The sequence below is a fragment of the Rhea pennata genome, chromosome 6 (assembly GCF_028389875.1).
Source record: "Rhea pennata isolate bPtePen1 chromosome 6, bPtePen1.pri, whole genome shotgun sequence".
Lineage (NCBI taxonomy): Eukaryota > Metazoa > Chordata > Aves > Rheiformes > Rheidae > Rhea > Rhea pennata.
Window position 1 is genome coordinate 1,333,434 of NC_084668.1, and position 71,427 is coordinate 1,404,860.

Here is a 71,427-nt window from a genome sequence, read left to right on the forward strand (position 1 = left end):
TCCCTTGAGGACAGGATCAGGCTGACTACATAGAATAATTATTAAGTTGGAAGCTTGAAGTAACTAATGGAATAAAGAAAAACTTGAGTTACAATTTGGTATCTCCAGTTGCTCACACAGTCTTATATACATATTTTTGTAGTTGAGACGTTGTTTTATTAAATCAGTTTATGCTGATTTAAGTGCATTGAATTAAGCTGGAAACATGACCTTGCACAGGAGAGGGGTGTGCTTGTTTCTCTGAGGAGCGCAGCAATCCTTTGGTAGGAGTCCATGAAATAAAATGCCCACGTTTCTCATCCCCCATCTGCATCCATTTCCAATTGCTGTGCTCATTGATAAGTGGGATCATCCGCTCTATAGGTATTTCGCTGGTGCTGGGTGATCAGACCTCTTCTAACCTTTCCGAATGCCGCGGGTAGCGTTTGCCGGCAGGGGAGTCATACACGTTAATTCCAAAGCAAGTTTTACTAGTAATGCAGTTGTTTCTCTGTGTGTTGTGTTTCTTATATTGCATGAATGTAAAATGTTGCTGGACAGATAATCATGGCTTTGGAGTAAGACTTGGAATTGGCAGGAGAGTCTGCCCAAGCCAGTGTTTATACTATTTTCTTCTTTCAGGCTCCTTTGGCTGCAATCTTACGGGATCATGAGTGGGAATTGTGCGAAACGAGGACCCACTTGCAGACGCTCGTGGCTCTTTGTGAGCGTGCAGGCTGGAAGCGGGCGCGCTGCGTGCGGCTCCGGGGAGGCCAGCTCTGCCCTGCGTCGCCGGAGGTGGTTGACGGCACGGTGCGCTCTTCAGCAGCAGCGCAACGTTAGCACGTCAGATACTTGCAGGCAGTCTCTCCCTGACAACTAAATGTGGTAAGACACATTACAACGTGTCTAACAACTGCGGTAAATGCAGGGTATAAATATAAGTTAGGCTGGTTATTCCGTGGAATAACCAGTGAAACAAACACCTAACCCAAGGCATTAGCAAATATCTGGTGTTTAAGCCGGAAGTGTGGCAACTGGAAGTTTAATTCTGTTTTAAAACAGAGAAATGAATTCTACTAATCAGCACTTTTAGCTTAACGGAGTTTATGGTTCTCTGAAGTTTGGACCACATCGATGTTTTTTCATGAATATTTTTTGTGTCAGCCTGATGGTATTAGGTAGCAGCATGTGATCGACTCTGTTCTCATCCAGTGGCGCGTCAGGCTACCATGTTCCCTGTATTTATGTACTCTTTAATCTGCTGTTTGTTTTATAAAATGACTGAATATAACAAAGATTTTTTGTTTTATTGAAACTGCATAAGAAAAATTATTTAAACTAATACACAAAGGAATTTCTAAATCTTGGTTTAGTTTTTTTATTGTGCATTACAATACAAAAAAAAATCTGTCCCTCTGTCTGACTAATGTTAGTTTGATGATTATACTATATTAACTGCTTTACTTGAGTAAGCAAAGAAAAAGTAAAATACCAGTCAGACCAGCTGCTAATTCACAGAGTGCTGTACTATGGTTATTAAAAATACCCAAAAGATGTACCTTTGTGGTTCAGTCTTTTGAATTAGAAGCAGAATATTAATTTAGGCCTGAAGCATGATTAAACATTGTAAGGCCCCTTAAGAATTTTCACCAAATTTTCTTGGATTTCTCTTTATTGGGTCTTCCTCGACTGTGTTTAGCTCTGTAATTGCTTTGCTCCTTTGTTGATAGGTTAAAGCACAATGTGATTTTCTCCATGTCATAATATTTAAGAGGATGGTTCAATGTTCCGCATGTATGATGTGCAGCTGGGGCACGGGGAGACATGATGGGGGGAGTGGGCTTTCTGTCTCTTTTTCTTTTTCCTCCTCCACTTTTTTCTTTTTCCTTCTATTTGTGAAAGTATACACAAGGAATTTGCAAGATTTATCTGTTTGGGCTACATCCTAGAAAATAGAAAAAAAAACCTATATGAGGAAAAAAGAATTGTAATCTGCACCCTCCCTTAGTGGTGCTAAGGGAGTAAATCCACACGTGAAGATACTGCAGGGCCTCTGTAATCTCTGGCTGCTGATGGATCTGGTGTACCCTCTAAGCCAGGGCTTTTGATCTGCTGTTTCCTAAGCACAGGCTGCTTTTCACTCCCACAGCCTACTTGGAAGGACACTGCTGAGTGGCAAATCCACCTCCCTGCAGACTGAAGGTGCAGCAGGGAGGTACTTCTGTCGCATTCAGTTGAAAGTTGTACCTGTCAGTGACTTTATATTTTTCGCCTGAAAGTTTAAGTAACAAGGCCTAAATTCCGTTTTACAAAATCTAAGTTTATAGCGTGGAGGTTTACTGAAAATTTAGAGGAGTTTTCTAGAGCAGAACTGTTGGAAATTCCAACTGGAGATCAAAAATGAGGTAAGAAACCCATGGAGATCAAAAATGGGGTAAGAAGTCTAGTTCCTTCCCTACTCTGTAGTTTTGGAGATGTTGTAATTCAAAACATTTTTCAGATATCTCAAAGAGCATCAAGCATTAAAACGTAGTTGTTAAAATGCATTATTCACGTGCACCAAGACAAGCATTGCTTGGCATAAAGAAGAATTTAAGAAGGGATGTCACAGGTAGAATAAAATAAAATAATTTCGAGGCTAATGCTCAGGTAAGTAAGTGACCTCCCAGAGGAACCACGGGCTCCGGAGAGCCTCGCCTGGGCTGGCCATCCTCTTGCAGCTCCTGAGGGCAGCGGGCTGGGGCAGCCCCACGCCGGCCGTCACCGAGAGCCGCTGCCGGGGACCGCCTGGTCTCTGCCAGGCGCCTGGCTGCTGCCCGTCTTCCCGGGTGCTTCTGCCAGCGTTTGGAGAGCAGAGGCGCCCCGGATTGCTTATGAGGTTGCAGGAAAGGATGGTTCCTCTCCAAATCAGGTGTGCGTGGTTGCGAGGGAAAGAAAGAAGAGGCAGGAGCTCCACTTGAGGCCACTGGTGCTAGTAACAGAACACCAGGGGTTTGTCGGGAAAAGTATGTCCGTAGTTTGCTCTTGCAAGGGTTTCAGGTAAAAGCTTAGCTAGAAATTAGTTCACAGAATAATGTGTATGTGCCAGATACTTTTTTTTTACCCAGGGGAAAAAAAAGCATAATCCTAAAAAGGTGAGGTATGATAGTTTAAAATTTTAATGAGATTTTAAACATCCATATTCTCTTAGTCTTACAGAGCAGGCCTCATTAACAATAATGAGGGATATGTGTGTATATCACTCTGTGATTCAGAATTGGTTTGAAAGGCCTAATATTTGGCTGTGGTTAGATAATTCATATATATCACTACTAAAACTCTAATATGTCAGCAAAAATGCCACTGTAGTTGTGAACTACCATTAGACAGAGATATTCAGACATATTGATATCATTAATCAGGGAGGTAATAATCTTTTTCTGCATGCATCTATAAAGACCTTCATCTCCTCGCAGTTTTTTTAAAGAGCTATATTGTTTGCTAAAAATATTGGAATTCCTATTTTACACAATGGAAAAGAAAAAAAATGTAATAAAAAGGATTGTGGTACATCTGAGATGTGCCCCAACCACATTCAAGAGGAGAGGGGCTACAGTAGTTGGAAAAGATCTAAAATACATTTTATTTGAGCCTCTCCAACAAAAGCTGATAAAAATGGTGAAGCTAAGCTGCAAGGAAAGTAATGCTGAATGTTGAAGTATACCTTCAGAATAAAGAATGAGCTAGCAGTTCATTAACAAATAGTGATTTATGAAGATAGCAAGGACTGAAAAAGACCGTATCTGAGGCACAGCATAAGAAAATCCTGTATTTAAATCCCTCTAAAGTGAGGAAGGAAGGAAAGCTGAAGATATTTGGAAGAAATTTAGAATCAAAGAAAGATTGATTTGACTCTGGATACTGACGTTCCTAACCAAGGGCCTAGCAAGAACTGAACCAAGTTCAGGCAGCTGTAGTGGTTGCTCTGACATCTGGGAGCATCAAAGCAAAAGGTTGTTGAACCTCAAAGCACAAATTGTCTAACCTGTTAGTGAGAATTTCCATGCATTTTTTTGGAGGAGAAATTTGAATATGTATGATAGGTAGACTTGGAGTGCAAAGTCAGAGGAAAGAGCTGGCTGCCCTTCATCATCACTGCTCAGTAATGAAGCAGTGCAGGCAGGTGCCTGATTCAATAGTGAAATTAAAACCCTTCAGCTACCAGTATATACCAGCTATTAGTTGGAATTTGATAAAAGTTTCATTTGAAATTATCTGTGGTTATGATTTGTGCATGTTTTGGGTCACAGTCAAGTCATACTGTACCAAAAATACCTTTGTTTGTGTTAAATTTATGCCGGTATGTTCAAATCAAATGAGTAACTTAAGTGATAGCTTATAAGTACCCTAAGACATAATAGATTGTTAATTGTTAATTAATTTTTGTAATTTAATGAGATATTTGCAATAGTGTAATTCTGTCATAACACTTGATTATCTCATTTAACTGCGTTAGACCTATCGTCTTCCTGAGGGCCATCCAGCTACTCCTAAAAGCATAGTTTCCTAAAAACATAGAATGAGAAACCCTAGAAATACACTCACAGATGAACTGCATATGAAAAAGCCACCACTGGGAAACAAAATCTCTAAAACTTTCAAAGTAAAAAAACTTTATAAGTGATGTATCTCCTTGGTATTAATACCTTTTCCTTTCAGTAACAGCGTACCATACCATCCATTGCACACAAAAGATGTGGAAGTCGTCCCTGTATCTACTACTGAAATTTTTGGGGGATCAAAATAACAAGGTGCACATTGAGGTAGATAATTCTTTCCAGTAAAGCACAGACTTTGCGTTCACTAGGAGTTGGTGCTGTTCAAAGAATTTTCTCTGTCTCCATTGTGCTCTAATTAATTTTTCATTATAGCAGGGAAATATTTTGCTGCCATTGATGATTTGTGCCTAAATTTATTTCAAAACAGTTTTGTTTTAAGTGAACTAAGTGAAACTAATAAAAAACATTTTTGTTTTAAATGAGATAAGTGAAGCTAATAAAAAGAAATACAGAAATTTATGCTTTAAAATTCTCAATATTGTTTGAATTCAATATTTTAGGAGAAAATGATTTTACATTCTTACATCACTAGAAAGTAATCCTTACTGGTCTTGCTAGCATTACTTTTTAAAACTTCCTTTATTGCCTTTTCCTCCCTGATATGATGAACAGGAGATAAATATTTTGGAGTTTTTAGCCAGAGCTCTCTTACGCTGCTGAGGAAGTGTGAAAGTTAAGCAGTGCAGTGGCAGGGTCGGCCGTGGGCTCTCGTGGCTCCACGCTGTTACTGATAAAATAAACATTATATGAACGTAGAATCAGTAAGGTTGGAAGGGACATAATGTAATTATCTTCATTATATGAAGATAATGTAATTCTCTACTATCATTCCCATTTTAATTCTAATCATATAGGCTTTATTTATATGTTCTGAGCAATTGCAGTGCACTTCATCATGAGCGAGAGTTTGCTATGACTTTTCTCCTGAGAAAGCAAAGAACAGGAAAAATCTACCAAATGAAGACTTGCAGTGAGTTACATACTTTCTCTGGAAGCTCCAGCGTTTTTCATTTCTTGAGGTAATTTCTTCACTGTTGCATATTTAATTCTGGTAGTTGCTAGTTAATTGGGTCTGTGTTAACCAGCTAAATTTTTTCAGGGACGCCTATCGCATTATGTGAAAGATTGCTGTGTTTTACAGGGACGCAGGCAGTGTCGCTCCCTTCGGGGAAGCAGTAACTTGATTTCAGTTTTCATTATTTGGGATTCTTACATTAATGATGAATGTTATGAATAACAATACTGCTCATACAGAATAATTCGGGGAACTCACTATCTTCTTCGTACATTATCACTTTTCCATATGGGAACTGGAAAATCATTCTGAATGTGTAGAAGTAGATAAGTATTCCGGTGCTAGGCACCTCCTTGAGATTATTTACAAAATGCTTAGGCTCGCATCGCTAGATCTAATTGACTGGTAACAGCGTGCGGCATCAGCATGATTATTTTTTGAGCTGTCCGGGGTCTGGCTGCTGCAAAGAAGGCAGGATGCTCTAGATGGACAGCGACATCCCTGCCACTTCGATTAGGGCCGGTGCCCGACTCGACGGGCGTCCGCGCTCTGGCACGCTGCTCGGAGCGCAGCCGGCACGGCTCGGCTCGGCTCGGCTCGGCTCGGCTCGGCTCGGCGGGAGGCTCCCGCTGGCACGGCTGCCGGCAGCGCCCGGCGGGGGCGGACGCCGCAAGGCATCAGGACGGGCTGAACCCCTGCTTTTGGAGAGGGAGAAAAATTTCCCGTTTCATTGCAGAAAAGTCAATGGAAATTCAGGATCTTAGTAAGGTTGTGAAAGAGAGATGGGATTTAAAAAATAAGCATTGAAATGGTTCCATTTTCTTTATTTTTCCATCTCCTACTGCCATGGTAACAGCACCTACGGGATGTTTGGGGACAATCTGAATTCACACAGATTAATAAATAAATAGAGCTTTGCAAAATTCTAGAACACTGTATGCCTCCTTTAAAACAATTTTATTTCTAAGTGTGGAAAAAGTAGAGAATTGTGACCTATGGAAGCACCTATAAATAAAAGGAGATCGTAAAGATTTTATTTTGCCAAGCGGTGTATTTATTCTTCTGCCTTGCTTTTCAGTTTTCATGTAAAGTTTGTGCATGGGTGTATGTGTACTCTCACTCTCCTTATGAGCACACACAGTATCTGTAACCGTGGTCTGGATTTAATAATTCAAAGTAATATGAAACCATTGCTGGTATGGAAATAAGCTTGTCATTGGCTGTATTTGCTTGCTAGATAGGATGAAGAAATCTCATTTTTGGAAAAATAATCAAAGATTATCAGCTGCATCCAGGATTTTTTGGAGTGTCACAGAGAGCAGTAGCTGCTTCCGTGCCTGTGTGCATTTAAACCTGCCCGCTGACGTGCAAATACAAAGCTTAGATTATAAAATATTTCTGATTTGTGTGTGTGTGTGTGTGTGTGTAGTGCTCTGTTTACTTGTCTCCCTTTCTGTTTTCTCCCAGGATGTTAGCGGAAGGATGAGCTGGTAAACGCTCGTGTGAAACCGCTGCCTGGAAATTAACAGGCAGACGGACAGAACCGAAGGAAATGGTGAGCGCGGGGTAGAGGCTGGAAGGAGGGAAGGCGGTTCCTTGTTCAGCCCTGGTCTGGTGCTGAGGGGCGCTGGCAGCCGCTGCCGCGTCCTGCGGGCGCCGGGCGCCCCGGCCGCGCTCGCGCCCCTGCCCCGGCGAGGCCGGCGGGGGCCGGGGCCGACGGACGGCGCAGGAGGCTCGGCGGAGGACCGGAGCCTGCGCTGCGCTCGCGTCGCGTCCCCGTGCCCCCCGACTCCGGAAGACCGCTTCGGCGCTCGCCTCCATTTTTTCTCAGGTAGAAGCGTATTTAAGCAGGTGTTCGATGTTGAACGTATTCAAGTGCTTTGCTAAGTCGCTCGCCGCTGGCCAGGCTCAGGGAAAGAAATGCTGCTCGTCTGACATGTTAGGTTTAGTCTTTCCTCTTCTCCTCTGCTCGTGGTGCACAGTAATATGCTTTTAATCGCTTAACTTATCAATATTTTGCTATCAAAAAGAAGTAGAATTCAAGGATTGTCACAGAGACACAACAACTATCTATATATAGTATAGAAAATATATTAAAATATAATACATACAATTTTGTATGTTTTATTTATATATACATTAATAGACAGTAGCTAAAGATCTCTCCCACATCACAGAAAAGAAAACTATGTGAGTACAAGTAATATACTTCATTACAAAACACTGTGACTACCATATTTTGGAGGTAAGATTAAAAGAGTTAAATTGTTCTTGATCTAATTACGGTGCTCATAATCTACTCCCTTTGCCCTTTGTAGTCTCTTCATATTTTTTTCTGTAATTCTTATATAAATATAGATATAAAGCCTCATGATTGGAATTCCTAGGGGGGGATTTTTGTGCAACTTCAGAGCAAATGTGGTTGACACTTGTTCTTTGTTACCCTTGGGCTACTGTTTTGATCTTTGACTGAACGGATTTATTCTTGTCAGCACTATGAATTTTGCACGCTTGTCATAAGTAAATTTTACCATCCTTTTACCATCATGTGTAAATGAATTACAAGTAAATTCAGGTGCTTTATATTTCAACCAATTTGGAAATTAAAAAAAAAGAAAAAAAAAGAATGCCAGCAGATCAAGTAGATAAAACCTGGAGGCTGAAACCCGCTTTCATTAAGTGAGTCTGGGAAGGGTATTGCCATTCAAAGACCTGATTTTTTTTTTCTTTTTTTTACCTTGGATGGTAGGCACAGGAACCGCTAAGCAAGAACGGTGACTTAATTGGTACGAGCATAGAGAAGCTTAATTTTGATGAAGCAATTAGTAGTTGTTTCCTGATTGCTCTTACTCCTCTGAAGAGGAGGTGAAGGATATCATGTCGCCTTTCAATTCTGAAACATTTCATAGCTCCAAGACCTTTTGCCCTGGTATTGGACACCAGTGAAAGTTGCTTTGAATTTTTTTAAAAAGTGTATTCCGATCATAGATTTTCAAGAAGGTTAAACATAAATTAGTCATAAAGCCAACAAAGGAGAGAGGAAGAGATGAGACTGTGCGATTATCATCCAAATTTCTGTGTTTTCAAACTACTAGTGTTTAATTAGAAAAAAAAGCTAAGTTCTTTCACTCCTTTTTAAAAAAAAAAAAAAAATGGAAAACATTGCCATTTATAACCTCAAACATTAATGTGCAACGTCCTAGGTAATGCTGCAGATCTGAGCAGTGTTTAAGACAACAAAGTGCTATTTGATAGTCTAGCCCTTCTGCGGAACAGCTCTTCTTCCTGCCTTTGATGCGTGGATGGTTTATTTAATCAATTATTAATCAAAGTTACGGCATTCTTCTTATATATTTAGGTAAAAAGTGAAAGATGCCTTTTCTTGCTTTCTTGTTTAAATAAAAGTTTAAATAGAATGTGTAAATACTCGCTCTGGAACAGAAAATCCGTATGGGAGCTCTTCCAGTTTTAAGTGTTTGAGCAGTGTATCGTCTGTCCGGGGAGGCGGAGGAGGAGATCCGGCGTTCCGAAGCTGCGCGGCCCGGCCGCGGCCGCCGGCGCGTCTCCCGTGCCCGGCAGCGCAAGGCGGTGCAGGGCAGCCGGCCCGCGTCCTCCACGCGCGGTGCTGAGCTTGCCGGCGCGGCGCGGCGCGGCGCGGAGCACGGGGCCGCTCCGGAGCGCCGCCGCGGCCGCAGCCTTGGCGCGTGGGGCGTCTTGAGCAGTTGGTAACGTTTGGCAGCTGAACATGGGGAGAATGACTGCTAGGGAGGTCTCGGCGGCTGCTAATTAGCAGCAGCGAGCTGTGGGTAAGGACAGTACGTTTTAATGTGAGGAGGATTTTACAATAACCACCGCACTGAAAGAAAGGGAGCGAAATGCTCCCTAGCTGACCCTTGTGGCAATCTAAGCTGCATATTGCAATAATCCTGTAAATTACTATGCTTTTTTATACAGTAACTTGGAGTTAATTAGTAATTTAACATTCCTCCACGCTATTAAACGTCTTTCTTGCATTATATTATGTTGTTTCATGGTCTTACCTTAACACTAATGGAGTTTAGTTATATTTTCTCAAAACAGTAATGGTAAAATAAAACCGAGCTGGAGAATTAATTAGCTCTCTTTTGCCTGTGATTTCCGCGCGGGCAGCGGCGGGAGCGCGGGCGGCGATGCCCAGCAGCGCCAAGCCACGCCGAGCCGCGCCGGGGCCGCGCGGTGCTCGCCGTCCCGGTGCCGAGCGGAGCCGGGGCCGCGCACCGCGGGGGGCTGGCGGCTGCGGGGCCGCCCTCGTCCCGCCGGGCCGGCGCCGCGCGCACCTTGCTCCCTTCGAGGTCTGTTCTCTGCAGCCGCAGCGAAATGCCGGCTAATTAGAGCAACCAGCAATGACGAAACACGTGATCTGGGTGGAAGTTTAGGATATGATTATGTGGGGCATCAGGTGAAAGAGTCTCTTCCAGATTAATCCAACGCAAATGAGAAGTTGGAGTGCTTTTTTCTCCCCCTTCTTGCTCAACAGTCATCTTTTCAGCTGCAGTACTTGCCCCCTTTGAAAGCCGTCGGCGTGTTCAGCCTGACCGAGGCAGCTCTTTGCCGGCTCTTTGCAAAACTTCGGCGTTTGGACGTGGTGGGAGATAAAGGCCGTGTTTCCCTCCGCGTCCCCGACATCCACGTGAACGCGGCACGGGAGCAATTCTGCGGGAGCAGGTTCACGAGGAAGGGAGAGCAAAAGCTGTGCACGGGGAGAGGGCTGAATTCAGCACAAAACATTCGCGGAAGATTTTGTCTCTGGGGGCTCTGGCTAACAGAAGTGCTGCTACCATTTAAAACCCCATTCTTTGCAGCTGGATTTGAGCGTTCCATAAAAAATTCATCCGTGCTTTAAGAGATTTCTGCTTTTCTGTCCTCTCTATTGTTAGACAAATTGAAGAGTGCACTCTGAAGGAGTGTGGCAGTGAACTGAGAATTTATTTACTCATTCGATTCTAATATTGAGAGAATCTGCTCTGCCCGTTCAAAGGGTAGAGCAACAATGCGGGTGACACCGGGTCAGCGGCACTTCACAGCTACCTGCCAGATAGGATTGTTCTGCCGGCAGATCGGAGGGGACTGCAGCCTCCTTTTCTCATCAATGTCTATTATGATTGATGGCTCTATGGTCACACGGAATATGCCCTTTTTAAATAATTCACAATGTCATCATCATAGTACTAGTTTATAACTAGCCTGTTATTTTTACCTTTGTTCATTCACTAACCGGAGATTCGATAAATTAAGTACTGTGGGTTTTGGGAGCGTTAGAGCTGATGGAAACATACCCTTTTCTTTTCCTTTTTTTTTTTTTTTTTTTTTTTTGTTTTAAGGCAAAACCTTCTTGCACACAGTAGCAAAGATTTTTTAAAAAGACACAAGCTCCGGTTATGATAATTCATTAAAAAACAACTTACCAAATCAATATGTCCTCATTGATGATGTTAATTAAAATATAAACACACTAGCAAAATAAAGCAGCTACCTTAACTTAGCTTGGGCTCAGGTCCATCTATCATACCGAGTGCGGTGAGAATGTGTTTTAGATATAATAAATGCATGTTGCAAGTTTGGGATGAGAACTGGTCATTAACTGATGTCGAATATTATTCCTTGAGCGCCCTGGAAATAGTTCAAACAGAGGGTGTTCAGATTGGATATCAGAATTATTTTAACAATTATTAATGAATAAAATATTTAATATTATACTTTGTAAATCAGATTTTATTTGTTTAACTTTGAGATTGGGGCTTAGTTGAGCTGAGTTTGTATCGTCTCTCATTTAACCGTAGAAATGCTGCTAACAATGGACATAATAGTCAGACCTGATTTCTTCGCAAAGTCTTTTCAGTTCGAAAGCTTTAAGCAATTTCTGCGTTGTTTGAATCATTTTTTGTTACGCAGCCGTAAGTAAACGTCTGCGTCGTTCCACGTTCGGATTCTGTCCCGGCGCCGCGGGCTGCCCCGGCGCCGCTTGCCCGCCTTGCAGGAGGGCGCGCGGCGTGGCGGGGCTTCCGCGGCGGGCTCCCGGTGCGGACGGCTTTCCAGCGGGAAGCCCCTCTCGCCGCGGCCCGGGAGCGGGGCTTTCGCGCAGCGCGAGGAGCGGCGCTCGGGCCGCCGTCGAGCGCGCGCTCTGCCGCTTCCGCGTGGCCGGCGTTTTGCCCCAAATTCAGGTGCTGCCGCCGTTGCTCCTCACCCAGGTCCGCGAGGCCGGCTGCCAAAAGCGTTCCTGGGACTAATACAACCGGAAAAACCCGCAGATGTGGTGATTACAGAAATAGCTAAAATCCGTGGAGCTTAATCGCTGCAGAGGTGTCGCCTTATCCTGGCTCGCGGGACTGTGCCTCTCCAGGGCGGCGTCCGCGGGCCTGAGGACGCCGAGCTGCGCCGTTACTGGTGACAGCTTCCAGAAGCAGTGTGTCCGGGCTCTCCTGCCTCTGGGGGTGCACGGGCTCCTCTGATCCACGAGGCTTTTCACTCTGTGCTCCTCATTTTACTAAGTGCATGAACACCTTTTTTTCAGGGGTACATACCTAAGATTGTTAGCCCCTAACAAACTAGTTTGCTAGTAACTGGCTATTCACATCTAGTCAACATACATGTCCATGTTAATTTTTCCCCTTTTCCTTAACTTTTGGGGTTTTTTCCTGAAGTCAGAAACCAGCTGCCTGTACAAATATCTGGATTTCAGAGATCTTCTGTGATGGTAGCTCACGGGAACGGGGTTGATGCTGTGGTCCTTAAGCTCCCTCTAGGACATTATGGCAGTAATTAATAAGAAGTCAAGTTCTCAACTAGCTATGACAAATTGGAAAGCTGTGAATTTGGAGATAAGAGTAGAGGGTCACAGTTTAGTTGTAACTGGGTTATCTAATGATAATAAGCACTTACAGCAAAAAGCATCATAAAAGGAAACAGTAAGGTACAAGACCCTTAGAGTAATTGGGTTTCCCCACACAAATAAGTTCCACTCCGCAAAACAATTTCCTTTTGAAAGAACTGTTATAAGTTTGGGGTCTGCTATTTCCATTAGCCCCTCATATTTGCTAGTCCATTACAAAACAGGTAGAATGCATAAAATAACACCAGTAATTAATGCCATATTCCTATTCAATTATATTTCATAATGTTCATTGACTTGACCATAAAAAAAAAAATGCAGGAAATTGCATATCCTTTAGTCTCTTCCATGAAGATACAATAGTCACTTTTTCTTTCTATTTAATATTTTTTCTCTTTCAATATTTGCAGATTGTTTTCCAACAAACGTTTACAGTTTGTGCAACATAGGCTTGACTGGACATTTTGGGTTGCACAAGTAAACAGAAAGAACAGTCACGTGTTCAGAGTGTTCAGCGTTTGGGAATTTCTTCCTTCTGTTCCTAGGCGAAGATGGGAATTATGGAGTGCAAGTGTGATAAGGAAAACAGGATGCCCCGGCGGCGGCGCGGCCCTCCGGGCTTGCTGCGGGAGGTGCGTGCTGGAGATAAAACGAGGGATTTATCACTAATAAAGAGCTGTGGACCATGGAGTCTAAACAAACACTATCTTTCTAATGGATTTTTGCTGCCGTTGCTTGTCCAGGGCAGCGGAAATCCCTCGGTTTACGCCGGCGTGCGCGGCAGCGGCGGCTCCGCGCCTGGTGCGCGCGGCGGGGCGGACGGGGCCGCGCGGCCCGGTGCCGGCGGCCCGGCGCGAGCCGGAGGCAGCAAACCGCTGCCGGCACCAGCGCCGCTGCGTGCCGCGGGACCGCCTCCCAAAAGCCGCTGTGAGGTGGGGGTGCAGCGCCTGAATTGAAGTCTTTAGTTTATGAAAATTATAATTATTTTGATTTTTGTGCACAGACAGCTTGAAATGTTGCAAAACTCTGCAGGTGCTTGCCGTTACAACAAAACCGCGGAACAGATGGCGCAAGGTACCAGGCCAGCTCAAGGGATTAAACGCGAGGCTTTTGAAATTTAAAATTAAAGCCGGGTGATCTTGGGAAAATGTGCCTGCCAAACAAGCTTGCTTTAAAAAAAAGTTCTCCAAGTTCGCCATGCAAGCTGATTTAAATTCAAATGAGACAAAAATTGGGCACTTTAAAAGTCCTTAAGAGAGGATTAAAAGTCTCTGATCAGGAAAAAAACCATGATGTACAGAAATGATTTGTTGTCGCAGTAGTTTGCTGTTGTTTTGTGTCCAGCAGCACAGGTTCTGGCGTCCCGCCGGCAGCGCGGCCCTGCAAGGTGCGAAGGCGCTTTGCTGAGCTCTCGTCCCGCCGCGCCGCTGCGGCGGAGCCCCGGCCCGGCCGGCCGCGGGCCCCGCGCGCCCCGTGCACGCCGCCGGGCCGGCGCGGCCGAGGCGGCCTGGCCCCGCGGCGCAGCGCGCACCGGCACGGCGCCCGCGGCCGGGGCGCGGGCTGCGCGCTGCCGGCGAGGGCGGAAGCCGGCGCGTGGGAGAAACGGAACGCTCCTCTCTTCTCCCCCCCGCATATTCCTGTCTAATCTTGTCACATTAAAGGGTTTTAAGGGCTTTAATGAGGTATACTGGCTACGGCGACGGCAGGGAGCAACCCTGTCCACCCCCAGACGCTTGACGGACGATGATCCCTTTGGCAGGTACAGGCTGGCAAGCTGAACTGATATAAATTAACTAGAAAAGGTTAAATTAGAGTAAAACGAGGATTGCAGACACAGCCACGAGGCAGCGGCGGTCCCGAGCCGGCGGCCCGCTCTCGCCGAGGCGCTGCTCCGCGGCGCCGGCTCCCGCGGGCCCGCGCTGCGCTTGGGGCCGGGTCGGCGCCCGCGGCGAGGGCGGCGGTCGGGGCGCTGCACGGCCGAGGGCCCGGCAGCCCGGGCGCTGCTGAGAGCAAGGCCTCCGGCCGCCCGGCCAGAGGATGCAACGTGGGGAGCCCGCGGGGTGCTCACGGGGAACTTGCGGGGAGCTCGCGGGGAGCCCGTGGGGTGCTCATGGGGAGCCCGCGGGGTGCTCATGGGGAGCTCGCGGGGAGCTCGTGGGGAGCCCGTGGGGAGCTCACGGGGAGCCCGTGGGGTGCTCACGGGGAGCTTGCAGGGAGCTCGTGGGGAGCTTGCGGGGAGCTCACGGGGAGCCTGTGGGGAGCTCACAGGATGCTCCCGGGGAGCTTGCAGGGAGCTCACGGGGAGCCCATGGGGTGCTCACAGGGAGCTCGCAGGGAGCTCATAGGGAGCTCATGGGGAGCCCATGGGGTGCTCACAGGGAGCTCGCAGGGAGCTCATGGGGAGCCCGTGGGGTGCTCCCGGGGAGCTCGCAGGGAGCTCATAGGGAGCTCATAGGGAGCTCATGGGGAGCCCATGGGGTGCTCACAGGGAGCTCGCAGGGAGCTCATGGGGAGCCCGTGGGGTGCTCCCGGGGAGCTCGCAGGGAGCTCATAGGGAGCTCATAGGGAGCTCATGGGGAGCCCGTGGGGTGCTCACAGGGAGCTCGCAGGGAGCTCATAGGGAGCTCATGGGGAGCCCATGGGGTGCTCACAGGGAGCTCGCAGGGAGCTCATGGGGAGCCCGTGGGGTGCTCCCGGGGAGCTCGCAGGGAGCTCATAGGGAGCTCATAGGGAGCTCATGGGGAGCCCATGGGGTGCTCACAGGGAGCTCGCAGGGAGCTCATAGGGAGCTCACGGGGAGCCCATGGGGTGCTCACAGGGAGCTCGCAGGGAGCTCATGGGGAGCCCGTGGGGTGCTCACAGGGAGCTCGCAGGGAGCTCATAGGGAGCTCATGGGGAGCCCGTGGGGTGCTCCCGGGGAGCTCGCAGGGAGCTCATAGGGAGCTCATGGGGAGCCCGTGGGGTGCTCCCGGGGAGCTCGCAGGGAGCTCATAGGGAGCTCATGGGGAGCCCGTGGGGTGCTCACAGGGAGCTCGCAGGGAGCTCGCATCCGAGCCTTGGTGGAGATGCCTGGATCCTCGCTGTCCACCTGGCACCCCAGAGCTTGTGCTCGTCCCCAAAGAGTTCAAAACTGTGCCCAGGCCGGTGCCCTACTTCCTACCTACATCCGGGAATTGTCCTGGGAATTTCGGGAGCCTCCAAGGACGCAGACCCGCCGGGAGACCCCCAGCGCTGGCCCCCTCCCTGCCTACGGGCATTTCCCGCGCAGCCGGCGGAGCAGCCCCGGGCCGCGGCGGTGCCGCCGCATCCCTGCCGCGGGGCCCTGGCTCGCCCCGGCCGCCCGGCTCCTCCCCCGGCCCGCGGGAGCATCTGCACGCCGCTAGAGTTAAAGCATTACAAAATGCGAAGGAAGGCGTTGCTGCCTAAGGCCTGCTCTAGGTTGCTTTGTAAACTCGCACACAGTCTAAATGAGCATTATAAACAAGGATTGATCCTTTTTTTTTTAATTTTATTTTATCAGGGCATTTATTTGTTTTGGTATTCAATTACAGGCTTCATTAAATAAAGATTTCTATAGCTATCGTTCATCTTTTCTTTGCAATATGGTAGTATTGTCTACATTGCGTACACAGTATATATTACACGGGGCAAAAGCTATGAGGCTAGCTCAGTGCCTACAGTCGAGAAATAGCATTTGCTGCCTCAAATGGATGGAAAGTTGCTGTGTTTTCGAAATGAGAAACTCGCACGTTTCTGCTACAGCTGTAGCCTGCATCGCTTCAACGCGTTGTGCTGGGAAATCGTTCAAGGTTCCGCAGTACCAGATTGCAGGGCTATAATAGCCGGTAAAAATGTTTTTAATTTGTCTGACAGTCTTTAATCTACCCCATTGTTAGAGTGTTTGGTATTGAAGTATTTTTTGCAAGGACGTTGTGGCTGCTATAGGTATTTTATTTCATAACAAGGATTATATTGCATGTAATCCTATGAAAGGATACAGTAATTAATTTGGAAGTTGCTAAGGAGTCAATAAGTATTTAAAACCTTAATTATGTACAACCTTGTTTTCTCTTTCAGCTCATCAGACCCAGAATCTCTGGAGAGGGGGGAGCCACCCGCCGCGAGCTCCGCGGTGCTAGCCTGGGGTTGCCCTTGCTCTAAAGCCCTGCCGCGGCTCGTCCTGCGCGAAACCCCAAACTAACGGCGCGCCCGAAGAGGCCTAACGCGCGGCGGGGAAATCGCCGGCGCGGGGAGTTGTTCCTTAAAGCCGGGGCGCGACGCCGTGCACTTATCAGCTTGGAGTGGATATCATTGTGTTCGTAACAGAGTGGAGGCACCATGCAATTTTGCTCTTGAAATTGGTTTGTATAGATGACTGGTTGCTGCGAAGCGCGTGTCAGAGCGGCTGCGGAGCAGCGCCGCGGCTGTCGGGGAGATAACCCAGCTCCGGCAGCGCGGCGCGCGCTCGAGCAGTTACACGCCTGCTACAACGCGCTCTGCGCCCGGCGTCCAGATAACGATCCGGTGGGCGTGCCACGCGGAGCGGCTGTCGGATCGCGCCGATACCGAAACGTGCAGGGAAGCGTCAGTCGGCTGGAGGAGAAACGCGGCCGCGCGGCCGCGGGTGTAGCATAGATTTTCCTAGATGGCTCGCGCCTCTCGGAAAACCCCGGACTGGAAAAGTTTGCTCTGGATGCAATAGGCCGCAGCCACGGCGTTTGGGCAATTCCCGCGGAGCAGCAGCAGTGCCGCGGCCCGTGGCAGGGTTGGGACCGATCGGGGGCTGTGCAGGAGAGAGACGCTCCTGCAAAACATCCCCCCTCCGCAGACCTCTTTCCTTCATTTTCTGCTTGGACAGCAGTCAAAAACTGGTGCTTTATTTGTGATACCAATAATCCTTCCATGCCACAACAGGACACTTTTATTGCTGCTTTTGAAGTAATTGCATTTTTATTTAAAAAATCAGTGCCAAAAAGCAATCTGGAAACAAACAAAAAATAAAAGCGAATAAAAAAGAATCTGAGCGAAGTGCGCGCTGCGTCCCCCTGCCAAACGGAGCTGGGGGGAGCCGCGACGGGCCGAAGCGTGCCGCGCTCGCGCCGCGGCGGCCGAGCGCGTGGCTCCGGCGGGCCGTTTCCCCGTGCCGTTTCCCCTCTCGCGCTGTCTGGCAGCCGGTTACTTACATCTATAAACCGTCCGGTCGTTGCTGGCAGGGCTCGTGACGGATAAGCTCTGCAGAGCAGCGCGGGGATGGGGCCGGCGCCGGCTTGGGAACCAGGAGGGCGCGCAAACCGCGGGCGAGTCCCGGCGGCGCCTTCGCACCTCGCCGCGCCGGGCTATCGGCCGCGAAGCGCCTCGCGGCGACTGGCCCGGGGGCGTCTGCAGCCTGGGAGCTGCTCCGAGCTCCGCCGCGGCCCTCGGCGTCCCCCCGTCGCCGTGCGGCCGCCTGCCCCGCCGGCCCCTCGTTGCTCCTCTCCTGGAGACCGGCTGCTCCTAAAGCGCTCGCCGCTGGGGAACTGCGTCTGGAAAACCCCGTAACGGAGCTGCCGGTCCAGGTCTTTCTTTGAAGAAGCATCACGTCTGAACGAGTGCGACACCGTCCACTTGTGTGGGCATTGCGCACGCTGAATAATCGGAAGGAAATCACAGGATTTACCATCTGAGAGCTGAGGGCGAGCTGTTCGCCGAGGGGCAGGGCCCTTGCCCGTGCACGCGGTCGGCGCCCGCTCTTTAACCAGCCCGGCCGGGGCTTCCTCCTCGACACCCTCTGCATCGCCCTCCGGGGGCTCCTGCCTCGGCCTCGGACTAGTTCAACTGAAATCACTAGCGATGGGATGCAGGGCGGTGCGAGACCGAAACACGCGTGCCCTTCGCAGCTTTTTCTTAGTAGTCTTACAATATCCTGGTATTTCAGACTATGCTAGGGGATTTCATGTTTATTTACACACTGCGTATGTTTACGTGTTTTACCGTAAAATCCTTTTTAATGGATCATACACAAATTTCAGACTTTAATGGTGTAACGTGCGCGGCATGCAAGGCAGTAATATTTCTCAGCTTCTAAAGCTGCATTTTACTTCCAGTATTAAAATTTCGACTCCCGTTCAGAAACCCGGCACCAATGCATTAAAATAGCAGGGAAAGCGTATTTTTCTGCTAGCTTTTTTAAAACTGTTTGCTGATTTTTCTTAGCGCGGAGGTTGTGTTGCAGGAGCGGCTTTTCCTGCGCGGCAGCGCGGGGAGGAGGGCGGCATTCCCGGCGGCGTTCCCGGGCTGGGAGCGGGCAGCAGTTGCTTCGCGCCGAGCGCGGGGCCGGGGCAACGATCGGGGTCCTCGGACGCCCTCCCGCTTGGCACCGGTCTCACAGGCAAGATTATTTAGTGAGATGAGGCCAGGAAAAAATCCGAGCGAGTGCTGAGGTTTTATTGTATTGTTTTGAATTGCAGTGCTTTGGGGGTTGTTGTTTTCTTCAGGTAAAGTAGCTTCGTTTTAATAAATGTAACCAGCGCTGTTTGCATCCTTTGGCCAAAAATCCCCACAGTGATTACATTTCTTTGCTAATGGAAATAAAAGGTGAGAACTAAAAATAATAATAAAAATACATCAGGTGTCTACACTTGAATTCAATTAATGCCTCCATCTTAGCCTATCAAACACTTGAGAGAGACACAATAAGAGGAAATATAGATATAAGTGCCTAAACAAAGCGGTCAGCAGTTACTCAGCGATATAAATCACAACCTCTTTATGAAAATGCTCAAAAAAAAACAAATTTCCACTTTTATTTTCTCCGATTGTGTTAACTATGCTCACCTGAAAACCATATAGCTAATATCAGCCCCACCAGATAGCAGTGCCCTGGTGGGGGCAGGAGGTGGGGGTCCTGCCCTGGCTGCTGAGCAGTGGGTGTGTTTGTGCTTCCCTGGACCTGTGTGATGCTGGTGGGTTAATTCCTTGATGTGAGTTCTGCAAAGAATCTTAATTCTCTTTTAATGTGTGGAGGAAGCTTATGTGAATTTACATTATTTTTAAGTGCAGATCCCCAGGGATGAGTTTGAAAAATGCTTCAGTGCTTTTAAAAATAGTGTATTGCTGGAGTGGTGGTTCTGCTGTTGCCATAGACCTTGTGGGTTTATTTATTTATTTAGAGCTGTGGTGGTGGTGGAGCCCCTCTGCTTGGTGCTGGGGGCTGTGAGGGGGGCAGAGCCCCCTGTGACCCAGAAAGCACCCCCAAACACCTCCTGTTGGCGCTTGCTCTCCCTGCCAGGTGTCTGGGGAGGTAGCGTGGGTTTGGGGGATCAGCCAAGGGAAGGGAAGAGAAGGCTCTCCTTCAGGTCAAAGCATGCAAATACACTTACAGCTTCCAAGGAAGGTGCCTTGTGCTAAAAACGGCCAGTTCATTTCAGAAACTTGCCAGACCTAAGTCAATGTCATGTGCGTGTGCTTCCCCTGCAGAAGGAGGTACCCGCAGCACGTACCTGGGCAAACACAGCGTTCCCCGCTCCTAAATGTTGGCCAGAACTGGGGGGGGGGGAGTTGAGTCTCCTAAACTGTGATATTTTGCCTGCCTTTAACATTACTGGGAATATCTTGGAAATATATGTGAACCCTGGCCACAGTGCCCCTATGCATGGGGTGCGGGTGACATGCTGGGTGAAGCTTTTTCTTTTTTTCCTTTACTTTTGGATTTTGAGGTCTCTTTGAAATATTTCAGTAGAAATGCTGTGGACTTTTTTATTGGACTAATTCCCAAAATATTTTTTATTAAGGAAATGCATTTTGATGTTAAAATATATGTTTCTTCCAAAAGAGCTGTAAAAGGACTGCTAAAAATACTTTTGCAAATATTCTGCAGAATAAGAGATTTCATCGGTTCCCTTTCGTTGAAGGCCAACCTCAACTGCAGAAGGATGGCAAGTGCTTGTGGGTGGCAGTATTGGTGACAAAGATGTGTGCGCTTGTGTGTGTCCATATATATATATATATATATATATATGTATGTATCAATTGTGGTCTTAATTTTCATCAGATAAATGCATGTTAGCAGTTGGCAAGAAAAATACCTAAATATCTCTGAAATATTTTTTTACCTGCTACCAGTAACTATTATTTTGAGCATTATCATTATACAGTGGGGTGCCATCCCCTGGGAAGACTAGCCAAACTGAAATACTGAAATACTTCTTTCTGGAGGAAAAAGCACAAGCCAGTAGCTTTTAAGGTTTGGGGCTGTTTTTTTTTTTTTTTTTTTTTTTTCCTCCCCCTCTCGCCCTCCATCTTATTCTTAATCCCTGCATCTTTGATTTAAGTATCCTCTGCAATCTGTAATTGCAAAAACATTTTGGAAAAAAAAATGCTTACGCACTTGTACCCCTTTGTTGCTACTGAGGTGTTAAAATAATTTATTCCATTATATTAACGATTGCTTGATGCATCAAAAGATAATTTGCCATGTAATTTTGTTAAACCTGAAAGTGTAGCATATTTTCTTGATAATACCATTAATATATCAAGAGTAAATAAAATGTTTAGTGGTAGGCACATTAATTATCGCCTTCATCTACTGATGTTTAAAACTAAGAAATAATTAAATGCGCTTTAATAAGATATGGTTCTGGGAAAGCAGGATCATTTATGAATCGCTGGAGGTGGGTACAGCTGCCTCTCCCTCGAGAGCAGGAATTTATGCCGAACACCCCGCTGATTGTTCAGGAGGTAAAGAACCAATAGCTGCATGTACAGAGGTTTAATTTAAAGTGTGTTTCTCACTAGGCTGCTCACAACACTTAATTAAACTCTGCTGTTTTGGCAATGACAAATGCTGTAGTGCAAAAGGAACCAGAGTAGCAGTGACTGAGAAGCGCTCGTAATTTCTTTCATGTGCACTGGCAGCCGGATCCAGGTCAGGAAAGAAAGGGAGAATAAAAGAAGATTTATTTAAGGTGTTTGAAGGAAGTTGCCACTTCTAGGCATCTGTTTTAATCTCCGCAGAATGTTTCTTTACTCGAGGATTTAATCAACCCGTGTTTACAGATATTATGGCATAAGGCCATAGAAAACAATTTGCAACTGTTTCTCAGCCTCTTCATTCGAGGAAGATCCTATTCATCACGTTTGGCTTATCGTTAAAAAAGTTAGAAGAAGGGGAGGCTCCGAGTGCCTGGGTATTCCCTCCTTCACCCAGACAAAACTCCTGTTGACTTCAGGTAGGCCCAGTAATATGGGGCCTCACTCGGCAGTGCTTAGAGAGGAGGAAAGAGGAGAGAAGTGAGATCATATACAAAAATACTACATTTGGGGGCAGATTGTCATTTCTTATTCAGGTGGCTTTTTATATGGAGAATTTCTTTCAAGTCAACAAAATATTTTTTCACATTTCTGTCATGAAACAGCAACCTGAAATGGTAGGAAATGCTGTTTCAAAGGATTTTTATTATTTATTTTTTTTTAAAGCCTCGCCTCCTTTCTTTAGGTATGCATGGACATAAATGGAATTGCATGTTAAATTACGTTTGCCTCTGTTTTTAATTCGCGATTCCACTGTACATCTGTCCACACAGTTTAAGATGGTTAATGTAAATTGCCAGTAATATATAGTCTCATTTAGCACTTGCATTAATAAAAAAGAGCAGCGAAAGAGCTATCACTGATAAAAGGGCTCTCCCCCCCCCCCCCCCCCCAGTGACAGTTCAGGGTGTTTAAGGATAGCGTTTCGGGGCACGCTCCCCGGGTTAGCTCGACGGCGCGCCGGGGGCGGAACGGGTGGAGATGGAGATGCCCCGCGGCGGCGCCGGGCAGGAGGAGGGGACGGCCGGCGCGCTCGCAGCGCGGCTGCGGGAGGTCGTGCAAAATACCGCGCCGGTTACAGCTTCTTCTCTTTGAAGGACATTTTTGATGAATTCTGATGTAAACCGTTTTGTTAATTCAATTGATCTTTTTTTCTTTTTAGTATGGACTTAAATAAAACCTCGCGGGGGCTGCGGGGGGCTGCGGGTTCCCTTTGATGGCGCGAGCTCCCGGCTGGCCCCCGCTCCCCGTCCCCGCTCTCCTCCCCGCGGCCCCTCTGCGCTGCCTCGGGGCGTGCAGGCTCCGAAAAGCGCAGGTGCGTGCGGGCGGGCTTGCCTGCGGGTCTCGCGGCCGCCCCCGCTCCCGCCGGCACCGCCGGGCCGCGTCCCCCCGAGCAGCGTGCGGCCGGGCTCGGGAAAGCCCCGGCCCCAAACGCACGGCAGCAGGTGACAGGGCGGCGTTCAACGTGTTACTGCGTTGTCTCAATACCGGTGTGTGAATATTTTAAGTGGCCCTATGTGGAAAAAATATCAGCAAAGACTTTAAAAGGCAACTTTGTTCGCGTTAAGAGCCGATGGTGACGGCATGCCTGATTCACGTCACCCTGGAATGGTGTTTTTCTTGGCGTGTTTTCCAATAAGTAATAAAACTTGGCAAATCACTTATTACTGCTTCTTGAAGTGTTTCCTCAGAAGGAAACTTTTTAAAAAAATTTTTACTTATTTATTTATTTTTTTTGGTACCTGGACAGGATTGAGTGTTTTGCTTTGATCTTCCCAGTGCTTCGTCCTGGTCTCTTGGGCCACTTGCACAGACAGTGCTGGCTGCGGCTTTTGTGGCATTTTGCTATCTGGAGTGAGGGCTGACACTAAGAGCACAGATTGTTTTGTGGCAGAATGTGTGAGCAGGCTTCTTTCTTCGACACACAAATAAAATGCAAGAGGCACAAGCATTTTCGCCACTAGCCCTGAAACAGCTGCAGTGTCGGCAGGTGAGACACCACCAGGTCCACCAGGACGCACTGCTGGTGGCTCTCCTCGTATCCCAATGTTTCCAACCACCCCCAAGCTTTATTGCTTTCCCAGCTTCCTTCTGTTTGCGGGTAGAAAGGATGGAGCCGAGGGAAGCTGCATTGGTGGTGGCACGGAGCCGTTAGGATTTGGCGAAACGTGGAAAAAAGGGGCAAAACCTGCCAGTGCCGCGGAGCTGGGCTCGGGAGGTCTCCTCGCCGCAGGCGAGCCCCGGGAGCCACCGGTCCCGTGTGCCGGCCAGCATCTCCTGTCCCATCCGCACAAGGTGCGTTGAGGGCAGAAATCTAGCTAAACAGTTCCCCTCTCTAATTTTGTACCTTTTGGGTATTGGAAATAACATGTGCCCACGTTGGCAATCTCACCTTGGGTTAATTAGTCTCCTTGCAGGGCTAATTGGCCGACAGAGCGCGGTGCCGGTGCACCTGTACGGCTTCCCCCGGCCAAGGCCGCCTGTCTGGAAGGAGGCCAGCTGTAATTTTTTTCATACTGCAGATGCAATCAAAGTCCGTATCTGGGTTCGTTCTGAGATGGAGAGTAAAACTCAGGACAGTTCTTACTTTATGTCAATTGGTTCTTATCTTCCTAATCTGAAAGTTCAATGTTTGCCGGCAGAATCAGCAGCTGCTTTGAAAGGACTCGTGCTTCAGTGGATGGCGATGGGAATTCCACTTTCCATTTCAGTGGAAGTGGAAGAAAGCGGTGTAACATTAATCTCATATCAAGACATAATCTAGGCACATCTAGGTGCTGAACGGATGTTTTGTGCAAAAATTGATAAACAGTAGGTTGACAGGAATAGCTGAATTCTTTGCTACTCTGACCCGCCACGGATGCTCTGTATTTTGCTTCTTACCATCCTTCTTCCTGAACCTCACCTGTAAAAACAGTGATAAACTGTAAGGCTAAGTGGTGTAATTTGCTCATTTTTATACTGTGATTGGGAAATGCAAATACTGTGGATAGGTGATATGAATATATTGCAAGAATCCCCATGCTTTTTGCAAATACAGTCAAGTTCACCCTCAAAACCTGTGCTCCTGCAGACTGCGAAGCACAGAGGGTTCCCGTAAACCCCATCCTTGCGGTTTTCCAAGCCATACTATTTAATTTATCACTTATTCTTCTGACAATGTTCAGGCTAGTGTCACTATTTCAGAATTAAAAATTAATTCTTATGTGATTACATTTGAAAAATTATTTTATTGCAAAATCACTTATATTTGAGATTTTTAACAACAAAGCATACTTTATAAATATTTGCTGCAATATACATGAAAAGATGGACAGTGGTTCCTCAGCTGGTATCATCTTTGAATTAAAAGTAAATATGGAAATATTTCCATTTTGGCAAAACTAAAACCATTTGATCCATAGTAATATAGCACTGCATTGAAAAATTTAAATAATAATAAATATTGCTTGCTGAACAACACTTTTGAAGGTGCTGCCAGTATTCTCATTGCAGTTAATAAAGTAGTCACAAATGATTCTGCCCACTTTTGTCCCAAAGAGGATCATATTTAATGCTCCATTTAATTTGCTCAAATGTCAGGGAACATCAAAAGGGGAAATTTATTGTATTAGTCACTGAAAGAGATATAGTAGGAGCATCATGCTATCTAAAGATGATTAATAAAAATAGCTATTGATTTTGCAAAGTCAATAAATCCAGCTGTTCAAATGGTAATGTTAGCCAAGGGATGGAAGCGGTCTGGGTTGTTTGGTGCGGCGGAGGGTTCCCGCGGTGCCAGCTTCGGGCAGTGCCTTCAGAGGGGGAAACCCCTCAGATAGAAGTTACAGTACGTGACCTGGCTAAATTGATTGATCTATTTATTTTATTTTTTTTCCCTTTTTGCAATAGCAGCGTGGGCTGCCCACGCTCCCTCGTAGCCAGGGGTTATGGTTTCACCCGGCTTTAGCGGTTAGTTCTGTCTTTAGCTTTAGGCACAGCGCTGCTCCCCGGCCTCTCGCGCTGGGCAGCCCTCGGGTTCGGCGCCTGGACGGGGCAGGATCGCTTCCTCGCAGGACGAGGCGCCGGCGGGACGAGGTGCCGGCGGGACCGGCGCGGGACACGGCGCGGCAGGGACGGGTCACGGCATCGCGGGGGCGCGCAGGGCGCCCTCGTGCACCGCGGCACCCCGCGGATCCCTTTTCCCCCATTGGATTTTATCTATTGCATCTTCAGATTTTTACGGCTTTTCTCCCCCCTTTTCCCCTCTCCTCCCCTCCTGCGCGTGCACGGTGCTGGGAAGGCACCGGGGGCCCCGTCGCCGGCCGCTGCCTCCGCCAGCTGCAGAGCCGCCGCAGCCGCGCCCGAAACTTCGTGAGCTCTTCAAAACGCCCATTAAAGATTCACTAGTTGCTCTGCTCGTTATTTAAGTGCAGCCATTCTGCTCTCGTTTTAGGCAGTTTCTTTTTGGAAGCGAGCTCGGGTCGGGCAGACGAAGCGCCCCTTCCCGGGGCCTCGTGTGCGCGCGAGGGCTCTGCGCCGCCTGCGAGCCGCAGGGCTCCTTGTTTCGTCGAGCGGCGCAGTAAATAGTCACGTAAAGTCACATAAAGCCTGTATAATTTGCTGGCTTGTAAGTTCGGGCCCCAGCAGTCTTGTCTCTGCGCTTGTCGTGTCCCTGGCGCTTCCAGGGCTATTCCGTGTCAAATTGCTCGGCATTTTACACCCTGACCCGGGGAAAGCGGAAACCTGCAAAAACTTAACAGCTCTTTCTCTTTCTTTCTTTTTTCTTTTCTTTTCTCTCTCTCTCTCCTTTTTTTTTAACAGTTTGCATCCTAAGAACTGAATGATGTTTCCTTGCAGAGAGCTGGATGCGTCTCTGTAGCGGTGCTGAGAGCACACCATTTCGCCAGGGCTCGTCCATGTTATCCAAGTACAAAGAAAAACATCAGTATTTGACTAACTTTAAAAGTGAAGATATTAATTATTGAGGAGCAGAGAAGATCCTACCTTAATAGTGATGTTCAGGCAGATAACCATATTTATCTTGAAGTACCCCAGAGCAAGGAGTCTGTGAGGGAGATGGTTACCTTTGCAACCATATTTATCATGTAAATAGCTCGGAAAAGGATACTGCCAGTTACATCTGTAAAATACAAAAATGCATGCACTTCACTATTTTGTAAATGCCAGGGAGATGCAGCATCCGTTAGAGTTAACGGTGCGGCACTTTTGTGTTCAGTAGCATGAATCATTAATCATGAGGCAGGCCATATTCTTGTACTGCTTCTGCTTTCATTACTTGGCCTAATTAAACAGTTCTCTGAACTGGAATCTCAGATTCCTCTGTTACAGATTATCATTAATTATGGTGAAAGTGCTCAGAGATGTTGGACTCAATTATATTCTGCTCAACTCTGGCACCGTGTGATTCATTGCGCGGGCTGCTCTGCAGATGTACTCTTCTCTTATCTTGCACTCCCGCTTTTGTAAATTGGGCTCTGCCAGCCAACAAACTCGGGGTTGTGCGCCGCGCTTTCATTAAAGGCATGTCGGAGCAGCCCGCGCCAATTAAGGCTGCAGTGGCGAGCGGGGCCGTGCCGTGCCGTGCCGTGCTGTGCCACGGGGCCCGGGCGAGGGGCTGGCGGGGTCTGGGCAGCGCCGTGGCCGCAGACCCCGCCGCCGCCTCGCCAGCGCACCGCCGAGCCGAGCCGTGCTGAGCCATGCCGAGCTGAGCTGAGCCGTGCTGAGCCGCGCCGCTGCTCGGGCTCCCGGCAGCCGGGAGCTCTTGCCGTGATTCCCGCGAAAAGCGGCGGGGTGTTGGCCGGCAGCACGGTTAGCACGTAAGTGGCTTTGACGCTGTTACCCCTAGCAGGCGTGGGTTAATAAAATAACACGGGAAGCGAACGCAGTTGTGCAGGCTGGCGTCCTGAAACCGTTCGGGTTCCACGCGATGCCAAACGTCAGAGCGACGAGCATCGCAAGTGAAAAATAGGGTCTGGAGCGAGCCCGTGCTGCGAAACAGAAAAGTTCTCTCTGTGCCGGGAGCGTCCGGAGCGGGGCCGCAGCGCTCGCAGCGCGGGCTTTAGCTCCGGGAACAAGGCTGCGGCGCGCGCGGCGGCGAGCTCCCGCCCGCGGGGCAGCAGCGCGGGCGAGCTCTTCCTCGTGCTTCTCCTTCGCAGGTCCCAAGCTGACGGGGAAGAGAGCTGCCTTAGAGCTCAGCTGTTCAGGAAGTAAAATAGATTGCCAACAAAATTGCTTATACATTGTCAACATGTAAGTATTTACAGATTGCAGGTTAACATGGCTTACATGAGAGAGTCTGGGCCAGGAAAACTTTAAAATTCAGTGTGGGGAGAATCTATATTCATCATCATCTTTACGCCAAGCCTGAGATGTATTTTTACTGATACATGATTAGCTAATTCACCTGCAGTAAGTGGATTTGTTTCCCCGTGTCAAAATACACGCTGGATTTTATCTGCAGGTAGGTTGAAGCCGAGAGCTCCTGATTAAGTTATCAGGAGGGCGGCGCGGCGCGTACGCGGCGTTTGATTGCGGCGACCAAAGGCATCCCGCGTGCGAGCGCGGCGCTGGGCGCGCGGGGCCGCTGGGCTTCTCCCCGAGGGGCCTTTCCAAAGCCCCGCGCGCCTCGAGCGCGGCGCCGCTTGGCTTTTCCCAGGCGGCTCGGCGTCGAGGCGCGCGGGGCGGCTGCAGCCGCGTGCCCGAGCGCGCGTCCGTGGCTGCGGGCGCTCGGAGGAGCCCCCGGCTCGCCCCGGGCGGGAGCGCCGGCCTCGGAGCGCCGCCCCAGGAGCTTTACGTGCAGGCGGCTGGGCGTCGCGGCGCGCAGGCTCTCGTTTTCCGCAGCATTTGCGGGTTTTAATATATATGAAAATCAGTAGTCTTGTATCTTTGCATATGCGCCTTTTGTAATATAATTTTGACAGATGGTGAGCTAGATAAATCTAGCTCCTCGCTATAGAAAACCTTGGCTTGACTCGCGCTCTCTAAAAACTTGCTTTAAGCCGCCTTTGCATTTTATTTTTCAACCATGGATGTATATTTTTTCCTAGTCTACTTTTGTTTTTATTGTCAGCCTAACTGCCAAGTATTTCCACCCCTGATTTCCACATACAAATCGTAACTGAGCCCCGACTTCCTTTTTCTTTCTTTTTTTTTGCATCGCTCTATTCAGTGCATAATGCCAGCGACTCTGCTATTCTGCATCTCTCCTTATTAAAAATAAATGCGCTGCCCTGTCCCTGTTTGCACCAGCTACGGTGCCGACAAGGTTTCTGACAAATTCCCCCTACCTAGGGGCGGTGGAAAACCTCGCCCGGAAGCCGCTTCCTCTCCCACCAGCCCCAGACAGGCTGCTCATTGAAAATGTAATACACTGCTGCCATGTCACAGGTCAGCTGGCAAATGGCAATCTGAATTTTAAAAGGAATATGAATAAAATTCTGTTTTATTTTGAAAATGAACTTTGTGCCCTCCATCATGAATCCAATATATGTCTTAATCTTCTATGCTCTTGAAGCCTGCGGCTCCTGGCGGAGTCCTTTGACTCCTGAACCTAATAAGGAAATAGGTTGTTTTCTCATCCTCGGCTCGTTTTTAGACGGGCTGAAACAAACAGTCCCTATTTCGAATGTAATTGGCAAAGCACGAAAACACGCGTGTTGTGTAATTTTAGGTTTATGACGGGGCTCGGCGCGGGGATGTTTTATTTTAAGGTTTGATTAAGCTGCTATGCTGCTGGCAGCCGCCGTCAGGACTGGGAACGGGGCTGCCCGGTGTTCCCGCGCCCGATCTGCCGCCCGCCCGCCGCCGTGGGGCTGGGACGGCCGTGGGGCCAGTAGGGCCGGCGGCTGGGGCTGGACGGCCCCTTGCCTGCATCGCCGGCTGCCCGGGCGCGTGCGTGCCAGCGGCGTGCGCACTTACATTGCGTTTACGGCGATGGGCATCCCGCAGCGCGGTAAGGATTTCTAGGAAAATAAGTCAAATTCCCAGCGCTTCCTGGCGTTTTTCCGTTTCCGCCGGAGCGGCCCGCCGCGTGGCTGCCAGCGGTCCCAGCTCAGCGGGGCGCTCGAGCGAGTATCGAGCGCGAAGGAGCAGACCGACCCCCCCGGGAGCGCTCGTGCATCCAGCGCGAAGCCTTCGCTCGAGTGCTTTGTTGATCAGAACCTAAATGAGTTTCACGCAGCAAAACCGCAGTAAATCCCTGCCCGCCGCCAACTCCCGCTTCACCCCAGTCCCCGCTGTGCTGGAACCGGTTTAGACGAAGAAAAATCCCGTCCTGGTGTTCACGCGCACTTGCTAAAATCCTTGCTGCTCTGCAGCCCTGCTCTTTCCCGGGAGATCTCCCCCGGCCGTGAGCCTGCTCTCCGCGCGCCGCGTCTCCCACCGGCAGCGAGCTCCTCCCGGGCCGGGCGCTCGCCTCCCCTGCGAGCTTGGTGCAGACGGGGCGAGAAGACGGGCGGTGGGCGCCCGTGTCCCACGCTGCACCACCGCCGCCGGAGCAAGCTGCTTCCCTCGGGGCCTCTCCTTAAAAGCTCCTCACGTGTAGCAGCACCCCAAGGCTCCATGTTCTTGGTCCAGATCCTAGAAAGTAGTTTTTTTTTTTGTTTTTTTTTTAAGCATTAACTGGAAAATTAGCCGAAGACTTTGATTTGTTGTACCTTCTGGATTTTGCAATGCCACGCGCTGGAGGTGGCGGAGTTTCTTACCTGTTTTTTGGTGTGGGCAGAGCCCCGCTTAGCGGCTCGGACCAACGAGGCGGCAGCGCGGGCGGCCGGGCGATGAGGAAAGCTCCGTGGGAGGCGGGCCGTGCCCTCCTGCAGAACCGGTGCCGTGCGCTGGGCAGAGCGGGGCGCCTGCTGCTTTGCTTCCACGTGTTTTCCGGCACTGCTGCAAGTTTTGGGTTCATATGAGCCCCACGTGGCTCCAAGAGTGCCAGGATGTGTCGCCTGAATTTTGCAAGCAACACGTTCTACCCAGTCTTGAAGAGGAACTCGAATCTACTGAAATCTACAGTCAGTTCCTATAGCTTTCAAAAGATTCCTTATTAAAAAAAATCAGAAAAAAACCTAGAGTCAGAAGTGAGATTCTTACCCCTATGAACTAAACTAAAAACTTTGGACAATTTTAATGCACTATTCTTTGAGGGCTCTTTTGTGAGGTTTGGCACAGAGGAGGTAAGAAAGCGTAAATACGATTTTTCTGCAATAAATTGGGCACCAGAGATGTGCATAGAGGCTCCAGGGAAGGGTAGGGGATAGAAACAAAGCAGGAAAAAAAACAAAAACAAAGAAACTTAAGAACCTGTCATGTGGTGTTGGAATTAGGGATGTGGATGGAAATGTTGGGGTAAGCCACAATAAACAGTAATACAGAGATTACTGCAGCACCAGGATCATCCAACCAGCCCCAGGAGGAGGAGGTAATCTGGTCAAAGATAACTGATTTAGGAAAGAGCATCTGGGTGCTGGAATACGCCAGAACGTTCAAACGTGCAAATTCTTCTTGGAGGAACAGCGAAGAGCCTTGGTGCACAGACGTTCTTGGAAATGCATTGAATTAGCTTTAAAAGGTAGCCGTAACTCTAAATACTGCGTTGCTTAAAAGTGTCAAGGAATAGTAACCTCAAGAGCAATGTTATTTTAAAATAGTCCTGCTTCCAGGGCGCCTGGCAGTCTAGCTCGCCTCTTGTCAACAGGTAGCGGCCGGCCGCCTTCAGGGAAGCGGAGGGTGGAGGGTGCCGTGTCCCAGCCAGGACTGCGCCTCGACACCAGGGAGCTCGTGGCCGTTGCTCTGTTAATCAGATAGACCTTTGTGCTTGAAGCAGGCGCGTGATGGGTTTTTTCCTTTTTGCAGTGATAAAATATTTTTTACTTATCGGCATTGCGAGAGTTCACACGTTGGAGAAATGAGCCTGCGTTGCTCGGCGCGAGGACACGCTCAGGGCTCTCGCATCGGTTTGCCGGTAAAAGGAAGCCGCTGCGAAGATGATGCATTGAACAGCACGCAGGAACAATAAGAAATTGCAGCCTTGGAGAGCATGCATTTTCAATTTGAAAATTACAAAGAAAATTCACCTAGTTAAAGACGAGCCTGAATTTCCACAGTGCCTTGGGCAACACAAGAATTATGGATTTAATATATCTAGGAGCGGTGTAAAACATGGCAAGCCTGCTGCACCCGATGTAGCTGGGAGAAGGTCAGGGATTTGGGGGCTGGGGAGTGTCCCTGGCCTGCGAAGCACAGCAATTATTTCATTACCCATCCATCGCTCATTTAGCTCCAGCTCCTGTTTGTGTTTGATTGCCGTACTGATAATGATGATGTCGAGAATTGCTGTGATGAGAAATTGCAATCAGCTAAGTAGCAGCCGCGGTTCCCCGAGGGACCGGGACTTATGTAATCCCATGCCAGCTTGTTTTGGGCTCGCACCTCTTTGTTTGGTGAGAAGCGAGCGTGACGGGAGCGATGCGCCACGAGGTTCGTTGCAGGAGGTTAAGGTTTCGCCCGAGACTAACCCGCACCCAGGGCAAGCGGTTTTCTGCCGTGCTGCTCCGCATCAGCGTTTCGGCGTGCGTGCAAACGTACCAGAAAGGCGCAGGCGCTCCTTCCCCGCGGAGGCCTGGGGAAGGGTCGGGTTTCTGCTTTCGGAGGAGGGTCGCCTTTCCGCAGGAGCTCCGGCTGCCTCCATGCTTTGTACGACATGGAAGCGATAACTAAATAGATCGACCTGCCAGCATGCGTCCCGCTTACAGCTGCTACTGCGAACGGCAGGGCTGTTGCTATAGCAATGCTAGCTTTGGAGGACACCCTTTACTAAAATTCTCCCTTCGAATGCACTAACTGACTTACCAAACCTTGCTTTGCAGCCTCCCTCTGCTGTTCCTCGCCTGGAGGAGTGGTGCCGGAGGAAGGAGGATAAGGCTGTGGCTATTAAAAGACTGTTGAGCATCTTTAAGCAAGCACAGATTAGTTTTCTGACAATGGTTATAAAGCTAATTTCAGTAGCGAGTGAAATGAAGATCAAATTCGAAAAGAGAACTATTTGCAAGTATTATTTAATGATTTTATTTCATGAATTGCTGTCCTCGCGTTGTGCCGGGAGGAGCCCTGTGTGTGTTGGCTGGCCGCGCAGAGACGTACCATATGCGCTTTGCTGTTGATGGCAGCAGAAGACAACTGCATCTTCATCACGGCTACTTGGCAAGAGAGGAAAACCTGAAACTTTCCCAGTAATCTCAAGGAGTTTCTTGCTTCCTTTGATATTTTTAGGGAGGACTTGTCTTTCCAGAAGTTGTCACTTGTATCTGTTCCTGGCATGCCAAGTAGTAAATAAAAACAAATCTGCCAAACGGAAGAGACTTGTAGTCTGCCGCGGTATGGCGAGGCATACGCTATATTCCTCTAACATGTCAAATCCTTCTCATTCTTGGGCTGGAAAAAAAATAATCTTCTGTCACTTAGTTCTGAGTGCCTTTTCGCAGAGACGGGCCGCCGGGCCGTTCCCAGCCTCCGCAGCCCTCCTGCGCGTCCGTGCGCGGGACGCCGCGTGTCCTGTAAACGGAGAACCGCAGAATTGCGGCCGCGAGCGGGGACGATGGGGGCGACTGGCACCGTGCGAGCTCCCATCAGGAAACCGGGTGTAAAGGCGTCTTCGTCTCAGGCACGCAGCCCTACGGAAAGCGCAGGTTTTCCGGCAGTTTTTCCCGTGCAAACGCGCTGTCTGCACCTCTTGGCAACCTTGGCGTTGCCCCTCTGCGCAGGTGGCTTTCTGCCAGCGTGTGAAGGGATCTGGCAGACCAGACACCAGAATAAATCAGTAGACGATAGTGAGGGGCTTTGGTGGCTGGCTGGCAGCGCTGCCGAGGGCCCTGGCCACCGCGGAGGCGCCGAGGAAGCCGCCAGCTCCGGGCGAGCAGCGCCGAAAGCGCCGCGCGGACCTCGCTGCCCCGCTTGCCCTGCAGCGCGGCGGGGCGGTCGCGGGCCAGCATTCAGTTTGGTTTTGCCTTCTGCCTCGCTCTTTCCCACCTGAGCCATTGATGATGAGAACCAGCATCTACCAGCGAACCCGAATTCGACGGCAAAATGAGGCCGAAGTCCGATGGCCACCAGGCAAGCCCGTGGGTGAGACCACGGAGGAGCACGCCCCAAGCGAGGCGAAGCTCGCGCAGGAAGCGCCGCGAGGTGGGCAGAGCCCCGCTCGCAGCCTTCCTGGGGCTTTCCGGGTCCTGGTCGCAGCTACGAGCTCCGGGGACCCACCGGTGCCCCAGCGCGGGCGAGGGAGGCTGACGCGAGCCCCGGGAGCGGCGCTCGTTTGCACCGCGACGCGCCGACGGCCCCGATCGAGCAGGCGCAGACTGACCGGCCGCGGAGAAGAGGCCTGGGAAAATCCCCGAGGGACGGGTCGACCTAGGCGAGGATGGGTCCGGCCGGTCGGCCAGCGCTGCGGGAGCACGGCCGGCGCCGGCGGGAGGCCCGGCAAAGCCGAGCGGGCCAGACTGCCCCGCGGCACTGACGGAGCAAACGTGATTTATCATCTTCTGCGCAAGCTCTCCTGAGCTTACCTACGCGGCTTACACGCGTGCGTGGGATGGTTTGTTTTCATGGGAAATGAGTAACAAAAATAAGACTTCAAGGCTGTTTGAAAGTTCCCCAGAATGGCAGATTTTATCCTCGAGCAGAGCGTTTTGCGTAGGAGCCCGGCGTTCGCTGCGGCTGGGATCTTACAACGGTGACCGTGCAGAAGATCTTTTAAGGCTGCGCTGTTGCGGTTGGTGGAAGTAAGAAATAAGTCCCGTGTTTGCTGCAGCTCTTTTTTACTTCTTCACCTTTCCTTGGTGGTTTTTGCTCTTGTTAGGATTTTAATGCCTACTCCGTGTACAGCGTGCGTACCGCTCCGGTGTGCCAAGGGCGAACGTCTGGGAGGGACGAGGAGGGTCTGGTGCCGCTGCCGCGTCCCCGTCCCGCGTGGGTCTCCGGGGCCCCGTCCCCGCGAACAGCACCGCCGGGGCCGCCCGGATCTGCTCCCCCTTCAGGGGCAGGGTTAGGAAATCGGTGTAATCCAAATCTATTTAAACTATTAGGATTCTTCTGCTGAAAGCTCAGAATCATCCTCCGGGTTAAACAAAAGAATTAGATTTTTTCCCATGTCTCGGTAAGGTAGTAATCCTCTGCAGATTATCTCGGTAATATTTTTTCCCTATGCATTCCTATAACTAAAATCTCTGAAAATAATTTCTGGACCACTTACTGGAGTGACTGAGAATGCCTATTTTAAATAGGGATATTATACTTAATTAAGCATTATGCCTGCGGGGCTGAATCTGTAAGGTTCAGCTGAGAAGTCTCAGGTTATATGAATTTATAGTTGAGCATAATGGCTTCAGTAACTTTTAGGATTTGGGCTGTTTTTTTTGAGGAGGAAATTCAAGACTTCTCAGAGTAAAAATTACTGATTAACCTAAAAAAAAAAAAAAAAAAGGAAATCTATTGTATTGCTCTATTAAAAGTACAGTGGGAATACATAGTTGTTTAGTCATGCTTGGCTGGAATCAGAACCTTTTTTTTTATACCCACAATATTAGAATAATTTTTTTAAAATAGTAATTTTTTTCATGATTTGGAATGAGGATGTGGTTGTGTGGCAATATAAATAGAGAGAGCTGCTTTCCTAGCGCCTGCTATTTATCTTAAAAAAAAAAAAAGAAAGAAAAAAAGAAAAGAAAAAGAAAGAAATGGAAAAAAATCCCCTAAAGTTTGACTGACACTAATTTCCCGAACAAGATACCCTAGAAACTCCAGTTTATCTCATAAAATCATAACAGACAGGGTGTGTGATGTCCCCTCTGCGAGATCCGTCCTGCTGTCAGCCGCTAGCATTTGCGGTGACGGAGGGAGATGCGCGGCGCTCAGATGCCAGCCGGGAGAACAGAGCCTGTCACCAGCACTGTAATGTGCTGTGTATTATCACTCACGCTGATCCGGGGGCCCGCGGACTGTCATCTTTTTAGACTGTACAAGTCAACACAAATAAAACTGAGGAGGCAAATGATAATGTCTGAGATAGATCCAGGCTCATTCTAGCCATTACTTTTTATTCAAACCTCGGAGATGACATGATGTGAAAAATGAGCCTGTGTCTAGTTCAGTGCCCATTAGTGTGTGAGCACATTATCTTCCACTTTTCACATTGAATCTCCCTGTACATACTATGGCAGTTATAGCTATGCAGCCCGTCAGTTTTCGGGGGCCATGAGCACCTTTTTTGCTTAATGTATAGCAAATATTGCCCCTCAAATGATGCATTGCAAGCGCTGCGGGATGCACTTTTAGGAATGATGCTTTAAACACTCCTTGCACAATATATATATATTTTTCCTCCTTGCTGATGTAAACAGGTCTGAACTGGCTCTTTCAGACTCTTTAGCAGGATTTTGAGCGGGGTCTGCCAGGAGTGGCACATGGGTGCCATTCTCGCCCCTCCGAAACGGAGGTTTGGCGGCTCCGTCAGCGCCTCGGCCGTGCGACGTGGCGCGGGAAAAACACCGCGGGCTTTCCCACGGGTTCCCCGGGAGAAGGCGGCCTCCGTCCTTGCACCCCTCCGAGATGGCTGCGCCCTTGCACCGCCTGCGCAACCGCAAAACGAGCGTCTCCGTTACCGGCCAATGTGGAGAAATCCATTAATTTCTCCTTTGCTCTTCATTTAAGCGCCGTGTTATTTTGGTCAAGGATAGCACTATGAAGATGTGCCTTTCAGCAGCTCGGTTGCCTACAAAAGCCGGGAGACCTCAGCACTGCGCGTTCACTGCCTTTAAAAATAACTGAAGGAAAACTCCGCTTGGAACATGAATCACTTTCCCGAGGAGATTTTAGCGTCGTTGCTAACTCTATCAGTACCCAAGTAAAATTCCTATTACTCTCCTGTATAACCTTTAATTACCCCCACCACCCCAAAAATATCCCTCAATTACCTTCCGGGCAGAATTATGCATATTTTTAAAGTTCTCCTAGGGATATAACACTAAACGTTGGGTTGTTATGGTTCAGTGGTTTAAATTACAGTGTACTTAATTAAAACAGCGTAAAAAGCTGTCAGTATTCCATATAATTTGAAAGACTTTGATTAGTGATTTTTTTTTAACTGTTCCAGCATAGTTAGCTTTGGCATTACGTTGTCATTTGCCAGCACCTTGGCATTGAGTGATGCAGCGTTTCATGGCACTGGGAAAAGGCAAAAAAATAGGAATCCCAGCAAAGGTCGTGAGGAGCTGGAAGCCCTCGTCCAGCGTGGGGAGGAGGGGAAAGGACAGGGAGAGTTCTGAGGCTTCAAGCAAAATTGTTATAGTCTCAGACTGAAATTCAACGCTGATATCCCATTTACAGCTTTTTGTACCGGAGCAGGCTCGGAAAGACACAGACTCTCTAATAACCAGTGCTGCTATGGGAGATCTGTAATACCTGCTGGTGTTTTGCTATTGGTGCCAAATACAGCAAAACCCACAATTCTTTTATTTTTAGAATTTCTTGAATTTTGGGAAGAAAGTTTTGTTAGCAAGAGTTTTGTATAATGGGAATAGCTTTACTATTACATCAAAATCTGCTGGTGACAGTCTGGTTATCAGAGGGTATCATACTGGAAGGCTGGTAGTGAACATTAAGACTTTTTTCCATACTTAGTTGCAAACTAATGCTATGACAGTGCTTGCATTGTGAATGACTATATTTTTTATCAAGTCTCTTTGTTATAGGAAAATATGAAATCATAACTGCAAATAGGAAAATCTTGTTTAGCCACAGGCTAAGCCCTGGAGTATGGTGAAACTTAAAACTCTGTTTCATTTTTTAAATGGCAGGATTAAGCAAATATTTTTAAAAATACAGTTAGAGAAAAGCATATGGTCGGGCCTCACAATGTTTTTTTTTTTCCAGTTCAGAGAGTTTTCAAACGTATTTGCTTGCTGGGAATGTGCAGATGCATTCGTGCTTGCTTGAAAAATTATCCTGTTTTTAAGTAATGACTTGCTAGTACTTGTTATCTCCTCCTGACTTGGGCTGAACCACTTCCATGCACACTCATCCACAGGGCCTGATCCTGCCACAGGATTATATTTATTTATTTCCTCTTTGTGACACAGTGAAGCTGTTATAAGCTGGAGAAATAGCGCTCAATTTAGGCACGCTTAAGTGCAATAGGCAGAAGTGCAACAGAGTTGCAATAGGCAGAATCAGGAATAGCGGCCGGGCACAAATCCCCACGGTTTTGAGGCCGTTGCTGTTACCTCTGGTGGACACGAGTGGTGGGGGATTATCCCCTGCGGCGCTGGAGGTGGGACGGGCCGGGGCAGCAGCCCGGGAGCGGCGCTGCCTGGCTGCGGGGTCCGGCCGCCGCCGGGGACTCGCCGCGCAGCCGGCCCTAGCACCGGCCGTGCCCATAATGCGAATCAGCATTAACATAACTGTTATCCGTGAAAATCCCAGGGCTGAATAGAAAAAGAAATAAAAAGGCTAAAGATTGCATAGCTGCTTTATCACCTATGTATTAGTAATGACAGTAATTCTAGTAATGCAGCCTTCTTCTGGAGAGATATAAGAGCAAGAGACTCAAATGCTATTGTATATGCTTTGATTTCTGCATTTTTTCCCTTGCAGATTGTTAGTAAGAAATATATATACTCAAGCTTTTCTCACCTGCCCTATCCAAATTTGTTCAAACAATTCCCACTCTTTGCCAGTCATTTTTGTCAAAATATTTTTTAAAATACATATGTTCCCTATTTATGTTACCCCTGCAATCCTTTTTCCTTTGTCTAGTCTCAAATCCGCATGCAGCAAGACAGTCGGGGTTTGAGAAACTTGAGGATACCATTTCCTAACTTAAAACCTGGTGCCTGGGCAAAACGATATAGTGGGCAGGCGTACCGAGCCTCTCTGCAAGGGACCGGGTCACCGTGGCGTTAACTTTAAAGATGGCTTGCAGGTAAAAGGGGTACGGGAAAGCTCCCTAGCATTAGGCTGAGGAGGTTGCCGAAGGCAAGGGCAGGCGCCCCCGAGAGCGGTGATAACGAAGGGGCCAGATTCACGCACCCGAGAGAGTTCGTCATTACAACGCTGACACAATCTGCAGGAGCAAATTATCGTTGCGAGGTTAAATCTTGCTTAAAAATGTGTTAACAAAAGAGAAAAACATGTAGTCCTATGATCCAAAATCAATGCACAGATGATGAATCTTGAAAAGATGCTAGTGAAATGAGGCAGCTCATGTAATTATGATTGTATGTTTACTGACACTCAGGCACCTTGCGTCGCTGGGGATGGGAGCAGCAGTTTCGCCTTCAAAGGTTTAATATGTAGGAGGGTGGTCACCTGTTCTAAAAGGTCTAATTGCCTAGGCTGATTCCCCCTTTAAAGTAATTTATATTGCTGAAAGGATGACTCCCTTAGGGGTATATTCTTTGAAACTGTTGCTAACACAGGAAAGAATTTTTCTGTCATTAAAGTAAAAAAACAAAACAAAAAAAAAAAAAAAAAAGAAAGAAAAACCCCCAGCCCTGCAAATTCTCAAATTGCAGGCGACGCCGCGCTTTGGGAGCGGCTTGCCGCCCCGGCGCGGCGGGATGGGGCGAGCGGCCCGGCCCCCCCGGCGGCGCGCCGCGGCTGCCTGCGCCGCCGAGCCCGCCCGAGCGTCTACAGCAGACGCTCTGCAGTGAATCTTAATTAGGCATATGCAGATAGCTCAAAATCTGCTCAAGATGGATTATCTGAATGAATACTAGTAAATTATCCTTTTATTATCCTTTTAGTGTCCGCTGGGGAGATTGGATTGGATAGCAGGCATCTGATACTTTTACTTCCCTTGGACTAAAATGGAAAAGCAGCAAACTGATCAGGAAATGGCACAGGGGGGCACTAAAGTTATATGTATGTGGGAGCGCGCTTTAAAGAAGAGCGTCCCGCCCTGTGCAACGCCATCGCGGAGTCGGTGCGGCTGCGGGGGCTTCGGGTGCCGCCACGGCTCGCGGCACTGAGCCTGGTATTTAGCAAGGGAAAAAGGAAAAATATCCACAGCATCTAGCGGGGCTGGACGCCTTCCTTCGGACGCGGTGCGGAGAGGCGCCCGCCGCAGCGGCAGCCGCAGCGGGGCTCGCGGGACGGCGGCTGCGGCCCCGCCGGACGGCAGTGATCCCCGGGGCGCGCTCGGGAGCGTCCTTCCAACACGCGGCAGGCTCGAGCTCGAGCGAGATGATGTTGCTGCCGCTGTTCTGAAGGAAAACTACATATGGTCCCCACGGGAGCCTGCCGAGTCTAGCACTCAGGATGGGCGCGTTGCACTTGGAAAGTGACAGCGTTTTAACTGTAATTGGAGACTTGTACTACAGCCTCAGCAGTCAGGATAAGGAGATTTTCCCAACTGTCCCCATAAGGATTAGAAGGAGTAGGGGGGAAGAGCCGAAATACCGGCCCTCTTATTCACCGCCCTTGCCCATCTGTGTGCAGATTTAATAGCCATGATCACCCAGCACGCTAGCTGCTGGCAATTGCCAGTGCCCTGCTCTAGGGCCTCGTGGCTTGCGAAACGTACCGTGAGCGTCCCTTAAAATTGTTTTGATTAGTAGATATATATTTTTTTGCTTATGTCTCCCAGCCAGAAGGTATGCGTGTTAGAGCAGAAGCTCTCGTCTTCATCCACTTGAGCTTCCTTGTTGGTAGTTACGATCCTGGGAGATGTTTGGAAGCATGTGCGTGAGACCCCTATTTATCTGGTTTTTAGTTTACAGGGTATTGATGGTTCGTCCTAAACTCCTTAGATCATAAGCAAACAAAGCAAAACTACTGTAGAGCATGAGAGGTTTGTCCTCCACCTGAACGTGACCATAGAAATCCTGGCCGCCTGCTCCTCAGCAACCCCCTCTTCCTTTGCTCTCCCCTCTTCCCTCCAGCTCCGGCATACTGACAGCCCTTTTCAAGTATGGTTTGGATTTTGAGTGCATCTTTGAGGCCTTTATTTCATCCTAATTTATTTGCTCAGCCCCAGGGTGAGCCTGGCAGGGTGGTCAGCACAACTGTCGGTGCGAGCGCCCCGTGTCCAGCCCTGGCGAGCAGGACGGATTCCATCACAGACTATTTATCCAGATTGCTAATTCCCTGCGCAGATGGCTCTGCATAAGACTGTGGGAGAAGAGTGGCTTTTTAAGCCAATTAAATAGAAACCTTGTCCAAGAAGGATTTTCGAAATGCTTATGCATGTGAATTCATGACGTATTGCACTGTGTATTCTGGCAGTGCTACTTTTCTCAATAGGAAGAAACAGTGATGCTTAGAATTTCCTTGGTTTGTTAAGGGCATTTCTTATTAAAAATGATGCCTCCTAAAAGAACTTCCAGTTTGGCAATACTGTGGGGTATTTTAGGTATAGAAAGAAAAGTCCATTGTCATTTGCATCAATTAATTCTCACTGTTGAGCTTTTCAGCCTGCTTCTCAGTATGTAAAGCAAGCTATGATTTGTAATAAGACAGACGAGAGGGAGAAGCAGAGAGAGGAGGGAATTAAATGGCATGCAAAGGGGAAAATACTAGCTGATAACACTAATACCTCTCTATTACTACCGCTGCATTGGGCTCTATAGTCCAAAAACCTGCAGTAAAAATACAACCCCAGTCCAGGGAAAGAAGTCAACAAATTAGCACAGTCACTGCTGTGTGCTTTTAGTGACAGTGTTCACGGTGAGTGGGGGGAGTAGCAGGTGAGGGAAGGATAGGGAGACTCAGCACGCTGTATGCTGTAAGGGCTTGGTTCCGAGTCCATTAAACTGACAGCAACAAAATTGGCTATCCTGGAATGGAATTAAGTTTTGGGAAAGTAATTTAAAAATATAGTGTTTGGGCAGAAACTTGTGCAAAAACTTGTGCAATCCTGACAAAATGTAACCAAGCAAACGCACAAAGCTGAATTCAGCACTGTACAGTCGACGCCTCAGCCCACCTAACCTGCAAGTGCCAGTGACAGACTTCAGGCAGCCCAGATTCGTGGCTGTAGAAGAGATGAACAGAGCCCGCCTGGATGATTCTATCCAAAGGCGTTACGGGTGTGATGCTTTAAAGAGCATAGCTGAGGACTGTGATCTTCATCCCAGAATTAGAGGTCACCTTCAGATATTTTTGGCTGGAGCCATGGAGAAACTTGAAGATAAAGACTGAGACTATAAACCTGATTTAAAACTTTATGGGAAGAGAGTGAGGGTTCAGAAATAGCATACACTGTCTTGTACTGGTGTCATCTTGTGTCGGGGTTTTCCTGGTCTCAGGCTTCGTTGCACTGCTGGAGCCCAGCAGAAGTGTGGTCTTCACTGTGCTCAGTTACTTAACAGTAGCAAGTTATACCCAGTTTTGGCTAAACTATGGGTTAAACTGACTATTTGTGGATATGTATCTGTTACCGAAAGAAACTGCCCAGTGGTATAAACTATTGCGAGTGTGTTATTCTGCCTCGCCGTTGTCCTGCCTTGGGTGTGCTCACTGCAGGTGGGGGTCTGCTACCAGATCTCGCCCAAGCACTGGGCAAGACCCTCTCTAGATTCACTTCTTCCACCACTCCTGCATCTAGCATGATGTGGGTAAAAGCTACTCTGGATTTGCTGTACCTATTGCGTGTATTTCATGAGCAACTGTCTAGCAAAATTTTGTGTCATGTTATGATACAGTCACTGTCTAATGTCCATTCTTCTTGCTATTTATTTTTCTCTTTCTCATTTTCTCTATTCCGTCATCCTCTCTCTTTTTCTTTTCATTCTGTAACTCTTCTAGTCAAGGGAATACTCATTCTCTGGAGCACTTTACTGAACACTGAAATAATAACTGCAATAATAATACCAAGATTAAGATGGAAGTAATTGGATGTATAGGCTTGTTTACCAAGAAGATGCATCACATAGAAGGTATCACATAGAAGGGTTGCATCACAAGAAGATCTTCTTATCTGGATTGAAAAGTCTGTATTATACATCACTACTGCAGTAGATATTTTATAGACATAAATTTAACATAGAAGTAGGCCTAGATTAATATCCTTCTGGCATGAAATTCATAATCTTAATTCTTTTTAGTATGGCATCAGGAAAGTACTGCGTAGAGGAATCTGGTGAATCCCTTTGCTGGGATCTGAAGCACAGTTAGAGCCTCGCAGGAGCCAGTTCCCACAATAAATGTGTAAACAAGTCACCAATACATGTATTTTGTAAAATAAGCACCTTGGATATTAAATACTGTCCATTCCAAACCTTGCAGAAGAAGTCAGCTTCTCACTAGGTGGGCTTACAGGAGCATCTCACCTCAGTGATGCTGCTTTCTATCTGGCTTAGCAAACTTTGGGCCTCAGTGTAAACTTCTGGCTAGACCTGAGTGGGAGAGGAGCTGATGCGCCCGTTGCGGTAACTGCAATGAGGTTATGTCCAGCCACGCGACAGCTCGTTGCTGCGGGGCTCGGTCGGGTGATAGAGCTGCGGGACCGTCGGCGGCCAGCGGTGCCCCCAGGCCCGCTCATGCCCCGGCTCCAGGCACATGGGGCAACTGCTGTATAATGTCCACAGCACTTAAGTCTGACTCTGATTCTCCTTGGCCGCTTGGAGAGATTCAGAGCCATGTGAATGACCCCTCCTTGTGATCGCACATCTCCAGCAAAGTCACCAGCTTCCCCTCAAACGTGTTATCTAAGCAGAGGAGTCCCCAAAGCCACCTTCTCCCTGCAAACATCAGGGACAAAGCAGATCCCTTTGCTCTCGGTTTTCCTCTGCTTGGGAACTTGCAACTATTATTTCTGCTGAGTTGTCAGTTTTTTATACAGCCTTTAGCCTATAAACCTAGAGATTTCCTTTCAAGGGTGTGCTGTGTGTATCTAGCTCTCTCTTTAAAACCCTTCACAGGCTCCAAGGCTTAGATTTGACCTAGGAGCAGGGACTCCTTCTGCACGTTTTCCCCTCCCTGGATAATGTGGTGGATTTGTCAGACATATGTCTCTTCCTCAGCAACATGGTTTGGAAAGAAGAAAGATAAGAATAAGCAGAGGCCTGTTGAACTGGAATTCTTTGAAAATAGTGATTAGGAAATGGTAGACTTGCTGAGCATCCATTAAGAACATTCACTCAGGTTTCTTTCTTTCTTTCTTTCTTTCTTTCTTTCTTTCTTTTTTCCTTCTTGAGAGGTGCAGGCTGTGTTTTGAAAATGCTTTGGGACCCTCCCGGTTCGTTGGGGGAGGGCACCAATGACGCTTGGCCTATTTCATTAAGGCTTGGGTAATTAATTGTACATGCTGCCTTTGGAGAACATGACAAATGGGACATGAAGAGCAAACCCAGGTGCAGCAAAGTCTGTCGGTAAGCGACTGAACTCAGGCAAGTTTGGAGCAGAAACTCAGCGATTCAGTATTCACCTGCCGCCTCTTCCGAGTCATTATTCCGAGCTTCTGCAACACCCGGCATTACACATGCATGCACTGCACCATCATTTACAGAGGAAATGAGAAGAAACCAGAGAAGATGAGTCTTTGGGAACAGGGAAGGCATATAACAAACACAAAAATTAAAACACTCGGGAATAAGGCAAATACTGAGAGTAAGAAGTGGGAATGAGACAAATATTGGATTAAGACAAATACTGCTGCAGATTCCAATGTCAATTCTGACGGTGATAGTGAAGTTTGGAGTGTGTTGACAATTGAAGATGAAGGGCTAAGACAGGAGGCAAAAAATCTTCTAGACTTCAGTCCTGTGTCATTGTATTATTTGACTCGGTTGACCTAAATTACTAGGATATAACCAATAAACTTAAACATGAGCAGTGCACTTAAATACATGAGACTCCAGCAAATTAACTTGCATTTTTTTATAACTAGATGCTCACAGATGTGGTAGTCTTTGCCTCTCATCTGGATGCTTCAAGATTTTTAGTTATAATTTATTATATCGGAACATATTTAACATAGGCTGAAAATCTATTCATTTTATGGTAACAAGATTAATAATGTATTTACTGAAATGGAAAGTACAGACACAGTAAGTAGAAGATGTATGATAAGAAAAATAGCAAAATCCATTTGTTGAAAGTGTCAAATGCTTAAAAAAATACTTAGAAGATTGCTGGTCTGCTTTGTAAGTGGCGTGTGGGAAATGCCGCTGAGAAGCCCCAGTTTGTCCTCGCGTGAGGCCAGGTTTTGCCGTGTCGTTCGCGCAGGCTGCAGCGGGCAGCTCTGCGCGCTGCAGGGCGCTGGGGCGGCGGATGCGGTCCGGCCGCGAGGGGCTTCCAGCAGCCGCGGCGCGGCGAAGCGCCAGCCCGCGCCGCGCCGTGCCGCACCGCGCCGCACCGCGCTGCACCGCGCCGCCTTGGCCGCGCTCCGGGGTGAGCGCTACGTTTTGGGTGTCAGCCACAGGGATTACCAGTGTGACGGAGAAGAGCTTTCTAAATAACGACTGAGATGGTCTAGAAAAGTTTAGAATATAGTTTTATGCGAATGAAGGTATTTTGGAATGGCTTTTTAAAAATTAAAAGGTTGCATTGGGTTGTACAGGGCAGGCAGAATAGCTATTTACTTATCCTGCAGTAGACTCTATACAGATAATACATCTATAATAAACAAAACTGTATCCTCTAGCGTAGGAAAATACATTGAAGAAGGCACGTAGTGGTCACTTCTGCTTTGAAAAACTCTGCCGGTTTCGGAAAGATTCAAAAATAGTAATTGCTACTCAATATAATTTTTCACATGAAAGAAACCTTCAGTGCTCTTTGTATAGATGAGAGCGTCATATAAACAAAATATATGGGTGTATGGATATTCTCTGACCTTCCTTAGGATTGCTGCACAAATAAGCCTTACAATCAATATAAATAATATTAAGAAGTAGTCAAAGAAAATACCACTACATAAACAGTTACATTAACTACAGGCATTTAAATGAGGACTTCTGTGCCCAACAAGTTGGCTGCTTTTCAGCTATATAAATTACTCTAATAAACTGTATCTCCCTATAAATCTTGTTTCTCTTTAATTAGGACATCACTGAAAAAATGCAAATGCAAAAACTTCTGGTGGTCAAGTGCATTGGGTTCAATAGAAAGCAAAGGTGGGGATAAAGAGGCATAAAGAGCTTTTTAGGGACAGTGAAGAATACCTATTTAATAGCTTTGATAAAGGTTTGAGTTACAGAAAATGCAGCAACAATACTGAGAAAAATCTACATGAGGTAGTGAAACCGAATGAGAAATTGATGCTTTATTTATTAACCTGCAATCATCTTCGTAATATGCTTGAAGATGAATGGCGAGGCATTCTCTCAGCCAAAAAAGCGTGGCAGAATGTTGCATTTGACATAGTGATTATTGATAGTGATGATAAAGTTCAAAACATCGAACAGTGAAAAACCCAAAAGCAATACTAAAAATGGTGGAGTGGAAGTGGAAAATTATGTGAAATGTTAGGGATGTTTCATTTCAGTACCTCTGCCTCATTATACTATCAGCAAAATGTAAAATACATAGACTAGATAAATGTCTCATTAAGTATTTCACTGCTCATTCTGGGTGCTTGCTAGTATGCTTGAATAATGAAAAATGTAGCAGTACTTTTATCACGCGGCGATGGTGGCGGTAGACAGCACTTTGGCAAAAGGTGCTGTTAATTCACTATATAGACCAGTATTGTATAGAGGTGTATAGTATGACAATGTGTTACATCTACATAAGAACGGGACGATTCAGAAAGATCCGATACGTTTTAAACGTAGCTTTTGCCAGAGCAAGCGAAGAGCCGCGCCGTCCCGCGCGGATGTCAAGCGTGGGCTGGTTTCGGTCTTCCCGGCGTGCTCCCCGCGCGCGGAGGAGAGCGCTCGCAGGCGCCGGCGGCCCGGAGCTACCGAGCCCGGCCGGCGGCTCGGGGCGGCGCGCGCTCGGCCTTCGCCCCGCCGCCGCTGAGCTCCTCGCTGGGACGCCGCCGCGGGAAGCACCCTCGCCTGCGTGAGGCCGCCTCTGCGCCGAGAAGCTCCGGCTGCGCCGCAGAGCTGGCGGCCCGCAGCGTTGCACCGGTGGCGGGGGCAGCAGCGAGGTTCACGGCTTGCAGAGTCTGCCTTGGAGAGGAATCAAATGTTTTCCCGGCATGTGCCTTGATTTCCTGTGAGCTATTCAGGCTCCTAAAATTATGCAGAGGCTGTGTAGATGCATAACTGACACACGGGCGGAAAGCACACGTGCACTACGGGCATGAACATAAAATACGCATGCCTCATACATACTATGTATTTACACATAAAAGCAACTCTTGTGAAGGTCAACGGAGAGCGTGGACAGTTTCCAGCAAGATCTTCCAGCATCTCATGATCCAAGGTTGGTTTTTCCGCATTCCAAGAAATTCCCAGACCCTTTCCGCGCCGCTGGGAGTGAAACATCTGGTCATGCGTGGGTGCTGGAGCCGCGTGCCGGGGTCGGTGCGGGCGGCGGGAGAGGGCAGTGCTGCGGCCGCGGAGCCGGGCATGGGCACGGGCATGGGCACGGGGAGACACCCCAGCCCCAGAGGCGTTTCGGATGCCCACCTCGGTCGGAGGCGCCCGCAAAACGGCCGTGGGGCCGGCAACCCGGCGGCGATGCAGAGCCGCCCGCCCGCCCGCTCCTTGCGGGAGGGAGCTGAAACGGGACGGTCCCACCCAGGGCGGGAGCAGGGAGCTTCGTGCCTGAAAATCGGGCAATTTTCCAGCCTGCGGGGCCAGGTGCCGGGAGCCAGGTGCTCTCGAAATCCCCCCCGACAGCTGCCTCCCTGCGCGGCCGCGCTGGGCTAACGGCACGCCGGGCGCCTCGGTGCAGAAAGAAGCAGGTCAGACCCGTCCCATAACGCGCCTGGCCCCGGTACTGTTACGCTCGGAGATGCTGCAAGAAAAGCCTCTCCATAGCGGTCACGCAACCGCCGTTAAAGCCGGCGGCGGCGCCGGGGCTCGGAGCCGCTCGGCGGAAAGCCGTCCCCGGCGCGCCGGCCGGGTGAGGGCAGGCGGCGAGCGGGAGCGGATCCGGCGGGCGGCAGCGCGGCAGCGCGGGAACCGGTGCCGGCGGCGCGCTTCGTGGAGATGCAGCGTGGTTTGTTCTCCAGGGAGCGGCGTAATAATTAGAATTAATAAGATTTTAATGGTGATAGCCTAAGTGCCAAATCTTCACAGTAGGAGGTTTTAGTGCTGAATGCCACGGGAACGTTTTCTACTGCGAACAAGCACTGTAGTTAAAATTACCCTATTACTACGAAAACGGAAACAGACCCAAGGTTTGCCTGCTGCAAACGAGTCAGGACGGAGCACATCAGCTGGAGCGATCCAGTGAGTCCGGGAAGAATTTGCGTTTTTATAGAAAAGAGAGTTAATTCCTCGAAGGGCGATTCCTGTAAATATCTTGTAGATACCTAGCTTTCACTGAAAATATCTTCTGAGATGTGCCTTAATAGAAACTGTATTCAATTTGTGGCGCTGCAAGGCACTGGAATAATTCAGGATTTTCAATTTATTTCACTATAAACACTCATAGTACGGCTAAGCCCTTACATAATGCTTCTTATAGAGAAGTACTTCACAAAAGAGAGCAAGTGTCATTATTCCCCTTTGCTTTACTCCGTCCAAGCTCATTGTAAGTGTAAGGCTTACGCTGTGGGGGCTGTCGAAAAATCAAATTCGGGCAACACACGCTTTCCTCGACTAAAAAATTCAGCTTCAAGCAGCCAATATTTTTAGCTGATAAAATAGCTAAATTATTTTGAAATATTTTGATGTTTGAATTAGGAATCCTGAGAGCAGCAATGTTTTATTGAAGCTTTTATGTTCTTTATGCTTTCTGGAGGAAATGGAGACGCGGGGGACTCGTTCAGAAAGCCCCCGCCCGCCCGTGCGTCCCGGTGCTCGCCCGACCGCTGCCTTTGCCGTGCTTGGGACAGCTGCAGGAGGGACGCTGCGGGCCCCGAGCCGCGGTGCCGGGCCGTGCCCGCAGCGCGCCCCGAGCGCGGGCCGTTCGCGTCGCGCAGCCGGCCAAGTCCCTGCCGGGGCGCCCGGGCGGCAGGACGCCTTGGCTTTTCTCACCGCGCTTCCACCTCCAGGTCTGCCAGACCGAGCGAAGCCTCGGTGGAGGTGCACGGCTGAAGGCAACGCGTGGAAAAAGCAGCGCTAAGCTGCCAGCTCTCCGGGCGCGCGAAACCTCCCCTCCCGCGGCGGTGCCCGCGCGGCTCCCCGTCCCGATGGGGCTTTTTGGCTTCAGGGCTCAGATGTTGCAGATTCCGAGGAAATTCCCCTGTAGTGTATTGCAGCCACAAAGGCGCCTGCTGTCTTCCCTCGAATTCCCCACGCGCCTCCCATATGAGTCTTTCGGGTGTATTGTAACATATAAAAAATGTTACCAGGGCTCTAAGCAGATTTGGCGTGTTTGCTTCCCAACGCAGTGGAAGGTGGAGAGGCAAGACGAGCCACCCCTTTCCAGACTGCAAGGCTTAAGCGAACGCGTGTTTTTGGCTCGCTGCGGACTCGCTGCCTTTCCGCGGTCCGGTGCGGCTGGGCTGCCCCGCGCCCCGCTCCGCGGCGGTTTCGGAGCGGCCAGCCTGGCGGGTCCCCGCCGCCGGGCGCCGGCCGCGCTTGGCCCGCGTCTGAGCGTCAGCCAGGAGCTGGAGGGAAACCCCAGCTAAGCCTCCCGCTTCCCTGCCGCTCCGGTAGTCAAACTGCGCCGCGGAGGCGCTCCCCGTGCCGAGAGCCGTGCCGGCGGCTTTCCCGCGGGCGCCGGGCGCCTCCCCGCCGCGTCTCCCGCCCGGAGAGCCGAGAAAACCGTCCGAGGTCTGGGGCAGAATCAGCCTAATTTTGCACCTGGTACAGCACAGCCGATAGAAACCTCACCCAACCTGATAGAAACAGTAAATAATTCATGTTTTTATATTTTCAGCGAAATGAATATTAAGAACTTCTCAACACTGCAATATGTAAAGCTGACACTAATACCAATGCCAATAATATCAATACTGTTACAGTAATCCTGAAGACACTGTACCTGACTAGTTCCCAACGGGACGATAAAAAGTAGATCAAAACGTGATGTATTAAGTATTGCACTAAGGTACTAGAAGAAGGCATCATCTTGCTTTTCCAGGAAATATTACTCTCTCTATACATATTTTTACTAAGTATTTATCAATTCTTTTTCTCTGTTTTAATCTACTTTTACTTTGCACAGCTCAAATTTCACACTTCCAGTTCCCTCTGCTAAGCCGGTCTCCAGCACTGCCTGTATGGGATGCAGGGGGCACTCGGACACTCTCCCTTGAAGCGCTATTTTCTCCTTTATTCAGGGTGATTATGGGATACTAAATGCACAGTGGTCACAGTCATCCACGTTCCCGAAATAACCTTACCTACCCCAGTCTCATAACAACAACAGCAGCGACAACCGCAACAACAACGACAAGAATTGCCAGCAGTGACTTTAACTCACAGCTTTGCAGTAAGTGAATCTAGGTTTAAAAAACAATCTTAAAATCACAGCATCTTGCATTCGTATTTTAAACTGAGCGTTTACCCACTGGAAAAGCTCTTCCTTGGGTGGCTGGTGCCGCGTGGGGAAGGTCTGTTTCCAGCTGCACTTTCGGGGCAGTTAGCTGATACCTGCAGCTCTTATTTAGAAGAGTGTAGTCCAGGAAAAAGAAAAAAAAATATTTTAAGTTCTTCTATACGAGTGTTGTTACATTCAGTGTACTCAGCAGATTTTCCTTCAGCACGAATAGCTGTTTGAATTAATATTACTTCCTAAGCGTTCACAATCCTCTTCTCCGAGTCCTCCCATCCGTGTCGTATTTATTTTTAGTTGCTAAAATAAGCCTGTTCTCTCCTCCGGATGCATCGAAACCCGTTCACCGCAGCAGCACCGAGCATCCCCAACAGCCAGACCCTTCCGCAGCCGTCGTCTGTTGCAGGCGCTGTGGCTGCCTGGGAGGAGAGGGAGGAAGAAAGCATCTACTCTTTGCAATAAAGATGTGTCAATATTAATAAAGTGTGCATGCGTCTTTCTGTATTTTTAACATATAATGCATGGCGTAATGCCAGCTGATTAAACATCCAGTTATGTGGCATGCGTAGAGCCTGCCTCCTCTTACCCAAATGTAAGATTTGTGAATATCAGATGGCGCAAAGCCATAAAAAAAGAGCACAATGTATACGAATAGCTAATTCAGCCAGCTATATTCTTTATTACGCTGTCTTTCTTAATGCAACGTCTCTCAGCTGCCATCAGGCAAGAATCCACTGTGAATAAGCTGTCAAGTTTAATTGGGCTATACTGTAAAAATACATACATAGCTCTCTTAATAAATAAATAAAACTACCTCTCCCTGAGTCGAAAAGCTGTGGAACGTGCATAACCTGAACACAATTCTATTAATTCCATCAGGTTAAAAAAATGAATAATCTGCCAGTAATACAATCTGTCTATTCTAGAGGAGAAATTAAGAAATGCAATATTTACCTGGATTTGTAAACTCTACTTTGGGATGCCGCCTTGTATGAAGTTGCTGGAGTTCCTGTTGCAGGTGGAGCTGCTGATAGTGCTCATGAACGTTTCTCTCGCCTGACGGTTGCCTGTTTCTGTAGGGCGTCTGCGTACCCAAATCACCGTAGAGAGAGCTAGAATCTGATTTCATTAAAGTTTCTATAAAGTCATGAAAAGACCAAGATTTTAAGAATCAAGTTTTCATTTTAGAGCTATGACTCTTATTCCATCAATTAGAAATGTTAGCACTCCAAAACGTTAACGTTCTCCAGCATTTCATACTTCCCGTTTTCTGTTTAATACCCATGGACTTTGTGACCCTTTGTTGTTCCTAAACAAGTACAAACTATTTCTCTTTTCTGTGTTTTATCTACGTACGCAATTAGAAGTTGCACCCAGTGCAGAGCACTCTTCGTGTGCCGTGCCACGTGCGTCGGCTTCCTCTGGAAAACCGCGACCCCCCACAGCACTCCTCTCAATCACACGGTTCTCAGGACGCAGCAGCCCTGCAGCAAAGCTTTCGATGAATTATTGAGAAGTGCTGAGAATTACTTTATCCAGGTAAAGAGCAAAATAAGACCACATAATTCTGAGCTATTAACATATAAATGTAAAAGAAACAAAGGCTGTGTATAGGTATTTTGCACAAAATAATTGCTTCCTCACTTCAACAAGGTGAACTAAACTAGAAAGATATAAACTTTCTGACGCGCTTCAGTTCCCGTTGTTATGCATTCGTCAATAGGCCTGCAAATATGATGCATTCATCAATAAGTCTAAATCAACTTTTAATAGCACGCTGAGGATATCAGGAAGAAAACAATAGTGACCATAATCAGTACAAACAAGATCTAATGAAGGCAGAAGGAGAGATCAAAAGGAAAAATTATAGGCTGGTTGGGGTGGAAAGGGATCGGCGCGAGGTGTTTAAAATGAAGGAGGAAGAGATGGAAGAGGCGGTGAAGAGCCTTGGGGAAGGAGCCAGCACCCAGCAGCTCCTGGAGCGGTGGCTGCCGCCGGCCCGTGGCGCCTGGGAGCAGCGCTGTGACGTTTCACCTCACTCCTTGTTTTTATGTGTGCCTGTTTCTGCATGTGTAAATCTACCCGGTTGTTACTACTTATGTCTGGTTTTGCTGCTTGTTTGTTTTTCTAACAAGCAGTACCACAAGCACGGCATTTACTAAAGTGCCCTGGCACGCTTAGGCAACGCTAGGCTGTTTGGTTTACCTGGAAAATCAGCAGGCAGTGGATATATACTTCCTAATTGTCTGGAAATTGTTTTTTCATTTGGATTTCTTTTATATAACTTCTTTTGAGTATAGAAATCAAGTGTCTACACATATCTTCATTGAATGTGTTACTGAGACATGATTAATTTAAGCTGCACTCTATAGCTCATTTAAATACTAACTTTCTTTTGCAAACTGAAACAACTGTCCTAATGTCGGTCAAGTACACTGAATTTGCACTTTGTGATGCTTTTTTGTTTCTAGACAAATGTGGCTTTAGTTAAAAGAGAATGCAGCGTTCCATAAACGGCCCGAACGAGCGCGCTTGCTGGTGGAGGAGCTGGTGCTCGCCTCTTCCTTTGGGCAAGGCTTTATCGGTCGCTGGGAACTTAACTCGCAAACACGGGAAGACAAAAACTGCGACAGCTCTGAAATCCTCTCGCTGGCTCTCTCCCACAGACCATCCGCTGGGAATCCTCTGGGTGGGTGAAAGCAAAGCGCAGAACAAACACTGTTCTGATATGGCTTTGAAGATGGAAACGGCTTCTGGCAGAGGTGAGGAAGGCTCTGCGTGGGCAGGAGGGCGGTGATGGACACGAGGCAGCCCGGGAGAAGTTTGTCTCGCAACGAGGAGGCAGCAGGACCTCGCAGAGGCTGCGTGGTGGGATGGGAGCATGCAGCCCCAGCCAACGTGGTCCTGCTGGCAGCTCCTGCAGGACAGTGCCCCTTCTGCCAGGCAACACCATCTTTTGGGGCAAAGGAGCACACTTTTGGGTCCAGATCCTGACCAGAGGGACTTCTGTTTGGTTAAGGGTTATGACTGCTAGCAATGCCCATGGAAAACCAATTCAGAGGTAGAAAATGTCATCCCCAAGATATTGCCACCCGATTTAGATGTCTCAGGACAACCCCTCCTCTCTATCTCAACAGGGTTGAAGGGGCCTCTGAAGGGCGAAGAGAAGGACCTGACTGAAGGCCTGGGACTTTCCTTCTGGGAAAAACAGTAAATTCAAGGGCTTTCACATGTAGAAGCTTGGAGAAAGTTTCTGGGGCCAAAGAAGATGTTTCATTCATGGAGTAATTAGCTGGCTTTAAACCTAAATGTAGCTCACAATCAGGTGATGAGATCTTCATTTCTAAAGTAAGTTTTTGCAGTGTTAGTGTCTGTGATAATCACACTGATCTACCTCCTCACAGCTGACGTAAGGATTAATTGGTGTTTGTAAGGTACAGTAAGCATGAAAAATGGGCACATCATGGTAGTCTAATTTTCAGTGATAGAGACAGTGAATTGAGGAAAAAAAAGACTCTGATCAGAAATATGTTCTCTGTCTTTGGCTGACTTTGGCAGAAACGGTTTTAGAGACACAAATAGATTCAAAATGCAGCATGCTTGTCTGGGAGATGGTGACATGGCTTGGTTACAGCAACCAACTACCACCTTTGTCTGGGCAGCGTGGCTCTTTGGAGATGGTCCCACTGGGCACGAAGCCCTGTTGTGTCTCACATGCAGGGACGAAGGCTTCAGAAAGCCATTTCACGGCAGGTTGTCTCAGGTTCCATTTCACGGCGCTGGGTGGAAGCAAGCCTGGGTTCATCAAAATCATCGAAATGATTTTCTCAACCCAAAACCTTTGTTAAACGTCTATACTGCTGTCCAGCATACGGCAGCTTCCCAAGTCTCCGATGAGGTGTCGGAGATGCTGTGAGTTTCTTCACCAGTGTATCTCGCTTTCTAACAATGTCTGAGGACGATCAAACGTCTCTAAGTACCTGCTCAGTTATATCTTTTCCCCTATTTATAATCCTGGAAATAAAAATAGTGGCTTTGCTGCCAAGCGGTGCTCCCAGTCAATTTTGTATTCACAGTATTTCCTTTTGTTTGAGCAGTTCCTTTAGCTTCGGTGCTTAAAGGGGATCCTATGCGCTTTGAAATGTGCATCAGCAGCGGCTGACACCGAGGTGTGCTTGCTTATCGAGGGCAGAGTCGGGAGAACAACTGAAAGAAGCAAAACAGAATAATTTTTCTGGTTGCCTGTCACAGGCTTCTGTCTTTCTTCAGTCACCTTCTTCATACGAATATATCCAGTTATGCAACAGGAAAGTCTGGCCTTGCTTTTCCAGTTTCATTGATGTTAGACAAATTTCAGGGGGAAAAAAATAGGTTCAGTTTTCTAAATACATGATAATTTTGCCGAACACCTTATGGTGCAAGTTATGAATTTTACCTTCCGAATTAATTGAAATAGTTTCTTTTGATACTCTCAGGGATATAGTTCTGATTTTTAAACAACATTTTAACCTACATTTCATAGCATCTGAATTAAAATACCAAAAATAGCAATGTAGTGTTTAAACTTTATTGAAGGAACCCAGAATCTTCCAGTATATTATCTTTGTGTTTTGGCTCCTTATCCAATGATGTAATACAGGTAAAGCCCAACACACCTATTTAATGTATGGACATAGTTAGGAAGTCGAAATATTTTCCTCTTGACACAGACCATGTGGTCTTGCTTCCAGGCTTTGGTACTCCCAAATCTCCAGGTCTTGGCTGTCCAACCTGCATGGACCCGGAGAGCGTAGACCACCAGCAGGCTGGATGCTCTTGCACTTCCATCCTGGCTGACTTCGCCTTCGCTGGGCTTGTTTTAGCCAATGCAGAAGTAAAAGTGAGACTTCCCCATTCGTAACACTGCCGTTTTCTTTAAAATAACGGTGTTATATTGGTTAAATTTTAGCTCAGGTATATTGCGTCCTGCCTCTTACTCTAGGTTTTTTTTTCATTATTTTTTTGTTTGCAATATATTACAACAATACACAGAACCTGAGAGAAGCAACTCCTTTTTTGTTGTTTTTTAGGAAAAAAAAATCCCAATATTTAAAATGCTTTTGGCTGGTTTAGAATCTAATAAAAATCACTTCCTTGTGTTTTTGTTTTTTCTTTCATTTACACACTGAACTATCTATCACTAGCAATTCGTCAGATTTAGCTCTTTTGTCTGTTCACAAACTATCAATAAAATTGATCATTCTTCATAATTGTTTGAGTGTTTTAAATGACCATACCTGAACCAGTAGAGGTTGTGCAATCTTTTTTAATGAACATGACACTGCATGTTTGATTTTTCGAATTACATATTTTTGATTTGTGTGAATGGTCATCCAAGTGACTACGCATCAACTGGTTGTCTTTAATTTTAGAAATAAGAGAACGACCCAAGCAGATTGGTGAGCATGTGCTTCCTGGAGAGAGAGAGGAAAGAAGAAGCGTATACATGGCACAGACTGAAATTTGGGCCGTAAAACAAGCATTGGAAATCACTGCAACAGAGATATCTTGTTCCTTAAAGGAACAATTTCTGGAATAATAAAAGTCAAAGATTCTTAAAATATCAGTGTCATTCCCACCTGCATTTTTCTTGCTGATTTTAATGACAACCAGCCCCTTAGAATGAAGCAGAGGAAATATGTATTTTCACGCACCAAGGAAAGAAAGAATAATATGAAACTTGGAGGGAGGGGAGCGCAGGGAGCTTGGGAAAATGAATGAATGGAAGTCAACAGTAGAATGGGTAAGAGGAACAAAATCTTGAGTAAAATGAAGAGTTGTGGATAGCTTGCCAAAGGGAATAAGAAAAAGAAATGTATAAAGGCCAAATGCTCTGCTGACGCATTATCTTGAGATCCTAAAGAATGGAAAAAAAATAGTGTTATATGTATCTTTTTATTCTCTGTTTTTATTTTCCAAAAAACATTATAAGGAAGGTCTAGAAGATTTTAGTTTGGATGAACCTTGTGGCTGGACCTATACTACGAAACTGTCTGTGTCCATAAAGAATCACAAATAATAAGAAAGGAAAGCAATTAGTGGTCTTAAGATCTTCTGCTGTCTCCTCCCTGCCCCCAGAGTTAACCAATAAGGTGACCAGACAGGCAATGAGATGCACCTGTTTATCCCTAATTCAGGGAGTGCTCCAGTGTAGGGCAATCAACCAGATCTTTGCCTTGCCATCTGATGGGTTGCCAAGTACACTATAAATACTATTAACAGACTACCCTGGGTAGTCAGTGCAAAGTTTCTGCATCAGGCATTTGTCCTAGTGCTGGATGAAAGGTACTACATTGGTTTCATTCCCGTGGTGGTTGTGAGTGGCCAGCAATGACCCAACCTTTAGCACGTGGGCTTTTTAATATTTTGAGATAGGAGATTTCACATAAAAGCTCTGCTTGCTGTTTAATGGCACATTTCTGTGCTATTTTGAAAAGGAAAAACCAGCACTGAGTTGACTTGAAAACTATGCTTTACGAACCTTGAACTTGTTTTGTGAATGCACTGACTTTCCGTTGCGATTCTGTCTCAACTTTTCCATTCAGATGTAAGTTAAAACGCATTAATGGGCATTATCACCAAATGCTGCAGAGAGTTAACGATCAGAAACCCGCTTCTCCCAAGTAGCTCCAAAGCCTTGGTGCAAACTGTGTTTTCTTCCCACAGGCTGGATTCCCAGGTGGGGAGCAAATGAAAGGGCTGTAGAGAAGGAAGCTCAGGCACCCCGTTACTGCGCTCTTGAATATAGACAAGTGGTACATAAAAGATACTTAACAATTTCCCAGTCTTGGCAGAAACCCAAGATAAGCATATGTAACAATTTTCAAGAGAAATATCTGACATACTAGGCCAATTTAAGGCATGATATTTCACTTCTTGTAAATAACATGCTGTTTTATTCATATCTCCTTCTGAGACTGATATTGTACACAGTCTAATGGTAACAAGGATATTCAGCCACAGGTTTTGGGGAGAACTTGAGTGAAATCTACGATCATTTTCTTAAAAGCAAGAAACCAAGTGTATATACAAGTTTCTATCCTGAATTGGGCCTGTAGTGCATAGTTACATCATGATCTGAAGATTGCACTCTCTGGTTAACTCTTTCATCCAGCTGGCCCAGTCTGAAGGCAGTACAGTCTGGGTGTTGCGAGGTATGGCACAGAGTCACAGAGCAGCTAGGGCTGGAGGCACCTCTGGACACCATCTGGTCCAACCCTCCTGCTCCAGCGGGTCACCTAGAGCAGATTGTCCAGGTCTGTGTCCAGTCAGCTTATGAATATCTCCAAGGATGGAGCCTCCACAGTCTCTCTGGACAACCTGCTGCAGAGCGCAACTACGCCCACAGTGAAGAGGAGTTTTCTCGGGTTGAACTGCTGTCCGCCTCATCCACAGCAAGCTGATGTGCGCAGGTTGGTCTGGGCCTGGAAGCAGGCATGACTATGCTCTACTTGGGTTCTGAACTGATCAAAACCTACATGAGCATGTCTTTAGCAGGGCTGTAACCCAAGGGGGAGACCTGGAGAAGTATTGGGTGACTAGTGCTCCTGCCATGAAGCTGTGGCAGCTTTCGGTTCCTGTGGCTGAGCGCTGGCGTGGGGTGGGATGGGACTGGCATGCAAGACCCAGTGTGCTTTGGGTGCGTGGTTGGAACTGGATGGTGAGAGTACAGGGAAGGAGAAATGGTTCATGACTTGAATCTGGTGGTCTAGGCGTGGTGTTTCAAACAGTACCTCGTAAGACTGCATGATATTTTGGAATGGCTTTGGGGAGGTGGGCCAGAGCGGGGAGAGGTGTCCCTAAAGTAAATCAACATCTGAGTCGAGATAACTAAAGCAATGAAAAATCCTACATTTTCTAAAGTTCAGTGATACTGAACGTGCTGCTAATGTAACTAGATTCTGAGTTATCAGTCAAATATGACACTAGCTAGATATCTTTTATAGATTCTTCAAGATTCTTTCATAATTTTAAAGATTAGTAATTATCAAAAAACTTTGTTACTCCTCACAGCTAAACTGATCCTCTTTCCAGACTGATTTGATTTATTTAAATAAAATAATTGAGAGTTTTGTTTGTTTTTATACTCATAATCTTTCCTTGAATTGTGGTTGAATCCAAAATTATGAACATAAAATTGCCTATCTAGCAGGCTCCAATGGGCTGCAGTTCATTTCCAGCTCTTCAGCCAAGATATTGAAGTCAAGATATAGCTGTTTCTTTTATCTTCAATACTTCTGAAATAAAGACTCTCAAAACTTAGAATAACCTGGCAGAAATGGCTTATAAAAGAAATAATAATTTTAAAACCCCATCCTTTTACCTGTCAACAGAGCAAACTTTGACTTGAAGATTTCTGAATTGCAGTAAAAGGGGGAGACAATAGGAGAGGATGATTTTTTGCTTTGCAGGATTATTTTGTAGAAGAAAGACCAAAACTTAAGAGGAACAAATCTTACGAAGTAATTAGAAATTAAATGCTTTAAACTGCCATTGGTTGCTGTTTGCAGTTAGTGCTGGCGGGCATTAGCTGAGCGCTGGCCTTGGTCTGTGCAGCCTGCTGGCTGCTGGTATTGATGAGAAAGGCGAATATGGCTCAGGAGCAGTCCTGGGAGGGCAAACAGCAGGGCAGCCCTGGCAGGGAGCTGCCAGCGTTCTTGACATGATGTCCTCTCCACCCCATCCTGGAAACAAGTTTACATGTGTTCTGCTGAGATTGGCATGAAAATGTGTCCTGACTCAACAGGCTTGAAATTACAAAGTTCTGATGTTCAGCTATGAAGCTGTAAGCCAAAAAACATGTAACCACGAAGACTGACAGCCATAAAGGTTGTATATTCAAAACTTGTGAGTTCATAAATATTTACACTTGCATGATCACTACTGGCAGCAGTTTGCCTTTGCCAGCTTAAAGGAGCTAAAATAGCTCAGCTGCTGGGACATGAGCAGATTGACACAACCAGGGAGAATTGCTGTGGCCGCAACACGCAGCAAAAGCAGCTCTGGATGAGCAGGGAAGGGTGAGCTGGGTGGTCTGGAGGGCCCTGGGGAAAGGGCGAGGTGGAGGGGGGAGCTGGGTGGTCTGGAGGGCATTGGAGAGGTGGTGTGCATCCAGGACAGGCGACTGAAGCCCACGGTGACTAGGAGTAGGTCATGGAGGCAGAGGAGCTGGTCTCCCCGTGACCCGCAGCTTTGGTCTCCCTTTCAGCCTTACTTTTCTTCCATTGTTGTAAGACACCTAGACAAGTGGACATGTTAGGTCTCTTCTATTTTGTTGGCCTAAATCTTCAGATGCATGCAGATAATGATTATCATCATCCTGTTTGCTCTGAATTTGCCCAATAAAGACATGTTAATCTTTTTCCTTTTTTTTTTCCTTAAGGGGATCCCATCACCTTTCTAATCGTTACAGCTGTCTGAGTGTGTAGGAACACCCTCCCGCATACCTCCATACCTGCAGGGTTCTGAAAACAGGTATTCCACTTGCGATGTACATCTTCAGATGTACAGATCTGCTGCTCTATAGCTGCGTAGCTCGTGATCTTTACCCAGACTAGGTGTTTGGAAGGAGAGGAAGAAAAGAAAAGAAAAGACAGGTTGGGTGATATAGCTAGAGAAAAGTGAGAGCTAGTATTTTAATAAACGTGTCTTTTTGGTGATCTTCCCTGAGCTAGGTGGAGATTTTATTGCACATGATGCTTCCCTGAAGAACCTCCAATCCCTGTCATCACCCAGAAAGTCAGTGTTGTACAAGTTCTGGAAAGTACTTCAGTATGTAGGGAGGAATCCACATCTTGCTGAAATTTGCATTATGTCATTTTACATGCGGTTATGTCTTGTGCCTAGTGATGCAACGTAACCCAGCGTAACCCCACTTGACTTTACGGAACAGGAGTGTCTGTTGTGCCATTCACCGTGGAGAACTGAGCTGTGAAGAGGTGTTTTGAACTCCAAAATGGATCTTTAATGTGAGATTTTGGAGTAGATGCTTACTATGCCTAATTAGTTAATAACAATAATATTAAAAAGAGGAGTTTGACTTGCACGGCATGCAATTTTATTTATTTATATGATGCTTAGTCTTTACATTTATGGAGATATTTACTGTGCAGAATAAAGTTAGTAACTGTATTCTTCTATCTCTCCATATTTAATTTATCTGGCTAGGGAAAATGGTGTCAAATCATCTAACCTAGGTGTGCTAATACCATTAACAAACGTTAAAGTAAAAATTAAGAGAATAGCAATAAGACAGCCGGCCTTTCTGGACTGATCCAGCCCGAGTCGTCAGTGCCGTTCTCGTGTGCCTAATGCCGTGGCGGTGCCTGAAGATGACAGCAAGCTCAGGCGCTCCAGAAGAAGGGCACACAGTAACCTTGCCATTTCTTCCCCACGCCTTCAGATTTGAGGGAAAACGCTGTCAAACGTTACGTTGCCTCAGCCCCTACAATCCTGCCACAGATGATGCTTTTAAAAAGAAAGGAAAAAAAAAAAAAAGGCTTACTGGCTCCAGAGTGTAGGATTTTTTTTTGTTGTTGGTGGAGGGTTTTTTTCTATAAATGACTTGTGTTTCAGTTCTTCGTCCTTTTCTCTTGGATTTATCCGTCTCGGCAGAGCGGGTTGGGCTCTGCTAGATTGGCAAGGCCACTCGCGGGCTAGTTAGGCACCTCGGATTTCGTAGCTGCCAGTCTGCCTGTTTGCTGCCCCTGAGTGACAGCTCTACAAGCCGGGGCCAACTCGCCGCCTCTCGGCTTGGCGGTGACTGTCGAGCCGCGGGCAGGCGGCCGGGCCCGCTCTGCGCTGCTCCCGCGCTCCGTGTGCTGCTCCCGCACTCTGCACTGCTCCCGCGCTCCGTGTGCTGCTCCCGCACTCTGCACTGCTCCCACACTCTGCACTGCTCCCGCACTCCGTGTGCTGCTCCCGCGCTCTGCACTGCTCCCACACTCCGTGTGCTGCTCCCGCGCTCTGCACTGCTCCCGCACTCCGTGCGCTGCTCCCGCGCTCTGCACTGCTCCCGCACTCTGCACTGCTCCCGCACTCCGTGTGCTGCTCCCGCGCTCTGCACTGCTCCCACACTCTGCACTGCTCCCGCACTCCGTGTGCTGCTCCCGCACTCTGCACTGCTCCCGCACTCCGTGTGCTGCTCCCGCGCTCTGCACTGCTCCCACACTCTGCACTGCTCCCGCACTCCGTGCGCTGCTCCCGCGCTCTGCACTGCTCCCGCACTCTGCACTGCTCCCGCACTCCGTGTGCTGCTCCCGCGCTCTGCACTGCTCCCGCACTCCGTGTGCTGCTCCCGCACTCTGCACTGCTCCCACACTCTGCACTGCTCCCGCACTCCGTGTGCTGCTCCCGCGCTCTGCACTGCTCCCACACTCCGTGTGCTGCTCCCGCGCTCTGCACTGCTCCCGCACTCCGTGCGCTGCTCCCGCGCTCTGCACTGCTCCCGCACTCTGCACTGCTCCCGCACTCCGTGCGCTGCTCCCGTGCTCTGCACTGCTCCCACACTCTGCACTGCTCCCGCACTCCATGCGCTCCTCCCGCGCTCTGCACTGCTCCGGCGCTCCGTGTGCTGCTCCTGTGCTCTGCACTGCTCCCGCGCTCTGCACTGCTCCCACCCTCCACGCTGCTCCGCGCGCCGGCCTCTCCTGTGACCTTTAGCTGCAGCGCTCCTCGCTGGCGCCGGGGCCTCGGAGAGGGGCCGCCAGCACCTGTAAACAAATGAATTAAAAACCAGGATGGCTTCTGATTATAAGAGACAGCTCCGTGTGCGAGTGTTAATTACTGTAATTGGCTCCCCGTTGCTATGGCGATGGGTGGGCGCCCGGGACCGGTGCCTGATGCATCCCTTGGGTGGTGCCCAGCTCGTCCTCCGGAGTGGCTCAGGGTGTGATTTCCAGGAAGAGTGAGGTTCCTGAGGAGCCCACAAAAAGATGGTGACCGAGCAATGCTTCTAAAACTCCCGTTAAAATAGATTTCTGCACTGGTTGAGACAGGATAGGTCCATGTGTGGCTTATATTTTTGTGCAGATTGTGACAAGATTTGAAGTAAAAATTAAACATACTCAGAGTGTGAGAACAGAACTTGTGTTTGTGCTGGGATAGTAAATCAATAAAGTGGCACCAAATCAGGTTCCGCCTTTGAACGCCGCAGTGAAACTTTGCAGCATTTAGCAAAGAGCCTTGTCGGCCCGCGGCGGCAGGGCGCCTTTGCAGGATCGCAGCTCGTTAATTTGCACGCCGGCCGTGAAACCCCGTAGGTGAGTAACGCACAGTGCCTTTTCCCCTCCGGCTGCCTCCGCGGTTAAACAGGGCGTTGCAGGGACTCCTCGCCCGGGCGCCTCGGGACGCCCCGCTCCCGGTCGGGGGCTCCCGCCCGGCAGAGCCCGGGTCCCGGCAGCTCCCGCTAGCCCAGGCGCGCGAGGCGCGTGCCCAGCCTGGAACCAGCAATGCCGCGGCAAGCGTCTTTTTCTTACAAGTGCCGTGCCGAGCTTGGTAAGGGCATTGCAAGGCTTTTCTGAAAGGAGCGGCGTGGCGGCGTCTCGGAGGCAGGCGCCGCCGGCCCGCCGCAGCACGCCGCTCCTTGCCCGGCGCTTGGGGTTTCTGCCGCGATTGCACGAGGCTTCGCCCGACGGGCTCGGGAATTGGGCTTGTGCGAGAGCGCGCGCTCGGCCGCTCGGCCTCCGGTCGCGCTCGCTCGGGAAGGTTTTCTCCTCGAGCTTTCAAGATTGGAATTAAATGGTAGAGTGCGGGAGCAAAAGATCAGGATGATTTTAAAGGCAAGTGGTAGGTTTATTTTTGTATGTGAAGAATGACAGTGTTATTATAGAAAAGGGAAAAGTTCTAACCAGAGCTCATAGCATAATCAGGATTTTAAATCCTGGACGACCCTTTAAAAAACAAAGCAAAAATCACAGCTCTGCAGGCTCACGGCTAGCTCCCGAGTTCTCACAGAACTACAACTAAACCCAGGCATCGAGGGCAGGCAGATCTGGTGAGAAGGCACGGGCTTTTACTGCCGATGTATGACTTGAGCCGAATTTATGTACGCGCTGTGCATTTCTGTCGTGCCGGCGGCCGCGCTGCTTCGGTTCTGTTTACAGACCGCACGAGCGAAGGCTGACGATTCGCAGCCGGGCGGTTCGCGCACGCTGCGGTTCTTACACCAGGAATAAAGATCAAAAGAAGGGATTTAATAATGCACTTTATTTCGAAAGCTTCTTAACCTCGCCAGGCTCTGCAGGGATCTTCCAAGTCATATTTGGGTTGGCAACAAATGCGTGCTTAAAATCCGTCCAAACAGGGACCCTTTCTCCTTCTGGAGACTGTAATTGTTAGAAGTGACAGTCCGCTCTTTCTCCTTTTCTTTTGCTCTCCAACTCTGCCAATAAATCTTACCTTTAGGGGCTGGTCCCCAGCGCGGACGCCGGCAGGGCCGCGGAGCAAGGCTGGGCTGAGCCGGCGGCGGGGCGGCACCGGGCTGGCCCCCGCGGGCCCTGCCTGCCCGCCGCGGGCGCCCGCGCGGCCCGGGCTCTCCCGCGGCCCCTCGGGAGCTAAAGTTGCAGATTAATGGGGGGAAAACCCCACCCCAATAAATAAGCAGCCTGAATAAAGCCAGAAGGTGTGTGCTGTAGCTGTTACTCCCCGCGAGCCAAAATAACTTGCTGTTAAAATATTACTAAAACAAGAACTGTTGTTCAGAGGGATTTGCAATTATTGTCAGTGTCTCTGCCACCTGCGCGTGTGTTTCTGCCTGCGCATAGGCGGGTGTGTATACATATTTGTGTTTTGGCCATATGTACGTCTCGAGGAAGAAGGCATCACTGTTGATCTTGCTGAAATTTTGCTTTTACCCAGGTGTGGAAATAGAATGATGTTCAGCTAAAACTGAAACTAAATCCTGCAGTCATACAAATTTAATTGTGAGTTTTCTTGAGTGAAATAATTGAACTTAATTTCTGATTATTATTATTATAGAACAGGAAAAGGATGATTATAGAGGCAACACAAGAAAACAAAGCTACTGGTATGTGTTTAATCCACTTCAGGAAAAGGCTTCTCAGACCCACTGAACTGCTCCAGTTGCCCTTTTAGAAAGACTCGCTTTATTTTTTCTTTTTAATAGAAACGCCATTTAATTTTGATTTATAAAATGCAGCATTAATGGAAAGGAATCATAAATATCCTGCATTAACCGAACGCAGCGCGCGCTGTTACACTGCACTCTCTCTAATTTGTGTAGAACGACTGGACCGTTTTAAGTACTTACTAACCACCTCCACTAAAACTCCGTCGCACTTACCAGATGCATAGCATTAGCATCTAAATAAAAGTTTTCCTTTCAGATGGTCACTGATACATGGGGAGGAAAGAGCCCTCTGGTTTTTTTGTTATTTTTTTTCTTTCCGGAGCGGCGGCTGCCAGGATCTAGCGAGCGATGTTCTAAGGGGAAAAAGCCCTGGCTGTAAATGTGCACAATATTCACATTATAGACGTGTCATTTCTGAGCGCTGCCGGAACGAGGCGGTGTCAAATCCGTGTGACAGATTGAGGTGAAAGCGGGGAAGAGCGAGCGGGGCAGCGGCGGCCGCCCCCGCCGCCGCGCAGCGCCGCGCAGCGCCGCGCAGGGCCGCGCAGCGCCGCCCGCGCGCACGGCGCCCCCCAGCGCTGCGCGCCCGCGCCGCAGCCGCAGCCGCTCGGCGGCGGGACCCCGCGCCGCGCCGCGCCGCGCCGTGCCGTGCCGGGCTGCCAGCTGCGCGGAGCACCCCACCCTCCCCCCCCCCAAACACAGCGTTTTCAGGGGCTGCTTTCGGTGAGGAATTGCCGCCGCAAGGCAGCGGCGCCGTCCGCGTAACCGCAGACTGGCGTTGCCCGTCCTCGTCGGTCGGGTGGGTGTCTCCAAGTGTCTACGGCTAGAAGGCTCCGAAGAAGGCAAAGCAGTGGTTTAGGTAAAACTTGCGTGGGTGCTCCCGTTTCTCCGCAGGTGGACCCCGTATTTGCATTCGAGCGCTGCTGGTGTTTCTCAGGAGGTTTTTTCTGGACTGAAAACAAGCAGTTGATGGGAGGAATAAGGGAAAGGGAGCAGGTCGTCCCAGTGGTCAAGGAGCTTATGAGTTGCATAGCAGTGTGCAGTTTTATTTGTGATTTACCATTTTAGTCATACCCCCCAGCTTTCCGTTTCCTGATTTGCCATTCCCCCGTGTCTTTTTCTTCTGTCCCACTCAGTTAGACTACAAGATAGCGCGCGCGAGCTGGGCAGCCCAGCAGGAGACGGGGCGGCAGGTGCCCGGGGAGGCAAGGGCTCTGCCTCCCATGGCCGGGGCGCCTCCGGCAGCACGTTCCCATCGCAGGGCCGGGGGCTACTGCCGCAGCCGAGGGAAACTGCTGCTGTGGGCGAAACGCGGCCGAGGGCATCTGGCAGCCTACGCGCCTGGGGCAGTGTTGAACACATTGGTGCATGCTGAGTAATTATTCTGGAGAAAAAAATTATCTTGGTTAAAGCATGCTCCTTGCAAGTTGTGGACAGCTTTGGGAAAAGCCAGCAGCCGTGTTTGCATCCTGCCTTTCGCCCACTGCAGAAGTGGGGCTGACCCCCCCGGACCTGGGAGCAGAGGACGAGGGTGCTGCCGGCCAGCGCCGCAGTCCCACAGCTGTGGCAGATCATGGCGCTTCCCTTTGGGAAGCGGTTTCTGAGTCGGGCTGGTGCCGCAGCGGCAGCGCTGGCCTGTGCTACTGCGGTCCATTTGTGGGAGACCCCTGCAATTAGGCATAGGGCTGTCCCGGGGAGCCGCATGCCTGCGACAGGCCACGGGGCCAAGCTGCCAGAGCACAGGCACGGTCTAAACTCCAAGCTCGCTCTCTCTCTCTTTTTTTTTTTTTTTTTTTTTTAAGTTATGAATCTCGCAAATTTGAACAAATAGCATAGGTTCTTTTTGTCTAAATTTGTAGAGTCTGAAGCAATCATTCTGGCAAAGCTGAGATTAAAAAAAGCTTGGCGTTTCAGCCACCGAAAGCCGGAGCCGCCCGACGCAGGTCGACTGCGCTGTCCTGGGAGGAGCCAGGGCTGGTGTGGGCCGCAGGCCTTGCAGATGTGCCTGATGCCCTACTAGAAAAACATCCTGACTAGTCCCGTAAATAACAGCAGCTGCCGCGTGCTGTGCGGGCTCCTGCTGCTCGGCCCTCTCCGGGCGCCGGGAGTGAGCTCTCCGAGGGAGTATTGTGCGGATCATCCCTACAGAAGCGGTGCGAATGCACCAAAACATTCCCCGACGCCTTCGTTTCTGTAAAGCACTACCAGCAGAGCGGGCGCTAATGCCGTGTAAGGGAATATTCCTAGAAGGAATAAATCCACAAGCGCGGCTGAGATCAGGGCAAGAACGCAGCATCGGCCCCGTTTTCACAGGGGCCAGGACGGCGTCTCCAGGAGGAGCGGCAAACGGCTGAGCGTTTATATTGCTATTATTTATTATTTTATTAAGAAGTCTGGGGATACTGCTTTCTCAGAGGTGGACGGATAAAATGATGCTTAGAAGTGCCCTTAGATTAATTAATGTAGCTATAACAACTTTATTACAGAGGCAGCAAGCGAAAGGCTGATATGTACCGTTGCTTATCACGGCACACTTAAGCTACAGCTGTAATTGTTTATGTGAACATCAATCTTTACTAGGGATTTGGACTTGGTTCAATTTTGCAGCTGTTTCTCAAAGCAGAACCTTACTTCCCTGGGCTTTTTTATTCCTGCTGTTAACCAACATAGCAAAGGCTGACAAAGGCTAACAGATCTTGAGTCTTACCAGATTCAGTTCAGCAGCCTTTCGATCAAAACTGTAGCGCCAGACAAGTGTAAATCTATCACATAATAAAACCCAGGCGTTCGCCGTTGACTCCTTCACGCTGTTTACCATACGGAAAGCAGCTGATGTCCTTCAAGATGACGGACAGCGGAGTGAATGTAGAATGCGGTTTCCTAGAAAGCACTTAAGCATTTGCATGAAAAATAATTTTGAGTCATTTTCAAGTTTGAATAGAAGATTTCAAATAGGTTAACTAAGCAAAGCCATGCTAAGCACAGAACTAGGATTGCAGGCGCCAGGCCAATAAAAATGAGTGCTGTATGCTGTGGTTGTACCCTCGCCGACGCGTGAGCGCGTCCTGCTACACCTGATCAGAAAAGCGTGGCTGCGATAAGCTGGGCACCTGCTAGCACCTTGGCAGCAGATTCGAAACGGGTGGAGAGAGCAACATGTAACAGACTTTATTTGAAAATATTTTATTAATAGGGTAATATTTATAATTAATGGCTGGCACGTGTAGTTCTTCTTTGTCAGCTCTCCCCCGGCCGCAGGCACGTGTCGTTATTCATTTGCTGATGCCTGCGCGTTTACCGGCGCCGGCGGGGCCGCCTCCGCGGGGCGCCCCGCTCCGCTCCGCGGGCCCGGCCCGGCCCGGCCCGGCCCGGCCCGGGCGCCCGTCGGCTCCCAGCGCCGCCGCCCGGCCCGGGGGGCCCTGCCCGACCTCCGTGCCCTCCGGCGGCCGCCGCCTCGGGGGCGGCCGCTGCTTTGGCCGAGCGGCGCCCGCACGTCGGGGGGCAAATGCCGTTTAACTTTTGGGGAGCACGCCGTGCATTTGCCCTACAACGGTATTTCGTCGCTGCTTCCATTTACTCTCGTGGAACCAGTCGTGGACGGCGGCGCGGGCCGGGCCGTTCCTGGGGCTGTGGCTCCATCTAGCACCCGCCGGGAGAAAGGCTGCGGCTCCCCGGGACCGCGCCGACCTCCGTGTGCCCGCACGTCGTGGGGAGCAGGCGGCCCAGCCGCGCCCCAAGGCCCCCTGCCCCTGCCCTGCCCCGAAAGCGTCCTCGGTGCTGCGCTGGATTTTGCTACCTCTTCTCCACCACAACCTACTTGCAGCTGCTTTACACATCTCTGGAGTCTCAGTTTTCACTCTTCGGTTGTCACTGACTTCTGGTTGACTACAAGTTAGTGTAATTAGTTCTTCTTTTGTTTTGTTTGGGGTTTTTTTCCAAGTTTTTGAAAGTTTTGTGAAATACTAAACCATGAGAATTCTGTGCTGCATCACAAACTCCAGTAGAAACAGCGACTAGTTGCTGGACTTTTTTCCCCTGTGTTAGAGAATTTAGAAAGAGTTCCTTCAAGAGATGGGTTTGGAAGCCCTTCCCTTTTATGGCTGAAACACACAGGCACTGCACTGAAATATCAGCAGACCTTGCACATTCTCATCCCCAACTATTTGCAGCTATTACTTAGTTTATTTAGTAGATCACTAACTTTTAAATTGAAGAGTGTTTTATGCAAAGCTGTATAGGGTGCTGCTACTATAAAGAAGGAAAAGGGCTGTTTAAAAAACTCCAGCTGACAGAGAAAACCATTTTCTGTTCCCAGCTTAGCTCCAAGTCCTGCTCTGAAGCTCTGTTCCTCATTAAAATAAACATATAAACAATCTGCACTGAGAGACTCGCTGCAACTTTCTATACATTAAATAATGTAATTCAGTGTAAATATCAGTTCATTATCTGTTGCTTGGTAATATCTTTATCTCTGGCAACTGATGGGAGCTGATTATGATGAGTTGCAGCTCACTCTTATTAATTGCAGTTGATTAACATATCTTAATATTACGGATACCCTTTCTCCACTACTAGATTTTGCTGTTTTTCAGCTGCCTTGAAATCCCTGGTAAATGAGGAAATATCTCCCTCTAGTGCTTATGTCTGTATTTCTTGGCAGATTCAAATATAGTCTTTGATAACACAAGAGACTTTTTATTATTGAATTTGATCTGGAAATGGCTGAGATTGTTTTTGATGCTATCTTTTCATACTTGAATCTTACGGCCCTTCCTGCAAGGGCTAACACTACTTTGAAGTAAAATACCATGTACTTAAAGGCCAAGGGCAACGAAGGGAATAGAGATGCATAAAGGAAGACTTATCTAAGATTAACGTTGCATGACATGGTATGAGAAATGTAGGATGCTGAAGTAGATCTAGAAGAAGAAAATTGGTGTTCTGCTTCAGGTCATCCGAGTTACAATTTAAACTTTTCCTAAACTTGTTACTTTTCTAAGTAACTTAATGAACCTGCAGGTTCACCTTCTGGCAGTGAGGAAAGGTAAGGATTTTCCCAGATCATATCCAGGCTCAGCAAGGAAATGATAAGATGGGAAACTAGATTCTGCCTTGCAGGTTGATGGTGTGGCCACCCTTGAAACCTCTGAAGGGCCAGTAGGTTTGCCATTTTCCTCTTTTCTTGCACACACAAAGAAGAACATGAGGATGTGTCAGCCAGTACTTGGGAAGACCTCTGAAAAGAGAAGGCTCTAGTGGTGGCTGGAATGACCCTGAAGCACCCAGGGCTCCTGGCAAAAGGCAATTTTCCATGGGCACTCCAGCACCACTCCTAGGGGAGTGGGGTTAGATTTGATGAAGGAAGCAGTCTTCTCCCTTGGTGACCTCTGGATGGAGCTTCCTTGGTCCCACAGCCAAAGTAGGGGAGCAACCATGCTCACCTGCAACCATGAAGCTATGACTTCATCCAACTTTTGCTGGGTTAAGGCACATATTCTATATTTTAAAGCCCTGGAGATCCAATGCCTTGTCCTGCCCTTGAGGTTGGCCCTTCACAGTGCCTCCTGCCAGCCTCAGCTGTCTCCACCACAGTGGGAGTGGGTTCACAGCTGACCGCTGTGCTCCTCTGCAGTGTTGGGCCCTGTTTTCTTAGAAAACGGTGCAAGGGGCCGGTGCGTGGCAGTTCTAGTCCCAGCAGAAAACAAGCTCTGATGTCCAGCATCAGCCCGACCGAGGTGTTGTGCGCCCACATCCCATTTTACATCTCTTCTGTGAGCAGGTGAAAAATGCAAACTAGCCCAGACCCTACAGACCTCACCAGCTGCTTCTGGCTTACAAAAGCACTGGGAGTTAAAACAGTGTCAAATTACATGTGCAGCTTAAATTTGGAATTACTTGCCAAGTTTTTGTACGCTCATAAGGAAATGTTCTAATCTATCTGGGAGTTAGATAGAAATAAATGGGGAGAGGATAACTGTGGGAGGAATCACAGAGTAACTGTTTCCTGCCATTAATTTCCAAAGTTATTTCTTATACAGTATGGAAATGCTTGGTATGTTAGCACTCTAAGTTAAGTGTCTCAAATGTGCATTTAATTTGGATTTAATAACAGTATTTTTCCTTATGAAAACTCAGTCAATTATTGAAAGCATTTCTTGAGGTTTAGCAATTATTTAAGAGGTGAATTTACTGTAAAGTAATTAACTCAAATGGCATGTTCATGGAAATAGTATATTTTAAACAAATTTAAATATTTGTTAGCAGATGGAAATATTTTATACTACTGTAATTTGATAATCTCATTCATTGTCTCTAAAACTTTTTAGTAGCACTTAGCCACTTTATGGAAAATTTTCAAGGGCCTTGGAGATTAAAAAGAATAAAGTATTTTTAAATGTGAGGTAAGTAATACAGAATTAGAAATAATAACTAATCAATGATTAGAAATGGTAGTAGGCGAGCCAGTATACGTATCGTAGGCAGTGTGGGTACTTGCTTCAGCAGCCCACACGACACGCGTTGCTGTTGCAAGGGGGGTGGGTGGCTCAGGCCGGGAACGGGCCGGCTCCGTTCGGGAAGCGCGGTTACGGGGCGGCGCGGGCTGAGGCTGGCAGCAGGGCAGCGCGCCTGGTGCAAGGCTGCGCCAGGCGCCCCGAGGCACGTCCTCCGCGCCCGCGAGCCGAGCGGGACTCGCCCGCCGCCGCCGCCGCCGGCGGGCCCGTCTCCGCAGAGCTCAGGCACAAGCCGAGGAGGGGGAGATGCAGGAGCAAGCATTAAAAGTTGGGTTTGCAATACATCGTTCGCTTGAAAGTTGGCCTGCGGTAGCGCTGGCTGCTTGCACGTTTGCAGTTGAAGCCTGGGCAGATGCTCTGCGGAGCCTGTAAGGAAAAAGGTCCAACCTGTGGCACAGCGAGCCCGTTCCTCCCCTGCTGTAACTTGGCAAGTGCTCCCCAAATAACTTTCGGACAAACTGAGAGATAGAAAGATGTGACCTGCTCCACTGAGAGCTAGCTGCCTCTGGTTTCTTTCTTGGCTGTTCATACTAAAAGATTAATTATTGAAGTGCAAAAACACCGAGAAAAGGCAGGGATGATTATTCTATAGCTCATTTCACCCTGATGCTCTTTTTAACCAAATAGTCGTTTCCTCTTCCGCCTTGTTTCGCTGCCTGCCCGCTGCAGCCGGCGAGGCCTCGGCCTCCCCGGGAGGTTGGTGCATTCTCCGGGTATCTCCGTATCGCACCAACTCGTTGGAGCCCCGTCCCCAGGCACCTCCACCTGCCTTGCGTCCCTCGCGTGCCCCTGCGCCCGGGGGCCGCAGTCACCTGCCCCGGAGGCTAAGCTAAGCCCCCTGGGCACAGCGGGTACCTCGCGCCGGTGCGAGCAGCCGGCCAGCCGCCCGAGACGGAGCGAGCGCCGGGGCGAGGTGCCGCTGCGGGGGGCAGCGAGGCCGATTCCAAGTTTGCTAGGGCAAAACTGATCTGGAGCAGCAGCCTAAG